This window comes from Aptenodytes patagonicus, chromosome 2 (assembly GCF_965638725.1).
Source record: "Aptenodytes patagonicus chromosome 2, bAptPat1.pri.cur, whole genome shotgun sequence".
Taxonomy (NCBI): domain Eukaryota; kingdom Metazoa; phylum Chordata; class Aves; order Sphenisciformes; family Spheniscidae; genus Aptenodytes; species Aptenodytes patagonicus.
In genome coordinates this window covers 71173773-71245861 of record NC_134950.1, presented here as the reverse complement: position 1 = coordinate 71245861, position 72089 = coordinate 71173773, and positions in this window count along the sequence as shown.

Sequence of the window (72089 nt, the reverse complement as noted above, 5' to 3'; positions counted from 1 at the left end):
TAAAGCTTGATAGTACATTTGCTAAAAGTGCCTCAAAAGTTTTCCATGGATATTGACTTTACAACCTCCTGCATACAGAGCAGCCATAACATAAGCTACCTGTAAAAAAGGAATTAAGAAGTTTTTTGTCAGTAATTGCATTCTAGCAATCTGAATACTACTAAACTTTTTAAAAGGCAAGTTTGCATGTATTTATTGCAAGAAAAAAATTATATTGATTTCCATCACAAACAATAAATCGTGACCCAATGGCCTAATTTTTAAGCTGCAGACGGCTTCCTACTAATTAATCTTACTCAATTTTGCTGCCACGTAGAACTTTAGTACAGGTCTGGGGGAATTAAAGTGGTATTGATGTACTAATGACCCAGAAGTGTGCACAGAAGTTCTGGACAAACCTGCTACGTTATGTTCCATCGTTAAGGACATCTCCTGAATCTGGAATGCATAAGTTTGTTCCAAAATGGCTTACAATGGTTTTTTTTCTCTGAATAGTGTTGTTGCCCTTTAACGCCTCATTTTGCTTTGCTAATTAAAAAACTCCTGATTGCATCCCTTTTGGTGGTTTGCAATGCTCATTGAGAAGTTGAGGAAAATATTCTTATTGTCCATTTAAATTTTTAAGAAGAATGTGAAAGTTGCCATAGAAAGGATGGAAAATGTAGTGTTTCATAAAGCAAAGAGATCTGAAACAGGAAAACTGAGTAAAAGGGGAGAACTGGGAGCCTCAGGAGCGTACGTGTTTTTTCCTGGTTTTGCTGGAAGCTGCTTTGACATGTTCAGATGTTGATTACAACCTTGGTCAGAACTGTCAAGCCACCTTTTTTTTTAGGACTTTGAGCTAAATACATGTTTATAAAGTAAAAACATAAAGTGTTTTGTATAGCCTAAATAAAAATCGCTTACCTTCTCAAAGTTCTGTTTACATATTTTTCCTGTTACTATAAACTTTCCAGTTCAATTTATTGCTACAAAGATTATCTTTAGGAGTCTTGTAGAAATGTTGACTATTTTAGTTAGATTGTTCTGAATCTGATTTTTCACTAACAAAAAAGTACTCCAAAAGTGTAAGTAAAAGGGAAAACTACTATGATTCAGACAGCTTTATAAGTCAATTGCAACTATCCTAACAGCAGCTGCTGAGAAACTTCTTTGAATTCTTTTGATACAATATCCTGACATTAGAAAATCTGTCATTGTGATATATCTTGAAGTGTGGAGTAAAATATAGTACAGGCTGCTTGCATGGTAAGAAAAGTTTCAGTTTTATGACTATACTGTTATTCAGCCTTTCATCTGCAGTGCAGATCAACATTTCTGAATTTATTACATACATCTGTCTGAACTCTTGCTGCTCAGTGGGGAAAAACAACAGTTGAACATAGGAAACTGGAACTCCAGTTCTGGCAGGTTTTATTCTAAGTAATCAGAAAATATCGTAATCTTGTTTGAGATGGATGAGCTAAAACAAAATGAAGACAAATGAACAAACAAACAAACAAATAAACAAAATATCCCTGTTTTCCCTTCTATAACATTAATAGTAAAGGTCTTTTTTTTTCTTCCCTGGAAATAGTTTGATTTTGCATGATTTTGGTTCTCAGCTCAATGATCTTATGCTCCATGATCTTATTTTTAATCGCTTTCCCATGAATGTCTGAAAATCATCTGAAAAGTTGGCATTGCCATCTTCTATTTTTTAGCTGTTCTTGAAAAGGTACCAGGATTAAGGAAAGCATAAATTAGGTAACTGCAGTCAAAAGCATAATTTTCTGCTTTAGTTTATTCTCCAAACTTCTATGTATTTCTGTGAGGTTGGTTAAAATATCCTAGATAGCTTATGATCTACATAGACAAAACAGGCGGTGGTGTAAAGGATAAGGATGTTGCATAGAAACAAAAGCAAAAAGTTGTTCATTCATCAATTTAATAAGAATATTGGATGAGAATAAGAAGACAGAGGTGCAGCAGGAGGAAAAAGGGGGAGATGAGCCAGAATCAACAACTGAACTACAAGGAGTGAAAACAAGCAGCTTTTAAAGCAGAGCCTGCTGAATCACTCGTATCAAGAGATGCCTTTGTACCTAGATATTTTCCTTCTGCTGTTGCACTGACTTCAACTCTTAATGGAAAGCAGAGTGTTTGTGTTCTTGGTAAAATATCACTCCAGAACTGCCTTTCTTCCACAGCCTGTATAAATGGGGAAGAACATGAGACAGAGCATAACATAAATCTCTAAGAAAGCAAGCAGTTTGGATGGCAGGGACATTTGCTTCAGGTTGCCTCTGTTTAGTCCATCATGAACAATATTTCTCTATGCTAAATTTTTCCTATTAAAGAAAATGTGTGTCTGCCTGTCTCTCCCTTCACACAGATATGATGCCAATCATCCTATATGAGAGGCTTCATTTAACACATTTCTTCAGAGGTCCCTTTGTAGTACTCTTTCTGAGGGTTTTCCTTTCCATTCCTTACTTCTGATGTCTAACAACCCATTTCTATATTAATTTTATTATCACTTGCTGTCTATTCAGTCCCGTAACTGAAATGGTTCCTCTTATTCCCCTCCTTCTTCTTTCATGGAATGTTCTGGTTTTGACAACAGTATAGCATATTTGTGTCTTCTCTTTTCTTCCAGATCACCCTGGTCTTCTTTCTCCATCACAACAGATGAATCTACCATGCCTTCCTTCTAGATCCAGATTTCTCTTCCCTGTCCTTGTATGATACCTCTCTTCTTCACATACAACATACAGATTATATCCAGGTAATGAATCTTATTTATTTTTGAATAATAACGCTGAAATATCCCTTCTTTGCTGCTGCTGCCTGAGCTGTCATGGAAGATGGTTTCCTGCCTAATTACTGATCTGGTTTTTTTCAGGTCTAAATGATCATTCCTGTCTGAAATATTACTTCCATACTTATCTCTCTCTTCTGGTACTCACATTACACTTTGCAAAGTCCACCTGTCATGTCTTTCCACATCAAATTCAGATGTCATCATGGTCAGGACTCTGTAATTCAATTCTATCTTCTCTTTCCACTGTTCATCTAAGCACCATCATAAGCTCACTCTTTCTTCATTATCCATTTCAAACATTGAAACACCATTTCCACTCTTAAATTTCCCATTAGACTCAACCTCTTTCATATTCTGTAACAACATATAATAAAATAATTATAAACCTTACATTTAGTATATTAGATGAGGATTTCTGCAAATTAAAACATGGCATAGTTATATATTCATTACATGCAGAAATACTGTGACTTAAATATGTGTAAAAATAAGATATTAGGCTGTATGTGAAGTCCCACTGGTGGTATGGTTAAGTACATTTTATCTTTTTGATTTAAGTATCACTGATGAATCCTAGCAGACTATTTTATAAACATGTTTTGATTTCCCTCTAAAATAGAACAAATTCAAGGTTTGTGTTCTTTCTTCAGAAATGCAAAACTAGTCTAAAACTTTCAGAAATTGCTGCCTGCATCTTTATTTTGAATGTGAATGTTTCTTCATTTTTGCATGTATCATCTTTTCAATTATTTTCTCAGGGACTTGCCAATAATCTAATGCAGAAGATGGCCAGCTTTGTTTAATTCACATTTTTGCAGTCAGCTTACAAGTCACAGTGCCCTCAGCCTGTGAGCAGGACACAAGAATGCTAAGTGCTGAACATGTATGAAATATAATTCCAGGAGCCCAGATATGTCCCCACTAGGAAAAGGTGACCCTCTTTTGCAATTTAAATAGAGATTCCTGAATTTGTGTCCTGCAAAATTTCCCGCAGTTTTTTTTTAAAGAACAGGTAAAATATACCCTTGTTGTATTGCTTTATTGCACTTTTCTATTTGTTGATGGAAGGATATCCAGATGAATTTATATGGACATCATCAGACTTGAACAGGGTTAATCTACTTAGGCTCAGGTGAGTTCATTTTAGTCTCGATTCACTTCATTGTACATCTATAATGGTTATTAACAAGCTTAAGGACCTTTGGGAGCTTATGGATAACAATGCAGCACCACGGAAGGTGGGAAATCATTATCCTAATAAGGTTGGTGTAATAATTTGCAGTCACACACAGTTTCTGTACTAATCCTTGGGGTTGGGATAGGTCACTAGGTCTGTAAACCTTTCATCAACTTTATACATTTTTTGCTCTTGCTCTTTAATTAATGAATATATAGTAACATAAAAGTAGATGTAAAGAGTTTAACATAAGTTTTTTCATGCATCACTGGCAAATTTTACTGGCTGTATATGTATATTCATTTTAAATACAAGGTTTATGATGATTTTTTTTAAGCAATCATATTTATTCACTGTCTATCCCATGATTATTGATGCATAATATTTAAGAATGGGAAAAACCTCCACTGACAATCTTAAAATTAATGATAGTTTTGGATCATATTTCTTAGCATATTTATTTTGTTCAAACTTTTAAAGGTATTTGGATAATAACAGGTGTCAGAATAATTCTATATGTAAAACAGATGCTTACTCTGTAAAAAATATTTTAAAATGTAACTCTTAATGCTGAAAATAAACCTATATATTAGTTTTAGAGTAAGTTGTGATCATCTAGTATTCAAAACACATATGTATTCAATACCACGTTTCTGCACATTTTTTCAAAGAATAGGTCATGGTAAGAGGATACTGTACGCTTTCTAAGACAGCAGAGGTTCTGTAAGGTTGAAATTCTGTGAGTGAATTTTAATCTCTGTATCTGTCATGCAAACAGCAAAACCAGCTTTGTGAACTTTCATAATGTTAAATTTTATAATGATAAACACTTATTTTTTTCCAGATTTATGATATTCTCTTCCTCTAAATAAACGTGCAATTCCTTCTAGTCTGAGCAGGAGTTGCATGAAACATGAATTAGTAAAATAATCAGCTCAGATGTTTTATAATCACCAACTTCTGGAAGACAGGGAAGTTGTAAGAGCTATACATTTCTACTATTTTCATCCTTTTGGCAAATTTTAACACATTGGACCCATTACTCAATCTGAAGAAACTTGCTATAGGGGAGGTAGCATCTGAGCAGCCAAAATGTTGAGAAGGGAACTATCCAGAGCTACTTAGGAAGTTAAATCACAGCTTGAGCAAACCCACTAGGACTCTCAGGCCCACAGCCCACTCCATTTCAGAAGAAATGAACACGGTCCACTCATTTCTTCCTCACTCAAAGAGTGGAAGAGGTCAGAGTACTTGTATTTCCCATCTTTTATGGTGTAGTCTAGTAGTTAGAAATTTGTCAAGGAAGACCAGAATCAATGTCCTACTCTGCCTAAGTGGTCCAAACCAATTGTTTCACATCATGCTTCTCTGGAATGTGTCTTTTAGCTTCTTCTATGGTGCACATTAATTAGGGAAGATGGAGATAGATATGTTACTCTCCTTTTGAGGCTGTATCCTAAAGTAACAAAGAAGTCAGGGGTCAGAAAGAGAATTTGCGAGAGAGGAGAATCACCCAGTAGTAATTAGGAGATGCAGGAAAGAGAGGAAGGAAAACAGTGAGGTTCCTAAATTTTGGTGCTGGCTCTCAAAACTGAATTTTGTGTTGGATAAAATATGCTATATCAAAAAGAATACAGACATTTCTCAGAAGGCTTCCAGAACCTTATAAACTGCTACCAGTAGGCAACAAAAATTTTGCCTGGAGAAAGCCACACAGCTTTTCATGGAGATAATCAGGGATTATAGCCTCTGCCCTCTCAGATGATTGGACCTATGCCAGGATGCTGTCCAAAATGAAGATATTCCCTATCATTGTAATGGATGCATGTTTGATTAGTCAAAGGGACATGTTAACAGCCTACAGTGATATGACCTAATGCATATGCAGTCTTCTGTTACCTAATCAGACATGATTTTATCATATGAAGGGAGATACCTGAATTTTGGATGATCAGATATGCAGTTAGGAAAGAAGGTACAAGACTGAAGACTGTCGTTGAGCAAGAGTGTTTGGGTATCATTTCCAGCTCAGTCTTTCACTGAGTACAACCCTTTATAATTATTCATATGCTAATACATTTTTTAGACTGCTTGGCACCTACTAGACAATCTGAACTAAGGCAAAGTTTTGCATCTTATTTTCAAAAAGGAAGCCAACAATTTCTGGTGAAGAAACAGTAGCATACTGCCTTTGGGGGCTGGTGTGTGTAGCATAATCTATTGTTTCACTGGAAATTAGAAACCATGGGTATCTCTCCTGGCTACACTCCAGTGGAATGTGTTAGTTTGGACAAATCACTTAGCTTCCGTGTGCTTCACTTACTCCATCTGTAAAATGGAGATAATTATGGTATATGCCTCTCAAGGATGTTACAGTACTTAATTAGTGAATTTTTAATTCCTTGGAGGTCTTCAGAGGAAAGATATTATACATTAAATATGTCTAAAGCATATTCAAATAATTTAAAAATTATTATAATAATTCCCTATTTAAAACTTTTTTTTTCTTTGACGTTATTGAGCTTTGGGACAAAGAATGAGAGCTTCTTAAGAATGTATGAAAAAGTATTTTTACCTGTTTCTCAAATGCTTGTTAGTCAACTGAGTACTTGAAAGGCTTTCTTCTTTCACTGTAGCAAAGAGAAGGCTAAGTAAGGTTATAATTGCTTATATCTTCCAATATGTTGTGGAAAAATATTAGACGGGGGGAAAAACAACTAATGCCAAAGAACAATGCTTGTACAATAACCAAAGGCTATGAACTGGCCATGAATTAATGTAGACCAGAAATTGAAAGCAGGTTTCTTAGCACAATGAAGTTCTAGAACCAATGGGATTACTTCTAGAACCAATGGGATTTGAACCAATGTTAGCAAAAATCTTAACAAAAAAATTTTTAGATGATGATCAGGGCAGTAACTGAAAAGTGTTATACATTGCAGTGGCTGAAGTAATAGGAGGCCATGCTCAAACCCTTAGAAGCTACAGGTTACTACAAGCTGAGTAAGCTTTGCAGTACACAGCAAATAGAAATGTGGTATGTCATGGTCACAGAGGCAGAGCAGCAGCCCCTAGACAGGCTAGTCATATCTCTGTTATGTGCGTGGAACCTGTATCAAGCCATTCTGTCAGATATGACATACAGCAAGGAAATAGTGCCACGTGAAGGAAGTTTTTCATACTGCTCTGTGATAATTCAGAAAAAGATGATCATATGTTTTATCAGTTATAAGTTCCTCATGACATTCACTTTCTGCCCAAGACATATGTAACATTGCAGTTTTTAATTTTAGGGCTGAGCAAATGAAGGAATCAACTGCCTTTTTCAACTACTGAAGTGATAATTAATCTGTGCAATTTAGAGTGTAGTTAGAAAAATAGCCCGTACAGCCATACATTGATCTAAATGCTTGCCATGGGTAGAATTAAATCTCCCTCAGCACCCTCTTCTCAGTAGCTCATTTATGCAACCTGGTTTAGATTCAACCTGGGTTTAGGTTGAGTAGATGTAACAAATAGCTAATAACGTTTGCTAAACTGTGAGAAATTAAATTTCTCTTTCGCTTGTCTTTGATAAATTCATAATAGAGATAGATACACGGTAGATCTAATTTTCATCTTTGATGCAACATCATATACTTCACTAGTAAAAAAAAGATTCTAAAATATAAGAAACAAACTAACTGAAGCATTCTGTAGCAAATGCTTTCAATACGACAAAATAGTGTCAATGATTGTGCGTACATTTGCATTTTGGTTGAGAACAACACTGCAGCTTGGAAGCAAATTCCCTGGCCAAAACATTTGCTGCAGATTGATTTGGATTGTGGAGCAGTTTCATTGCATGCAGCTGGATTTTTTTCAAAGGAAAAAAGTTCTGCTCTTGTTGCACACCAAATGCAACTCCAACTCCCAGTAAAGGCATAAACATCCATACCTATGACTTGTCCTTCAGATAGCTAAGAACCACTTACATGGTGAGGACACTTAGCGCAGGGGACCAAACTAAATTGAGCACAGAGTAAGACCATGACTGAAATACCATTTAGATGTAGGAGCCGCAGCAGCAACTGCTTTGATCTGCTGACTCCTCCTATTGCACTACATCACTTGTTAGCATAGACATGGCCAATATTATCCTGACTACAAATAATTTTTCATGTAATTCAGTTATTCATTTTAACTTGATATGTGATTTTATGTATATATAAACACACACACATATACGAGCATGTATATATGAAAACAAGTCCTGCATGCTTTAAGGTAGAACCATCTGGAATTTTTTTGAATAAAAATATACAGGAAAAAAGAAAAAAATATACAGGAGAAGTTTTGTTCTCACTTCAGTGATGACACTGTTAGAGTTAAAGTTTAAAGTTCTTATTCAGCAACTACAACTTAGGCAAAAAAGTGCAGTCACACAAAATTGTCCAAGATTCTCATTGGCTGGAAACTTCTGTAAGATGGATTACAGAAGTAAATTACTGGTGAGTGGTAAACCAGCACGTATTCAACTGGTGTGTACCAGGATGTTGATTTGCAATAACCCTATGAACACTAAGGACATTCCAGAGGACTGGAAGAAAGATAATACCATGCCAGTGCTTAAAAAGACTAAATGAGCCAACCCACATAATTATAGGGCTGTCAGCATGACATCGATCCCAGGCAAAATAATAGTGACTGATATGGGACTCTGTTACCAAAGAATTAAAGGAGGAAAATAGAATGGATGCCAATCAACATAAGCATATGGAAAGTAGATCCTGTCAAAATAACTTCCTTTTTTGTGAGATTACTACTTTGGTTGCAAAATGGAATTGTGTTGATACAAGGTACCTAAGTTTCTGTAAGACATGACAAGTCTTACAGACATATATATATGACATCTATATAGTTATATACATCATTTTGGTTCAAAATATAGTGATTCAGAATTAACGTTACACAATGAAAGAGGTTATCTTACAGGTCCTGACATATAAACACAGAGTTATCACTGAATGTGTGAGGTTTGAGCTGAGTCTTGCAGGGAATTTTTTCATTGTTCTAATCTATTTAATACTTTGTATCAGTGACCAGAAACAAAAGTATTGAGAATTGCTGTATTTCCACCATTTAAATGGTGGAAAAGTTTGGAGAGAGAGCTAATGAACAGGGCAGGTTACTGCAGCAGAATAATCTGTTTATCTTGGTTATGTGAGTGCAAGCAAATAATGGGATTTGTTGTGGTCAGTTAAAGAGCAGAATACCAAGGACCAATGCTGTATGACAGGGTTATACTTTTGGTTGCTCTCATCACATCCAGACCACAAGGAACAATGGGGTTGTTTTTTATTTTCCAGACATTTACAAGGAATGGGATGAGGAGAGACACGGGAAGGAGCAAAGTCATGCTCGCTCACACGCTATCAGAAGCCAACCCAGGAGACGTTGTTACAGTCTACATACTTTTTCTACAGCCAGAACCTGCTAGCAACCTCTCCCATTCCCATCATCTATGACAGGGCTCTTCAAGTCATATTTTATCACTCACAGCCTTCCATCATGGCCTCCCTGTTTTGGTCCCCAGAAGTCCTAGGACTTTTGTGTTCCTTCTCCCCTTAGAGTGTCCCATAAGTGACATTTTGTAGTTTCCTGTTGTCACGCCCCACCTGCGGGAAGGGGAGAGTGACTAAGATCTGCAAATCCCCTCGGTGTGGATTAAGGTGAAATAGCACTCAAGGTCCAAAAAACAAACTCCAACTTTAATGGCACAAACACTTCTATAAGCATCAACCCTCTATGTCTTAATATATATCACAAGCTAAGCGGCTTTGTGGTGAGTTGAGGTAGGCCTTGTATTACTTAACAACATCAAAAACGGAGAGCAAGAAGGAGAAGGAAAAAGAGAGAGAGCTGTGCAGCAGGAAAGAAGTAGAGAGAGAGAGACAAAGAAATCACCAGTCCTGGATCCAGCGTCGGACCTGCCAACGGGGGGGGGGGTGGGGGGGGTGGGGGTGGGGGGTGTTGGTGCAGAGAGAGAGTGCCCCCGGGGGCTCACGTGCGCCCCTATTTATTGGCTCCAGCCCAAGGTTTCTAGAGTCTTCTCTCACCCCAGCTCCAGGAGTGGTTGAGACATTAGTCAGTCAAGGAGAGTGACACCGGGCCCCTCCCCGTGGCTGGCTTCTGGAGCTTTCCCTGGGGCATTGTCTGTGCTTACAGCACAGACACGTGGGCCTCGTCCCTTACACCTGTGACAGCAAGGAGCAGAACTCAGTTGCTCAGGAGCTACCTGTGTATCGCATGCTCTTAACACGAAAGACAATAACTACATTCAAAATCTTGGAAGTAAATGGGGAGAGCTTGAGTTCTGTAGGGCTCTACAGACAAAACACCAAAGATTGCACAGTGGCTATACATTAAGTGTGTAGCCTGGGTCTTGGAGTATGACTCTGAGTTAGCCAAGTAAGTTCCTCATGCAGTCTTCAGGGAGAGTTAGTTCCCTTACAGTGGGATCTGGAAGAAACAGAATATTAAGTCGTCAGCATGTGAAACACACAAATCCCTGAAAAACAGTACCGCACAAATAATTGATTGTGGGCAGCATCTTCCTTTACTTTCCTTGTTAACCTCTGTTTGAACATTTTAATTTTCTGTGGCTGCAGGCAACAGAAGAGTGTCTCTCAGGCTGCATGCAGCCACTGAGTTAGAGGAAAAGCAACTTCAATTTTTTTCATTGTTAAGTAAGATAATATTAGAGGTAAATTGAGCCTTACCTCATAACTTCTTGGCCTATTCCACAAAGCACACAGACATTTGATAAAGGAAAGAGCAAGTTAGTAGTTTTCAGAGGAAGTTGGTGCTGCTGCTGTTTTCAGTTAGTGAGATAAAACATAAAATTTAGAAAATACAAAATTTAGGTTCAGGTTTGCTTGGGCAAATCTGCTTGGACCAGATTCTCAACTGATGTAAAGCAACATAATTTTCTATAGTTACAGTTGAATTACTTTCTTTCATGTCAGCTGAGAATCTGGCAGCTATTATTTATTTTAACTTTCAGTATGACATGAAACTACTCTGAGATACTTCTCTCTTTTCTCATTCAACCATAAGCCAACATCCAGAGTACAAATGTTTCACGATAAATTTTTCTTACCACTGGAATTTAGACTAGATACAAATGTAATTTAGCTGGTGCTTTATTTTACAGCTCAGGGGATTTGTTGGATACTTACTATGGGCAAAAGCATTTAGTTTAGATATTGACACCAGCAGTGCTGTCATCTGGCAAACACTGTAGCACATATAGTACTTAGGAGAATTATATTTGGTAAATAAAAAAGAAGTGTAAGTGTAAAATATGTGGATCGCAGTATAGGCTGATATTTTAAACAATCACAGATGGTGATGTACTAGCTGGTTATTGACAACAATATCAGCTTTAGAAAGCGTTTTGACAGGTCTCATCGTACAATGATTAATTACTGCGAGGCACTCCAATTTCCTCTCTTGTTCAGCTCATGGCTCAGGGTAAAATCTGTTGCTTTTATTGCACTCTACAACACAGGAAATATCTTCTCACTGTTGTACCCAAGGACCAATCAAAAGTGCAAAAATCAAATATGACCCACAGTCACTGCTGGAAAGGCTTTTCCTCAAGGGATCAAGGAAGGAGGGAAGTTAATGTGGTTTTGCTCTCCATGTTTTAATTTGTTTTAAATGACCAATGGGTAGGACAGATGAATAGGTTTTCTGAGGAGAGCAGGTGGGTACTAGTCAGGTCAGTTCTTAAATTATGTATAAAAGATATAGGTGAAAAAGGAGTAACTGTGAGAGGAAGCAAAGGATATTAGTGCTCATGCTCATTGTATACACTTTCCACTAAAAAAGAACAAGAAAGACAATAATGGAAACAAACAGCATCTACGTATTTTCCTGAGACTGTTCTTAAAGAAGAGACATTGCCTATTTGAAGGATTGCTTCTATGCTCCTGGTGTTGAATACACAGCGATATTGAATGTAAACTGATTGCTGAGATTTCCTAGAAATGGACAGGGTTCAGTCCTGCCTGATCAGTGTTAGGGAAAATATTCAGCAAGTAGCTGTTGTCAAGAAGGGATACAGCGGTTTTTAATGACGCAATGGAGATGCTACATTGCCAGATACTGAATGTGTTTAATGTCTAAAAGTTCTTCCTTGTGTGACCTGAAACAATAGGAAGCACGTATGAGGGGTGAGCTGCCTTACAGTGCAGAATTCTGTTTAAGATTTTCAGGCTAGCTCCAGATGAGGTGGTAGATCTACACATCTGTACAATGCTGAACAGAAATTATACTCTGGGTCCTGGAAGCAACACAGACACATCATTGCTGCACTGTATTGTGCTTTGGCTAGTGTAGTTATGCTGACGTGGCTACGCCGCTTCCAGTCTTAGCCTTATCCTGAGCTAGCTTAGATCTCTCTGCCCTATAGTGCAAACTTATTCACAGTCTTCGTCCTTACCAGAGTCTAGAAATGACTTCAAATATACCATCTGTTGTATCTGCAAAACAGGACAGGAACTCTCAGGGATATGTCCAGCTGTAATTAGCAAGCTGTATTCTGAGGTGGGCATCCTCTTTATTTTTCCTGGCCTTCCTCGTATCAGAGATTCACCACAGCTAGACAGGATGATAGGTCACCCAGAACTGTACTTCAAGTTAGCAAATACAAACTGCTTTCTTTGGTTCCTGGTGGCTGTGGTTTGCTTCAGGGTTGAGGATTGGGCTGATTGTCTGATGAGGGTCAAACCTGATTTAGATTGACAGGAATCTAGATGCTGGTGTGTGTGTGTATGCTGGGGGAAAGGTGTTTTCAACTTCCTCTACAACATAGGATATGGTTCAGCTTTTGGGAGTCATCAAGGCAGCTCTCACTTCGTCAGTTTTCTAACACCAAAGGATCCTTTCGCATTACTAATGTCTTGATCTCCTCTGTCTGTAGCATAGAGTTTATTCTGAAACTCTTTGGTCTAGTTAAAACTTTAAGGTTTGTATGAAACTGAGTGATATATAAGGTTTGTGATGTAAAAAAGGGAGAAGACCACATGATCATCAGGTTTGGTGATTTGGTGATCTTTTCTAGCATTATGTTCTACAGGTCTTTGTCTTCTCCCTGTGGAACAAAATGAGGTAAGAATATTAAAAATATCCAAGAGCTTTAAAAATATAAGGAAGCCTGCCTTGAATTTATTTTAAAAACTTGATAGCTCTGAGGAGTTTTTAACTTTACCTGGGTGTAGGCAGCTTACTCAATATACTTCTTCAGCATACTTTCTGCTTAAGCCAGTATGCTTTCTGCTTTTTACCCATGTATCTCAGTTTGGTAAAGCAACTGGTGAGAAAACTTCTGATTACTTTGGCAGGTTTCTTTAGTGTGGAAGTGGTTCAGTGAATGGTTGCGGGGATAGATGTGAGGCCTGAATCTTCTCTCACCTAAATGTTATTCACTGATCAAAGGTGAAACAGCTTTAGTTTAATGTTGCCTTTTAGAGCTGATTACCATTGTCGAACCGTGAGTGTGATCACATTGCAGCAGTAAAACAGATATACAGTAGTTTGACGTGTCTCAATTGCCAAAAGTATGAGAGCATCCCACAAAATTGCTTCACCCAATTGCACAGTTGATGTAGTTATGAAAAGGGGCCTGCAGAGATGGAAAAGCAGGGAGGCAGGTGCTGTCATTAGTACAGACTTGCTTGGTATGATTTATTTCTAACCCATAAAAAAGAGTACACAGCCAGGAGCCACTAAAGAGAAAAAAACTAACCTTAGAAATAGATGGATAATTTCCCACTATTGAAAGAAAATGAAGACCAGGAAAAAAGTCAGATTAACAGAAATAGTGTAAAAAGGCAACAATTTTTGAATGGAAAGAACAACAAAGGATCAAACTAGTTCCCATAAAAGAGAGATGCCTGAACTCCAGATATTTGCCATTTTTCTAGAATGGAGTGCCTTGCATGACAAAAATCTTGGGTTTTTTTAACACTTAGGAACACCATAGTTTTAACAGAGTCCTTCTTACTCAGGCCCTGACTTGATAGGCCCCCCAGAAGTGCAGTAGTGGCTGATGCACTTCCTTTGAACAAGACTAAAGGAAGATTTTTTTTCCCTGTCTTCCATATATTGTCCATAATACAATAGCTCATACTGACCATGTCAGAAAGCACTTTAATGTACCAAAGGAAACATAATCCTGTGATTACCAGATGAATGTTAGAAACATGATTTTATAGATTCTTTGGGGAAAAAGTTGAATTCAGTACTATTCCAGGGCAACTTTATCCATGGCATTGGAAAAAAAAAACAATATTCATTGTGTGGGGGTATGAAGAGGAATACAGAGTGACTTACTACATTCCTAAAGAAGGGGTATTTGAAATCTTTTTTTTCCTCAGGTCTAAGGTTGGCAATATTTCTCTCTCTTTAAATAAGCTCTGACTGTGGCAGACCATGGTACAGGTAGTACGCTTATTAGATGATTTGGTCTTTGAAGACAAGGACCTATTGGTAGGCTGTGACATATACCCATTGGTTAAGAACTTAATATAGAAGAAAGGTAAAAGAAGGAACTGGGAAATGTAGTTGAACTGTGATCAGGAAATGCTGGCTAACTTTGTGTTGTCTATACCCATTCCTGGTGAAACCATCCAGTGCATCTCAGAAGTGTGTATCAAACTAAGGCCCACTTTTCTGCACAAGCACAAACCCAGTAGGTGTCCACACTGTTTGTCTCTGTGTCCACTCCAGCTGCAATGAGTTTCAGGGCAGACTAAGGGGAAATCTGAGCCAATGTACTTCCATGTCCAACTCTTGCCTACACATGTGGGCCAGAAACAAACGTGTATCCTGACATGCCTGTCCCTGTAGCCTATCTGGTCACAAAGCCCCCATGTCACTAAAGTCAGGCTAACAAGATATCACCTCACTTGATGATAAGTGGGATTTGTAGGCTCAGACTGCACCTGTATAGTGCAGTTGCAGAAAACCTGAATCCCAGGTGAAGCACACACAGCACTGGGGTTTCACAGAGCTCTGCTCGGCAGTGTGCAGGCACAGACTTGCTTTTTGGCCTGGTCTTCTAAAGACAGTGTAGATATTCTTTACAAATCCCTTCATTGCCTGGACAGATTTGTTTGCTTGTGTAACTATTGTACATAGCTAATACACTAGCCATCTAAATAGCCATCTACATTTGTTCACAAGTACATTGAAAAGGTACATTGTGAATGAGAGTGTAGAAATATACTTTAAAGTTGTTGGTATGGAAGAGTCACAATAAAAAAAAAAAAGAGGAAAAAATCCTATGTTATCATAACTGATTCCTAAAAATTATTAAGGAAATAAAATTGATGCCCATGACCTGAGATGAACACTATGGACAGTGAGGAATCATGAAGCATCCTTTCATCAGGCATTATGGGAGTTAAAGAACCTAACAGGCAGTCAAGTGATTTAGGAATGATAGAAAAATCACAGATGTTTTTAATGTTAAAATATTTGTTCTTCAATATGTCTTTCAAGGTCAAGCATATACTATAGGTTTATAGCCGAATTACTGATTTTCTCTCTTAGAGGCCTTACTTTAGGTTACTAGTGCTGAAAGTTGATGCATGAATTTCTCTAATGGCTGCTTGAATGCATGCAGTAGGACTCTTAGCATCCTGTGATGTGGCATCCTTGCTTAGTGTAAAAAATCCTCCTTACTATGAGAATAGTTTTCCTTCTTCGATCAGTATGCAAATTGTTGCAAACCAATATCAAATTTGCAAAATCAGTTTGCAAATTCAATCCAATATCATCCCCCACCCAAACTTCACCTGATAATACTTTCCAATTTCCTTGCTTTTATTGAGCATTTAAGATGTTTTTTCTATTGTTTAACATTACTGTTAACAATCCAGCTAAAATAGATCTAGTAGATCAGTTTAGGTCGTTGATCTAAAACCTCAGCATAAATATGGCAATAGGATATCTAGTAATTTTCATCTGCAGGGTCTTGAGAGTTTCTGGATCTTCTAGAGTTACAGCAAACTTTCTCTTTTCATTTAGAAATATCTATGGAATCTTATTCCCTTGTCCTTCAGCCTTCAGGTAGCAGTGCTCTTTTATCTGGCCTTATGGATTGTATATAACTATGATTAAATAAGAAAAAGGATTGACCAAAAGTAATATACTCATGGAAATGATACAAGCATCACCATTGTATTTACAAGGTAGTAAATATATATATATAATAGCCATGTACCATATTTACCAGATACCTAGCTAGATATCCATTATATCAACTTTTATATCTGAATTTTATAATTTTTATGGACTTTAAAAATTATTATTTTATAGTTCTAGTGGTCTTAATACCTTTGTTCTCCAACTGAAAATTTTTATACTAACATTTTTTTCTTAAAGTTGAGGTGATACAAAACCAGACCTAAACCATGTTAAATAATGAAAGCAAATCAATATCATTTTGAAGACTGGGAACCACCTGCTGTTTAACTTATCTATCAATAAGCTGCCGTTTAATCACTTGCTGTCTAGAGGATTATTATCTCCTTTCTCTTTACAGGCAATGGGCAAAAAATATTCTGAGTTGCTGTTTTTAAAAACTTAAAACACAGTGGGCAGCGTATCAAAGAAAATTCATTCTGGTAGTGGGATTCTTAGGAACCATTCAACCATATTTTCAAGAAAAATACGCAGAGATGACTTTACATGCTGCTTAGCAGCTGGAAGTAGGTGTTGAGAAGCTCTCCCAAGGTGTTATTATTTATTGATAGATAACAGGAAGAAAGATTTGGTTGAAAGCTTTATGATACCCAGGACATGGAGGGATTCAGGAAAGATATATAGCACTTTTGCTTCAGTCCTCAACTCATTTTTATTATTCACATTGTGGAGGCTACTGAATGACCATTGAAGTCCATGCCATGCTCTCTGTTGAATGGGAGTTCTCACTTCTCTAGCAAAGGAAGTACTTGTGCCTATAAAGCACTTAAAGAGCTAATATTTTGTCCTATTACATCTGGAACTTTAGACTATGCAACTACAGCAGTTTTAAAACAGTGGCTGCTAGAATTATCACATTTGCTTCTCTGGTCTCTCTGCCTTAGCTTCAACCATAACATGAGGTGGGATCAGAACCGGATCCTGTCTCCAGTAAAAGGAAAGAATAGCCAGAAGAAGGGAAGAGTACATTGCTTGGTAGCAACAGATTGTTCTTGTACATGGGCACAGTCCTCAGAACAGAGGATCTCAAAAAACAGGAGCTGCTAAAGTGGTTTTTTTATTGTACCTCTGCAAGTATTTACAGCTGCAGAGTTAATCTTTCCATCATGGAGCTACAGTGTGACAGGTTCTTGAACCCATGGCTATTGTACAGCTTTGGTGAACAGCACTGAAGCAACATTACGGCTACCTGTCTGCATCAGAACTACAAGACTTGAAAGGAAAAGCAACATTCACTTTCATGTTGTCTGCAGACACTATCAGGTTTGGGTAGAAATTGGAAAGCTGGGGATGGTGGAAGAAGAAAACATTTAATATAAAGAATGACTCACAGGGCTGTTGGAAAGAGAAGGGAAGGAAAAGAGAAAAGAAGAAAAAAAGAAGCGTAAAAAGTGAAAGATGTTAACCACATGGCAGCTCACCAGCATAACTCATAAATATATAGTAACAAAAGACAGTAGACCTTGGTATATCTTCCCTTTGTTACCCTAAATAATGCCTATCCTACTTGGCAACAAGCTGTCTACTAAAAAAAAAGAAAAGCAAACAAACCCCTTCTTCCTTTTTAACAAATAGCAACCACTTTTTCAAATCCAGGAAATACGTTTTTGAGGGGTGCTATCAGTTCTTTTGTTTTTAAAGAACTTTTTTTTTATTATTTCCTGATACACTAAACCCAAAAATTTCAATGTCTGTCGGTCATTAAATGCAAAACATTTAAGTTTTTCTCTACAGCTCAGAAGCTAGTGGCACAGAATAAAACACAGACAAAGCCATTCTAGCAACAGCATATGAACAAAAAGGTAGGTAAAAAGAAGACATAATGTTTAGCTTGTGGCCTGGTAAGAGCACTAAAACAGAGCTCAGTAATAAAAGAGAGCTCCTTTATGCAATGTATTACCCCTTGCTGAGGGTAGGCAGAGCTGGTGGACACCCTGTTTCTGCCAGCAATGATGCAAGATCAAGGTCATGCCCAATCCTAATATCCACAGGAGAGCTTCAAATATGAAATATCAGAATTTCTTCTTCTTTGATTTAATTTTCACCTTTTTAAGGCTTCCTTACTCCCTGCTGCAACTTCCTTCAACTGTCCATGTTACCTATGACATAATTTAGTGCCTTCCATACCAGGACATGATTAAATATGGTTTTATCCCTTGTCTGGTTAACAATGAAATAACATGCATCAGTTTTCGGTAATATGACTAAGAACTGGGTTTTAGTAAAGTACAAAATCATAAAGTTTTACATGAAGACACAGACATATTATCCCATTTGTCCATACTACTTTTTTTTGTTCTTTTTACTGTTCTGCCTGTTGTGTGATAAACATGACCGGATAAGTTGCACAAATTTTGGAGCTAAGTGGGTAATGTCTCTAATGCATTTCCTTCCCAGATTTATATTTATTGGTGCAATAACAGAAAGGATATTAAGATTTTGTTAAAATATTGATAAAAAGATACTGACATTTCGGAAATAAACTAGACCATGCACATACGCATTTTATTAAAAAGAGAGATAAAAGTTGTTAGTGAAATGTTTTATTGCTTGAAACCTGTTTTAGACTAGGAAGAGATAATAATGTCCCTGGGTAGAATGACATATTTTGAAGAACAAGCCAAAGCAATAGTTTTATTAATAATAGTAGAGTGAATCTAGTAGAGCTTTCATATGTATACTTATTCCTGACATTTTTTTTTTTTTTTCCAGTCTGTAAATTCCATGTGGGAAGATTTCTGGTGAGCATAGCTGTCATGGGGAGACCTAGTGAGGAGATGATGCTGTATGCAAGGTTTAGCAGCCAGTGAGAAATCAGCAGTGAGTATGAGTGGAGACTTCAGAGGACAGGTAGGGTGGTGTTCAAGGAGAGCAGGACTGTTGAGTAAAAGGTATCAGCTGGGCCTCTGAGCTGTAGAGTCTGGGCCAACCAACCATGGAATTTGGGTGACAGAATTTAGAGCTTATGTGGAAAGGCAGCAATGCTTTGAAACAGGAGGATTTGTAAGGTAGAGCTCTAGAAGAATGGCCAGGAAGAATGGGGAAAATTGGGTTTGGAGGTCCTTGAAGTATGAAGGGATTTTTGGCATGAGTTAGAATAATAATGTACAACCTGTGTAACTTACCTTGTGTGTTGGGAAAATACACTGTGGTGCGTAAGCAGTGACAGACCCCAACTATTTTCATAGCTAGAAAAAAGAGGACCAGAAAACCCCAACTTCTTCCTCCAAATGACAGGCTACTTTCCTATCTGTTCAAAGGCAAATGGCAAAGCCATAGTCATACTTTGAGGTAATATGGTGTCTACACATCCTTCCATGCACTATTCCTGAACAGTTAAAGACCTTCTGCTACTGGAAATGCTTGTTATCACTGTTTATGGCTAAGGAGATTTCACTCCTTAGTACTGAATATGAACCCAGCCCCACTACCTTGTCCAACTCAGCACAGCATTTCTGGCACTGAAAATGATTTAGGGAGATTCTGTGTGGTGCTATGGGCAGCATCTTTTCATCTAACCAACAAAAGAAGTGGAAAGCACATCAGAGTTTCATGCATTGTACAAAAGCACAGCTAGACCCTCTCAGTAAAAAGATGGGGAGCAGGCTGATTACCATCTAGGATGTGGCTAACTGGTCTATTCTCTGAGGTGTGATAGGATATCAGAGTATCAGGCATAATATTACTGTTTTATAAAGCTACTGCATAATGCAACCAGTAGAGTGTGCCATAAAGGTTATACTAAAGGGTAGCATCATTTTAAAGTCAATCTGGTGCTCTGTGATGAACCAAGGATGTTTCTACATGAATAGGTTAATGCAAAATCTGGTTCTAGTATGCATGCTTACTGCAACATGCATTTAATACACATGCAGGACTACATGTGTTCCTGTCTAAAGAATGATGTGAAGAGACAACTGAAGACATTCTGGTCTGAAGTGGCAAAGACAGGCATTTTACACCTTTTATGAACAGGAAGCAGTGCAGGTATCATACTAGTAAATACATTCAAGCGATGATAAGAAAGCTTGAGGAAACAATTGTCTTTAAGAGAAAGCTTTAAATAAAGGACTTCAAAAACCTAGGCACATGCCTTGACAATCAAAAGGATTTTTCACTGGCGACAATAGAAAAGAGAACAGTTGACAAGAGAAATGAATAATATTTTGGCTTTTTTTTTTTTCAATGGCAGATCAGAAAATTCTTTTTACAGAGGACTTAGGCTGGATTGAATAAGGAAAAATGTACAAGTGATACACTCCCATGTGCATATGATGTCACTTACATTGCATGTAGATCAGATCCCTGCTTACACTAATTTAGGCTCATACTATATTGAGTTATTACAGCTTGGTCCCCTCTCCCCTTCCAAGTTTATGCCAAGTGAAAATCATTATAAAACAGACATTCATCTAACCCAAGACAGAGAACCCTCCAACCTCAGACTGCAATTTGGAAGTGTTATATGCAAGACAATACCTGACTGCAATTCTTCATTCATATCATTTGCTGAGAGATGTTTCTGAAGCTGAATGGTATACACTCCCTTACTGACCTTTGACAAGTAAGGTGTTGGGATACGAGGGGAAAAATAATGAGGCTTTTATTAGAGATGGTAGAGTTCTTAAAGGTTAAGTGGACTGCTACTTATTTAGGTAAACTAGGAGAGTACACTGATCAGCAATACTGGTGATAATAGAGCTTACAGCACTCAGTCTTTAAGGAAGCAGAATGTTTCTGGCAAAATGTCAAGTGAAAAGTTGGTACTCTGTAGCTCGAGGATGACATCCGCAATCTATGCAATAGTTAATAAAAAGCCAGGTGTCTTTGGTAAAAGAGTAATAGGAAGGAAGGAGGGGGTGGAGGGAAGGGTGACTAATGGAACATAATTGCGTATGGATATTGGATATGGATTTTGTTCACTCTACACAGCAACTAGGGATATTTTCATACATGTTTGAAAAATTGTCCTAGGGGACAAATGTCTGCTCCTCAGGATTTAAAAGAAAATATGGCTTTACAAAAACAAATTTGCACAACTGGTGAAACCAATGAAAATCTTATTTCTGTGGAGAAGCAAAATCCTCCATCACCTAGTTTCTTATCTCACCCACTTTACTGTAAGAGAAAGATACATAATTATGTGGCTGCTTGTCCATATAGTTGTGGCAAATTACATGCCTTTACTTTTAATCTATATAAGAGTGTGCTACTTGTCAGTTATTATAGGCAGTATTATTGCATCACATCATTAGTAATATTAAAATTAACTTTATCAATAATTTTCATTATCAGTCCCCATTATAAGTCCCTATTTTTCAGTTGCTTATAACTTGGCACAACTTCAGTCCTTTGGGTGGAAATTTCTCCATGTTTTGTGTCAGCCTTAGGCTAAGATTTTTTCTTTTTGCATTTTATTTTAATTTCAAACAAAGTGGTTCAGCAATATATTATTTTTGTCATGTTTCTTTGAACAGCAGCCCCCTCTTTTCCAACAGAGACTTGAAATATGGGTCAGGGATGTATTTTTTGCTGGCCCCTTCAAAATCTGTTGAAATTTGGCCAAATAATAAACATTTGAAATATATGCTCAGACACCTTCATTCACATTAAAAAGATAAAATTTCAAAAGACTCTTCCTCCCTGAGCATGTGCTATCCTTTCACAGTGTCTACTGCTAGTTGAACTGTGTGTGGCCTCTTTCACAGAAGGTGAGCCAATATCCTGGATCCTATCACTGGTCAGAGACTCTTCCTTTTTACTTGCTGCCTTGTGCAGGGCAAGGGGAAGGTGGGAAACAATGCCAGAATTAAGGTTGAGTTGCCCTGTGTTTTCTATGTTTTAAGTGGCCTCCAGCTACCACGCAAGCGACCTGGAGATAGGAGGCGTTCAAAAGATAGATCTGGGGAAAGATAAGGAACAGAATTTGGTCAACAAGTCTTATGAGAGGGAATCTGGAGTGTGAATGAGAGCCTCTGTCAACGTGTTATAACAAGGAAAGACTTGTAATGAGGTGAGGTATGGAAATGTGATGAAGACCCAGTGAGAGGAAGGGATTGAGATGAGGGGAAGCAGATTATGATTGGGTGGAATGTGATTGGTTATTAGCAAAACTAAAACCAGGATTAGGACAGGTTAGGAAAAGATTGGGTTAAAAATATCACTGAACAGAAGCTGGGATGCAAAGACAATCATGGTTAAACAAGGAGTGAAATGGAAACAGGACAGAAAGAAATGGGTGACAGTTTGGAGCAACTGCATTTGAGTAAGACTGAAGAAAAGACAAAATGCAGCTCTATCTCCACGCCCATTCCTTCTTTTACCTCAAGTGGCAGATATTCATAAATCATCTCTAATGTAACTTGGCTGTGGAAAAACTTCTTGGTTGTCAATTTATCTAATTTTTTGCTTGCTTTTAAAAATATAAACCTATAGGGCTGCATATAACTGGAAAAAAAAAAAAAGATTAAAAGAATGAAATTAAAGATGCAATAATAAACATTCATGTAATAGGAAATAATAGATAAAATTTTCAATATAACACCAGCCTGACTGATTGTGTTCATGATTTCCAGCTGATAGGTTTCTTTTTCTGTTTTCTTTTTTTTTGTGTATGAGATTAGCCTGACCCGAGTATGAGTTAGAGCTTTTCGGTTGCAGGCAATTTCAAGTTATTGAAATTACAATTTCAATGCAAGTTTTCTGTTGTAGGTAATTTCAGTTAGAGGTATTGGCTTTGCAAGAGGTTGCTTAGATTGCCTGTAGTTTTATACTAGGCTTTAGGAAGCATCAGGTAGAAGGTTCTGTGATACTGTGAAGATACCTTTAAGCCACAACTTCCTTTCCTTCTTCATCTACAGCAAGTTCTTTTTGAGGTGTTCTTTTAGTCAGTAATTCCACCACAAATTTAATTGTCTGATCTATGCTACAAATGTATTTATCATGTGTGTTATATTCTTGTTTGAAGAACATTGATTAACTGACCTAGGCTTTCTAACCTATTCTGCACAGGTTATCATCACACTGCAAGAATAAGGTAAATTCTAAATCCTATGACGATTATTCCTTGTCTGCAGTCATTTCTGCACTCTCACTCAATCAAGTATTAATTGCTATATTGTATGTTATGTTTTTTATACTCAAATTTTTATCAGATTTTCATAAAACACTATAAAGTCTATGGAAGTCTAAGTCTATCACAACATTTACCTTTATTAATTATATTTGTCATTCTGCCAACAAATCAGTTAATTTGTACATGAGCTGTTTTGGATGAAATCAGAGAGTGTTACTATCCTCCCATAATTCCCAGACAACGAGGATAACTGGCTTTTATTTATTCATCTTTTTTGCCCTTTTGAAAGATTAGCACACTAGATTTTTCCCACTCTTCTGAAATTTCCCCAGTACTTACATGAGGTCAGCATTAAAGATTCAAAATAGTCTCTTCATTGCTGTAACTGGAAGACCTCGCTCCTAAATGGTAAAGGCCGGCTTAGTGTCTGTGAGAATATATCTGAAATAAGGGTTATCACTTTTTCATATGCATCTCTACCTATAGATTTACCTTCAATGAATTTCATCTACCATTTTATTGCCCAGTCCCTGAAGGTATGATACAGTTCCAGGTTAAGACTAAGAAGTGTCTGTGGTATCTGAATTCCAGTATCACTATTTGCACTTCTTCACAGTCAGCCCTTTTTTCTGCTGCCTAAAATAGCTTAGTATCATAAGGAAATGTTGACGCTTTATATTCATCCTCTCTTCCTTCCAGTTATTTAGAAATACATTGAGCAGTACGAGACCCAAAAACATGACTGTAGAGCTCCACAGGGATCCTCTTTCTACATTGAGAATGGACTCCTAATCTCTGTTTCCAATCTTTTAACCAATTATTTATACATACAAGAATCTTCTTTTAAATCTTCTGGCTTCTCTGTTTCTTTAAGAGCCCTTGGTAAGGAACCTTGTCAAATGCCTTCTGGAAATCCAAATAATCTGGATCATCAGGGTGAATCTTATTCATTCTCTTGTGTTTCATTTAAAGAACTTGTATTGATTTGTGAGGCATTATTTCTCTTTATAGAAGTAGTTGTAGCTCCTTCCTATTATATGTTATTTATTAATATGTCCATTCTATTCTTTAGAATATTCTTATTCCTGCTGCATTGCACAGTACAGATGTTGGAGTTACTGGTCTGTAGTTCCTTATGTAGTTCCATAAACAGCCTTTTAAAAAAAATCTGTTTTCATCATTACTTAGTTAAAAAATTATTTCAAACTAAGATTGTGCCTCACAGTTCAGATAGTTCATTCTTCCGTTAGCTTATGGTTCTTGGGTAGGTACTATCTCATGCTGGTGACTTGGCACTGTTCATTTTATCTTTTCGTCTGATAAACTGTTTTAGAAACATTTCATTTTGAGGTGGACTTTCTGATGTTCCATTATTTAGAAGAATTGTGGCCTAGGAATTTCTCCAGTTTTTTTCATATCAAACATTAATAAAAATTATTTTATTATTTTATTTTATTTTATTTTTTAACTGTTGCATTTTCTTCCCTCAATTTTCTTTTCATATCCTGGTCACCTACTTTCTCTACCGATTCATTGGCACATTTCTCAACTCTGATGTGTTTGAAAAAAGCTTTATGAATTTTTTTTGCACTTTTTGAAAGTTATTCCTCAAACTTTTGTTTGGACCGTCATGTTGTTTTTACATTTACCCTGCCAAACTTTATGATCTGTTCCCTTTTGCTTGTTTACACTCTATCATGTGTCTTATGAGAAAAGGAAACTGAAAGAATCTTTCCCCTTACCTGCTTTTCTGCCTTGGGGTTTTTTTGGGTGTCTTTCTTCCCCCATTTTTCCCCTATGGGAGGAAGCAACAAAATGAACTTTCCTTCACTGCAAAGTTCTATAGTTAAGTTGGACACTTCCCTGTTCTGTTAGTTCCTCTGGAAAATATCAAGTTCTCCAAGACCAAAGCTTAAATTGCCAGAAACAAGCAAGCCTATCACAGCAGAGAGTGGCAGTGAAATGCAGTGTTTCAAAACAGCTTCTGCATAAAGAGATGTTTGGATGGTTCAGCCTTTTCTGACTCTTCCAGAGCAACATTAATTTGGTGACAAGCAACATATGCCTGCCACAGAATATGTAGGGTGTTTGTGTGCTGAGCGCCATTTGCTACTCAGAAACACCTCTGAAGTGATTGAGACTTCTGTAGTAGTTTTCCTGTCATTAAAAAAAAAAAAAAAAACAACAAAAGCCAGAGAGATGGAGACAGAGTTAGTCAAATTTTAGCAGCTTCTCTGTGCCTGTATGCATACATCTGTATTTGTGCATATTATTGAAGTAGCACTCTCTTTCTAAATCATACACTTAATCTTTTTCTTTTTTAATTTTTAATAAAGCATTCACCAAATTTGGAGAGCTGCTTTTATGATAAGGCTGGTAAAATACAGCTATGAGCAGCTTTAGGGTAAAGATATAATGTTGTACTATTGTCACAGGGTGACAATGTTGCTTTCAACAAAGTTAACAACACTAATTGCTCAAGGTTGGAACCCGAGAGTTTCTGAACTGAAAAGGATGAGGATCAACAAAGCTTGACCTCACAAAACTCCCCGAGGCTTTGCAAGACTTCTGTGTGTTAGAAGTAAAACACAGTAAACTAATGACTCCATAGTCTTATATTTATAAAAGGGCTAAGTGTGAGAGATCTATATGTATTCAGTCTTGTGAAGAAACATATTTTGTTAAAAGGTCTTATTTTGCTGGGTAGCTATAAGTACCAGTTCTTTTCTACCCACTTGTGATGCATTTAAGTCATCAATATCGTATCTTTATAGGTTCCTCAGAAGCACTTAGCAATACATCTAATTATTTTTAAACCAAAATTTATCAAGAAATCTTTCTTATACATTTCTTAATCATTTTAGGCAGGCAGACAATATTTGACAGTGTGTTACCTCTTCTTTCAGTATCCCATGGTATTGGTTGTTAGCATAAAATAGTTTTTACTCATTATCCATCATTTCTGTTTTCTAGATGCTTCCTTTAATTTCTACTGCTGCCATTCAGTTTATCTCCTCCCACCCTTGCTGCTGCTGTTGCTATTCTTCTACCCTTCCTATTTCTACACTTGTGGTGCTCTAAATCTGTCAACCAGATGTAACTTTCGGGAGTCCTGATTACAAGCAGATTTGCAAGCTCTTGTATGTTACTTTCTATTTTAAAAAGTTGACTTGGGATTTGGAAAAAGCTCCCCATTTAGTTCTTTAAATAGAAAGAAAATACTGTAACTCAATATTGGCTGCTGGTAAGCACTACTGAAACCAACTCGTGGCTGGAAACAGATTTGTGACATTGTTTGGATTTATATATGATGATTTATTTTAATGCTATTAGAAAGTGTGTGTAGAAGAGAGTTTGTTTTCATTTTAAGCATTTCTAAAGGTGTGAGGCCTTGTGGTGCCAGGGAAGGAGACAAGGGAAGGCTGTCTGGACTTCTGAAAAAAATATCCCGGTCAGTTTCAATGACCTGCATGGTAGCTATATTTCAACTGTAGGGCTGTTCTAAGTTGTTGCATTACCCTAGGAAGTGCAGATTGCTATTCCCTCCCTAACATTCACAGAGCCAACTACACTGACTAACCAAAAGCTGCATGGCAAAAATGCTGCCTCTTCCCAGTCTCTTGACTCAATAACTGTCTCATATTATGTCTGCGGTGGCAACGGAAGCCTGTTCAGATGAGCAGTCTTCTGACATATTCTGTCATGCCAATGCAACCGGTTATGGTAAACAGCATGCAAAACGCCTCTTCCTCCCCTCCTCGTGGCCACACAAACCTGCCCATGGGTGGGCAGCACGGAGAGGCTGGGTGTACTTCTGCTGCATGGCAAGACACCCTCAGCTGGATAGCGGCATCCAAATAGAGAGAAGAAATGGGATCTAGTCATAAGAAAAGAGACGTTGAGACAAAGTGAGGCATGCCTCTGAATAACAAGTTGCCACAGTGTGACAGCATTTCTTTAGAGACCATCAAATAACAACAGTATTTGAACTGTAGCTTGTCAACAGAGAAGTGGAGGTTAACGGTATTGTATAGTTCAGGGGGCTTTTGAGACACGCTGTGTGCATGAGGTGTGTGCACTGTGATTGGTACCACAGAGGTATTCCAGGGACATGTGGTACTCTCACTCTCTTTGGCTTGACAAAAGTGCCACGAGGAACCTTTCATTGGACCTGATGTAAAGCCCACTGAAGTCAGTTAGTGACTAGCCTGGTTTGTTACAGCCCTGGAATCAAGTCCAGATTTTGCTAACAAAAGCAAATAATTTCACTCTAGTAGATAACCAGTAGCAGTCATCTCCGCATTCCAATGTAATCCAGTTTATTTAATAAATTGTACCTAAAAGGGAGTATTTCTTTGCCTCCAAAAGAAGTTAAGGAACAATTTTACATTAAAAGAAAAATGGGATTTTCGCATTTGTGGTAAAGACAGAGCGTTGAAATGGTGCTAAAATTAGCTTTAAATTGAAAGCTATAATCTTACCTTCCCCATCATCTAGTTTCTTATGAACCATGAAACAGATGGCCCTCATGTATGCCACGGGAAACATTGCATATTCTTTGAACACATTTGAAAAAAATATTATAAAATTTGTAAAAAATAGTCCTCAGTATTTCAAGTGTTGATTACATATTTTGGGCCAATCTGCACATACGAGGTGTTTAGGACAATGTATCCATCTGCCCAAAGTGATGATCGTTCCCTTAAAGGTGTAGTGAAAAGGACTGAGTGTGGCCTTAGCTCTGCTCTCTTACTGCTGCCTCAGGAGAAATGTGTAGTTTTAGTGACAAAACGGATCCAGACTTATCTTGAGATCAAAGACTGCAGTTGTAAGGGGCTCTTCCATTGATTGCTCAAGTTTGGGAGGACACTTATTACAATATCCTGCATATCAAACCAAAGCTATTTGCAATTCATATTACCTTAGTTTATGTTTTACAAAGTGTAATCATTGTACAGACTCTGCAGCCTTTCCCACACCTTGAGTGTAACACAATAATCTACTGCTTCTCAGTAGATTATCCTGTCTGAGGAAATGTATGTGACTCTCCAAAATGATAGCATTCCCATTCCTATTTATTTGTATATTATTCCTCTTCGTATTTATTCACAGAATGGGCCAATTCTTCACGTATTTGACAAATAGACACATCACGTTTGTTATGGTGTTGTCATGAAGTGGAAACCATCAATAAAATCATTATAACAGTCACAAAATGCTTGCAGAACTGAAGTTATAATCAGCTGCAATCTAAAAAAAAAATGTATTCGTATATAGTCAGTACCAGTTTTGAAACCAAAACCCAATGAAGGTATTTCCATTGTCAACCTAGAACAGAATAAGTACTTCATTGACAAGAGGGCTACCTATTTGTGCTGCACGTGAGAATGCCTATAGAACGTTTACAGCAGCAAATATTAATCATGGTTATTCTAAGTGTTAAAGGAAAAAGTGTATTTTCTCTCCATGCAATTTTATTTTACTGGTTTTTCTTCATGATGTCATATGATTGTATCTTGCAGTCTTTTGATTAATTGGTCTTGGATATTAATGGATATTAGCTAATATTTGGTTATCAATACTCAGGGATTTAAAGGCATTACATAGATTTATACTCAGTATTGAAAACCTCAGCACCAGAACTTTGAAGTACATATAACTGAACACAAAATATTACCTAGACCAGTCTTACACTTTAACATAAAACCCAAGATAAATAGTTTGCATGAATTTCATTTTGAACCTGGTCTAAAGTGGCTGGTTTTATTCTTTTCTCTTGCATTCTCCAAACCAGGTAACCTCACTGATATTTTATGGATGAAGCAGTTTATATCTCCCCAGCCCGCAATAGTACATATTTGCTTCTTGAAAATAGTTCTGACTGCGTTCTAACCAGGTTTAGTCCTATAAAGACTTTGTTTCTCCACATGCAAAAAGAACTGCTGAACTGATAAGTTAAGCATGTTTTGAAGTCTTTTCAAGACCAGAGTTTTTACAGACAGTAACTATATATTTATGATTAGCACATTGATTTAACTCACTAATATCTGGTGCCTAAGTAAAGCTAAGTGTGGGATTTTAAAATGTGACTTGATTGATAGCAAAAAAAGGAACAAATAATCATTTTACAATCCATTTTGTTACATTTGAATGATGCCAGACAGGCCTCACATGACTGGTTCATAATCAGCATATTTTAAAAGATAATGCAACATTGATTCTGTCTATTTGCTTTTTGGTTTCAGAGTCTTTGGAGACACTCAAGATTTATTTTCAAGATTTTCTCTGCCAGGAGGGTTAAAATGTACTTTCAAAAATATTACAACAATATTACAACAGAGGTTCATGGCTCCACAAGTATCACTACCTGCACAATAATCTGTTTCACTTCTTTATGTCACAGAAGCATATGGTCTCCCAACCCCTAATTACTGTAGAGTTAATGGGGAACACACATTACACAAACTATAAAGTTGGAAAATTACAAACCCTATTAGAAAATCAATTCTTTTGAAATTTCCAAACTGTTAGCAGTGACATAAGCAAGTAGAGACATAAGTCATTCAATGATATAATTTTCAAATGTACTCTATTTTATACCAGATTTTCCATTTTTTATTTTAGCTGAAACACTTGTATTTTAAAATGATATCTGAAACTGAAATGTAGAAGCAAGTGTAGGTATCATAGTTAAGAAACTTATGAACAAACTTTCATATTTTATTGCATGTGGGACCTCTAAGTGGTAGGAAAGGAAGTGGAACTGAAGGAAGAGGGGGAAAAACATCATGTAGGAAAAGAGGGGGAAGTCTGGAAATACAATTGATAGCAAACTAAGGCAGCCTTTTACAGTTTTGGAGACAGTTTGCCTTTGATATGAGTTTATGTTTACATGTATGTAATGTGATATTGGCTGCCATTTTATCAAAGCCATGAGAGTTCCCAGCTCTTACCTTCTGCCCCCTATTTCCCTCCTGTAGTCTATTCTGACTGCCTTTGCCATTCCCGTCCTTTATCTTCTCCCATCCTTTTCCCTCCTTCTGTATGTATTTCTGGCGAAAGGATGTGCCCCAGTATTTCCAATCAAACCTCTGCAGTAGTAATTCCTAATGCATTGACCCTCCTCTTCTCCTTGCTCATAGCACCTTGGAAGTACAGTTGTTTTGGGAAGGTTAGTTCTGTGGCCTTCTCTGTCATCTACAGCGGACTGGTGGCTATCACCCAGTGTCTCATGATGGGAACAAATATGCATCGGGCAAATTCAAGGGTCTCTCTAGTCAAATAAGAAAAGCAAATGAGTGCTTGGGGGGATATTGTTCTTGCAGATCATTTTTCTGTTGGCAAAACAAGATAATTGCTGACATAGTTAGGACTTTTAATTTGTTTATTTACGAAATGAATTTCCAATGCATTTGTTTGAGAAGTGATAACAAACAATCAGAAATTTCCCAAAGGAAACATGTGATCTCAAAGACCAACAAATTTATCTTAGAATTTAAAATTTGCCTGGAAATGCTGAGTCTGAAAGAAAAAAATATACAACAAGCTTCAAGACTTTTATGGCAAAGAACAAGGAAGCAAGGAACTGAGCATTCAAAGCTCAAAATAGGGTGAATGTGGGGCATTTTTATTTTGCATCAACAATTTGCATAATAAAGGATAAACTGACAAAAGAAGTGATTTAAAACAAAAAGGGTTAGTTGAATAATTAAAAAGCACATTATAACAACCAAACTTAAATGTAGCAAGATGAATAGCTCTTACATGCCATGGTGAGGTGGTACATAAAATCCTCAGATAGAAGCAAAGCGAATATGAAAATAAACTGCAAAAAAGAAATCATGTTTCGATGTTTTTTTCAGGAAGACAGAATTACGTACCTGCATGTATACATTTATATATACATATTTTTTACAAAGTAATTTATATTTCTATCTAATACGTCTGCCCTAAGGGTCTAACAAATATAAGTGGGAAAATATAATTAATATAGAATTATAAAACCAACTGTGAAATGTATTTTCTTTATTTCCTCATGATAACTGGGGAGAAAGAAAAGCAAAGGGTACGACTGACATTCCTTGTTTAATGCAGCTTACTTAGTGACTGGCATAATGATAAGTGATGGTAATTTACCTTAAAAACCTTAATGAGTGGATCATTACTATAGAGAAATGGGAAGAAAACTTTAATCCCACAGAGGCAGAGCTCCATGGTTGGCTGTGCAATAACCAGACAGAACTCTGAATGAGATTCCCAAGCTTCTGTTCCCTAGATAAAATTTTCTCTCACTCCACTTTTGCAAAGGTAATGAGGAGGTAATGAGGCTTGACTTGAATTTTTTCAGCACTTGATTCCCTTCATTCCCCAGCAGGTTCCCATAGGATAGAGTAAGATGTTGGATTTATATAAAAGCTGTGCTGATAGATAGGTGGAGGAGGTGAGCCATGCTATTCGGTTTTGGATTCTGTCTGTATGAGAAGGGGTTCAGATAAATTTCAAGTTCTTTCAGCACTGTCAGTTCACTCTGATAGTTTCCACAGAATAAGACAATTTGACGACATGCAGACCTTGTCAGGGCTGTTGACTGTTTATTTTGTCACTTTACTGATACTAAACACTGACCTTTCTGTGCCACCTTTTCTTCCTCTTTTCCCCCCATTTTTCACTACCTTATACATACATCTGAGTAAATAATAAAACCCAAAAAGGTAGGCAGAAATGTTGTATTAGATCATTAGCTTAATTTGAGCTGAAAGGTCTTTGTTGTAAGTTGGGGGTGGGAAGGGACCTGGGGACCTTTGCAAAGTATTTTGCTGGCAAGCTTGTTGAGATTTGATTGCCTTTGTTGTGATAATCTGAAATTAATTTGCACTTGAACCCATCTTTCTTCTGGGCTCAATTTAAACATGGTTATAATTATGCACCCTGCATGAAATTGAGAACAGACACTGATATGACAAGTCTGAATTTTTTAATTCCCCAGGTACTAAAGGCTTTTTTCCCCACTTATCTCACAAGGTAATAAAACAAAATGTTCCAGTGAAGCACATGCTTAAGAGAGAGGTATTTGCCTGAGGGGAAACAGTAATAATCAGTGTATTGCTACACATTTACTCATGTACTTTCTCAGTAGGTCAATCTCTTTCTTTTAAAGTGATGTTAAACTTCTGCTAATATTGGTTGAATTGTACCTGGTACGATATAAAAAAGCAGAAATGATATGTTTTATTCTATTTTAGCAGCTCCTCATCTAAAAGGCTTTTTCTCAAACATCCATTTTGATAGATATTTAAAAAAAAACCCCACTATTGAAGACTACCTCCTAATATGCACAATTGATCTTAGCGGTGCACCTTTCTTGTTCTCAGTATGAGCTGTAATATCCTTATCAGCATTCTTTTAGTTTTAACCCAGATTAGTGTTTTTGGTGAGGAATCTCATTAACTACAGTAAGCCCATCTTCTTTTGTGATTTCCTTTGGAATTGTAATGTACGAAAAGGCCACCAAGGTCAATGCCCTGGGCACAAATTCCTCTTTAAATCATCATTCAGCTCAGAGTAACAACATTCTCCTTAGAAATAGACATTTTTAAAGATCTGGAACAAACTGCACAGTTTCTTGGAAGTGAAAATCATCCGGAAGAGAAGTAGAAATTAAGACCATAGGAAATTAAGTGTAGGGATCTGCAGAGTAACTATTTATTAGATCCATCCATTTTCTTTTAACCAGTATAATTCTTCTCTCTGCCTCCTAAATTTGTATACTGTCTTTTTGAATGAAAAAAGAAGGCATTCTTTAGTTTAATTGCCCTACATTTTAACGCATGTTTTGAAAGTATTAATGATGCCACTGAGGTAACATCTTTTAAGCTTTATCAATAGCAGTTGTGATCTCCCCAAAGTTGTAGACTGCATTCAGCCCAGTTTCTTGAGCAAATTAAATAACTAAAAAAAACAAACCCTGTGGTTTTGCCAAGTAAAGTAAGGGTGTTATTTCTGCTATACTGTTTTAGTAGTAGCAATGTAAAAAACAAGCGCAGAACACATGCTGAATATTCCACCATTCTCATTCAGATCTCTATTGCTATCACACAAAAACAAATTAAGCGAAATAACTGAATAGCACCTCATTGTGGCTAAAAAAGAGCTTGGTCTTTGCCTTTTTAAAGAACTCAATATTCATTTGAATGAAAATTTTTTTACGAAAATTTTTTGAAAGCTAACTTATTTTTAACTAATGATGGTTTTCATACTGGTTGTAATGGAAATAAAAATGAAAATAGGTGGTGTAAAGTGAATATTTATCCTACTCTGCCTTATGAAAAGAAATATTGTGATCAGGTTGGCACGGCTTTAAGGTAAAAGAGCAAAGCTAGAAAAAAGTAATATACAGAGTCATTTTTTTTTTACATTGATATTAATGTTGGTGGCAGTTAGGTTTGTCAGAAATTTACTTTTTATTTTAAAACTTGTGTAATCTTAGTTTTTTCAAATACCGATTTGCTGAGATGAAGGGGTGTGGAAGTGATGTTAGATAGTTTCAGTGAGGATGTACCCTAATTGCAAAATGTGATATGAAAGTAGACACTGACACTACGTAAGTTTTGTACTGAAATACATACATTGTTTTGTACTGAAATATCAACATCACAAATCCACGGAGTAGATTTCCTAGAGTGAGCCCCTACACATAAAATCTTGTTAAAAAAATTTAAACGTATCTTCTAGTGTGTTCCCTGCCTATACCACTTTGTTCAGAAACAAGTTTAGAAACAACGGAAACAACAAGCCGACTATACAACAAACTTACTAGTGCACAACATACCTATTAAACAATATAGTAGCTCAAAGCAACAAAAAGTCACTAGTATGGTGAAATACGTAGTTCTTTATGTCTTGAAACCTAGGAATCCCGTGGTGTCTTCAAATTTTAAGGTAAAAACGTATTTAGCGTATGACCAGCTACGAGACATCTAAAATGCAGTAATAATAATATGGGATGACATGCTAGGAGAGTACATATGATAAGAACTGTGTGGCCACACATGGTGTGGTACATTTTCACCCCTTAGTTTATGTGTTTTGCTTTCCACTGCCACATTTTCTGGTGACTTTATCTAGTCTCATTCAATCATGCTGTGCACATCACAGTCACTTACTGACAAGCAGCCCTAGCTGAAGCATTCAGAGAAACAACCTTCCACAAACAAAGCAGGCAAGTCCTGTTTCTCTTAAGATAAAATCTGCTGATCTCATTATTGATTGTCTGCTTTCAGGGGTTTTGTTTCCTGAAAGTTTGATATGGGGCAACAGAGGTGACAAAAGATTGGCACTGCGACCTGGAAATTAAATGGTCGACTATTAGATCAACGTCAAATAGGGTGAGGCTGAAGTGTTTGGCAAAAGCATTAGATGCTGTCTTGACTTAATCTCTCTCTCCCTCTTTCTCTCTCTCTCCTTTATCTTGAATCTGTTTTGAACCCTCCCAGGCAATTTACTATCCTTGTCATTGATTTTTATCACCTAATGTGCCCCTATGAAGAATTACTTTTTGAATGATAAATCAGCTTCCTCATTTAAACAATTGTATGCCTCACCTTAATGTGAAAATAGCCACTGAAAGAAAAAAAAAATATAGTAAGTGTTAACATTAATCACTGACCAGTGGAACCCTTGTGATTTTGAAAGGAGCACCAGATTTTCTTTTATTATGGAGGGGATAACTGTACTAGAAATAAATGATGAACCCTCTCTTTTATTAAACTGTAACTGTTAAGGAATAAATTACAGTGGCAAATTACAGCCAGTGAGCTGGAGGGAGGAAAAAAAAAAAAAGAAAAGAAAGGAAAGAACTGCTCAGTAAAGCAAACTTGTAATTGTTATCCAGTGTTTTCTGCAAATAGCCTGTAATATGCTCAGACGCATTCCTCGTTTCAGAGGTGTTATGGTCTGGGTATTAAAGCGGTGGTTTGAGGAAGACCACAGTCATAATGAGTAATAGACTAACCTTTTCTAATAATCCTTCTTCATCCTCCATCTTTCTGCATCACTTTTTCCCCACATGGCCCCCTATAATTATCTGAAAATCCCTCTTCTTTCCTGTTGTAGGCCCTGAAGAGAAGTATACACTATCAGGTATTGAATGAAAGCATGTGTTGTATTATTTATCACTTTTTTTTTCTAATTTTATTTTTTTATTTTTTATTTTTTAATTATGATGACCAAAGGAAGATATGTCTTTTCACAGAAGAAGAGTTAGCACTACTATTTAGTATTGATTTTTTTCCTTGCTTAAGTGACTAAGGTTATTAGAGAAAGTTTTCTGGTTTGGGTAGTATTTAAGTACACATATCAGCCCTGGCATTCTCGTGGTGAAAATGTTCAGGAAAAGCCCAAATGAAAGCTCTGAATCCAAGCAACCACTCACTGTTTTTAGATGAAACGGATGTGTGAAAAGACTTACTGTAAGTGCTCATTCAGCATGGGTCCCACTTGGAGAACATTTTAGAACTAAAACTTGTTAAAGAAAAATCTTTTATTTCTTGGTTCAGAAGAAAAATGTAACCTTGGAAAAGTTCTTCATTCATTGCTCTTCAGCTCTTTTTAACCTGTGCTTTATGGATTTTGGAAAAAAAGATTTCTGGACTATTAATGATACAGGCATCCACAACCTCCTGTGAAAAAAAAAGGAGGGGAGGGGATCCATAAAGTGAAAAATACACCATTTTAGCTGGGCTCTGACAAACATAGGCTAAAGCTACCACTGCTAATTCTCATCATTTTATCATGCATCTGATAGTGCTTGATATTTCTCTTAAAGCTTCCGTTCCTGGAGTCTCATGAATACAAGGCAATATGAGATTGACTAATTTTTTCCCCCAGTAATTTCCTGGTCATTCAGCTGGCCTTTGCCTTGTGTATAGTATAAAATAATATATCTATCATGTTAGTATTATAAAAATTGATAGGTATTCCATACAACATTCAAAAAATTGCTGCTTTATGATGCAGTCTCTCTTTTGGTCACCTGAATGTATCATCTCTGATCCACAGGGGGGTTGTTCACACACCAAGGGTTAATATTTAGCTAATTCCATGGAGAATGTATTTGCAGGAGTCCAATTCCCCAAAAGAAAACTGTAAGGAAAACACTTATCTAGTTTTCCTTTTTCTCCTGTCTGAAAGATAGAAGAGGGAAGGAAATGGATGAAGGCCTTACAAACCCTCACCACAGGAATCAAAAATTAATGTAGTGAAGAGTTTGGAAAAGAAATACTGCAGAGTCTGTAACAATTGCATAAAAGTAGATGGTTTTATTTTGTCACTAGAAAGGAAAACGTTTCTGAAGCTTTCCATACCGACTTGTCTCTAGAACGTACATTAGTTCTTCAAATACATTGTCACTGAACTTTTTTTTTTTAAAGTCATATTACTCAAAATTGACTTCAGAAGTTTATTTCCGTAGCTCTTTCAGGCAACCTGGTTGTATTAGATGGTAGAATATCTATGTATGTTGGTCCTAAGATGTAAGCACTACCAATTGTGTGGGATGTTAAAGTGGTGATACTGTTACAGTGACAACTTCAGAGCTCTCTAATGTGAAACTCTTTTAACTGCTAATCTCTTGAATCAATGTGTTGCATTGATTCACTCTATTCTAGAGTAGCTCAAGAGTGTGTACATGCACATCAATCCCTCCTAGTCACCTCTGCTCTCACTCTCCATATGTTATATAAGAAATGAAGCACATTAAAAATGTTTCATTTCTAGTCCATAGAACATTTTGTCACTATATTCTCTCAACAGCTCTGGTTTTCTTGTTCTGAGGCACTGCATTCTTCATTTTTCTTGTTTTCTTGACAAGAAAAGTAATACAATGCTTTTCCAAAATGAACAATTAGAACCATACTTCAGTCCTTTGAACTAGCACATAAAGGTTTGTGGTTGAGTTGCATATGTATCCTTCTTGTCTGCAAGTACTTACAGGGCCTTCTTGGCATTCTGAAGTTTGAAGCTTTGTATTATATGATGTGTATCATCCTGCAGAAGAGATTTTGAGTCATGTATGGCTTTTTATGTATTCGAATCCAAGGTCATCCAGAATTTCTATTCTTTTTCTTCTAGTATAGTACAATTCCATATCAAAAACTGCAGGAAAAACTTATCATAATCCTATTTAAAATTATCCCATAAACAATTGAAAGCCATTCATTTGTGACAAAATATTAAAAACTAAACCAAAACTGCAAACTAAATCCCCAAATCTTTACTTATGGTTATGTAGTTTAACTAAATTCTGCCCTTCATCTGCATTTTCTTATATGTGGCAAAAAGTAAAAGCCACTTGCTAAGTAAAAGAAAAATATGTCAGCTACTCTAAGAGTAAGTCAGTCAGAGTAGCTCAGTTTCTCAGTCAAATATGCTGCCTTTTCTTTACACTATGTTAAATTTGAGGGAACTCAGATTTCGAGTTTGAGAATGTGTAGAAAGGTTATGTCTGTCCTGCCTTTAACAGATAAAAAAATTGTAGGACATCTTGAGTGGTCCATAGCACCAAATAATCTGAGTGAGTAGTGATAATACATGTGATATAATACGCTTTCAGAGTCTGACCCTTCTATGTACAGGCAAAGGTGCAAAATCTTTCACCTCTGAATCCCACGCTTCATTTTTAGCTAAGCCTGATTGTAATTTTACTGATTTTTTGTGTGTGTTTTCCAATAAAGTGTTCTCTCAACCAGTGCAATGGCACAGGACAGCTAAAACGCAGAATTAATAAAGCTGTGACTGGACAGGCTAAATATTATCATCCAGATAATAAGTTAGGGAGTAACTACAAGTGCTTTTATGCCTGCAAATCTGAGAGGGCAGTACCCCTAAGGAGGGAAGCAATGACAAGCAGCTGGGGACAGGCTGAGGACAGAAACTTCTTGACTCTGCTTAGCTGAAACTAGAACAGCGTGTCTGATTATAGCTATTGCACTTCACCTGCTCTGAAATGTTTTTTGTGTTGGGGTCTTCAGCTGACAACTTTGCAGGACTGCTGTGGTGGCTGTGCTGCCCCCAGAAATGGTTTCTAGAACCAAGAAATTTCCCTGTAGGAGGAGGGCGGCTTGTTGAACCTTTAAATTGACACACTGGTAAATTCCCTGTTAAGGATACATATTTTAGTCTATATTGTTTATGGAACTTAATGAAATCAATAAATATGAGTAATTTCCTTACTTGCAGCTATTATTTATGTGGTTTAAATTCTGCCTTTTACCCACTATCCATGCCAAAGCTGACAGGAGTCCCAAGAGCACCCAAATGAGGGTAATTTGAAAAATAATAGCATAGCTGTAAATATGTAGGAAATATTTCCTTCTTTTTGACGTGTATCTATGCTTGCACAGGTTGTTACATGCTTTAGTGCAATCTTGAAGCTTCTGTATTTTTTCTACGGCTGGGACCAGAACCCAAGAGATTGCCAGATCTCATCTCAAATTGAGATGTGATTGAGATTGCACCTCAAACAGCCTACCTATTGAGTTTGTGGTGGATTAGGAATTACCTATGCCAGCTGAATGCTCCTTCAGTCTGAGAAAGTTGTGAGCTGATTTTCTCAGTCTTGTGATCCTGATGTTTTCCAGTGAACTCAATAGTAATGAGTGAATACACTTGCTAAGCCATTCTGATGCTGAGAAACTTAAAAATTAGCATGTAGGAACCTATCTTCAGGATCTTGTTTTCAAGCATGTGGGCTTTACTATATATCCTTTTGAGAATTTTAAAATGTAAGTTTCTAAAGGCTGTAGTTCACATGTATAAAACATGTTTGTGTTCACATGTAGTTCAAGTTATAAAACTTATAGTTAGATGACATAGCCTTAATTACATTAAGAAACATTGGACCCCAAGCAGCCCCAATGATTTTCATGGGAATTTTTATTCTGTGATGTACTGTTCAACGTTTTTTATTATATCTTGTTTTCATTTTTAAGTTTTCCACAACAGTGCTGCTATCGGTGTATACAAGGGGTTGGTGCAAAGTTGGATGTTCAGTTTTAAGGAGAAAGGGTTGTATTGTTTGTTTGTTTTTATTTGTTTGTTTGTTTTAAATAAATAATGATGTGGCCCTGTGGGAATGTTTCTGGTCACAGATACCTCATCTTGTTAAGAAAGTAAAGTTGAATGTTTTGCTTGGCATTAATAAAGGTTTGTCTAGGCAGATCCATCTGCTCTGCTCACTACAATTAGCATCTTCAGAAAGATTTTTTGGCTGTGCCATCCTCGTCCCCATGGAGGTGCCCGATCCCCAGGGCTGGGGCTGCCCTGGCTGCCCCCTGACTCCCTGGCATGTGCTGCACCCTGGCACAGGGAACAAGGAATTGACTGTTGTACAAAAAGAGCTGAATTAAGTAGTAATTTGTAATTTATGGAGGATAAATTCCTTTGTACAGCAAGTTATACCTATTTCACACAAACTCACCTGTTGGACCAGTAGATACTCTTAGTAAATCTATTATGCCCCATTGTGGGTGGCAATACCATAATGGTAAAGAAAATACATTTAGGAAGTTTTCTTCTGAGGATGACATGGTTACATATAGTAACATGCACAGGAAGACAGAAAAATATTTTTTGAAAGAGTAGTACATTCCCATGTTTTTACTGGGGATAAAGAAACAAATATACCATTTTTGGCCAACAGGTGAGAGATCAATGGACGACAAACTTAGAGCTGTGTTTCAAATGTGTTTTCATAGATAATGAATATATGTTGAAACTGAACACTCTATACTTTTTATAATGGTGTTACTTACATTTTATCTATCTTGGTTCTCACTGGAAGAAAGTAATGTATGAAGATCTTTAAAAAGTTAAGAAAACTCTGAATTTCGACAATAAACATGTTTTTAACTGGCTAGTCCTTTCCTACCAAGGACACACCCATTTGAATGAGACTTTATAGCTTTGCTCAAGACTCTTGTGTTTTTATAAACAGTGATATAATATACTGTCATGTTGTTTGTAAGAGTGTAGAAGAATTTCTTTTCATTTCTGATCTTATTTTGCTCTTGGACTAATTCCACTTCAGATACATTGTTGTAGAACCAGAAGAAAATACAGGGGGAGAAAGGCAGTGCTGAACCAGCTTCTGCTTCTACAGGCATAGAAGTCAAAAGCTTCTGACCCTTCAGCCAAAGGTAAGTATAGCATTAACTTGATACCTACTGAAATCTGTCAACTGATTTTGGTGGATGTGGAGCGTCCTGCCATCAGGTTTCCAGTGTTCTCAAGACCTAGCAAAATAAGAAGATAAAGGAATGGTTGTCTGAAGAAGAAAGTCATCAGACAACAACAAAAGAGTGTGATTTGATCCATTCAGGAAAGAAGGGCAAATATAGACAAACTTTGGCTTTGAAGGTTGTGACTGACCTCAACAGAACGGAGCTAGAGTAAACCATGCACACAATAAGCAGATGAGTTAAAAAGCACTAACAGTGTGGAAATTCCACAGTATCGGGCATAGCAATTGTTTAGACGTGCACACTGACATCTGCCACTATGCATATTTGTTTTGCACTGGCTCCTGTTGTGCTACTTCATGCATACATTGTATGGGGCCAGGAGGGGACAGAGTAGACAAACCACTCCTGATGTCTGTTGTCCTTCTCCTGGCAACTTCTTGGAATTACTGAAAGATGCAATGGTTCTTCATCTTACATTCCACTCCCCCACTGCCTTGTGTATATTTGTACTGTGCTTTCCCCAGTGACAAAATGCTGAATAGCTCCAAACACACATTTCCTTGTATTTTCTGACTGTGGATTTTTGGCTTCCAACAGTACATGGTAATTTCAGCCAAGAAGGAAAATAATATCCTTTAGATGTGATGTTCCACTAGTAAAGAGTCAATTTTCTTTATCCAGCTGCAAATTATTTTGGACTGTGAATTATGCAGATTGTGCAATAAAGGCATATAACACTCATGTCACATGTCCCTAGAAAATAGATCTGTTTTATAGGGATATAACTCAGTTTGAATGTGGTCCTTGGTATTCTTCACTGGTCTCCACCAATTCATTAGTATTTAAATTTATGTTAATTTCATCAAGGTGTGAAAAGATCTTTTTTTGCATATACATGAACTAACGATATTACTATTCAACAAGCTATTTTCCTTTTTTTACCCAGGGGAAGCTTGTTGTATGTTAACAGAAAGAGAAAAGGGGAGATTATAAAAGCCCATTTTTGAAAACTCAGGAAATGTAGCCATTGAACCTGTTTTTAAAGGAGCTATCCAGTATTCTCTTTCCTGGTCTGAGTGAAAATTTTGAATGGTATCTCCATGGCATGTTACACTTCCAGAATATATATACATGACGGAGAACTATCAGTTACCACATGTGCATTACTCCTTATATAAGGTTACCATCCTGGGACATTTCAGTGTTATACTATAACTATGAAGATTCTATAGAAAGGCAATTGTGCTGTGGACTGTATAAATGTTTATTACATTTCAGAGTTGAATAAATACTGGATCTCAAATTTTTAAAGGTCCATATTTTCTTCAGAAGTGACAATGCGAATTAAAATTTTTGGAGAAGGCAGCTCATACCTTTAATCAGGAAACAACTATAATTTTCTGTTAAAACCACTGTCAGTTCAAAATAACCTTAGGAAACATTTTTCAGAGGCCAGATTTAACTTTTTTTACTCCCTTTGAATGTTGTCTTCTATTTAATTCAGTTTCTGGAATAAGGTACTATTTCTCCTGGGCCAAAATAATTAATCATCCTTATATATGGAATTAGTATTTATAAACTATATCCTTTTATTGACTGAATGAAAACAAAAGGTATATTCAGTGCATTTCCAAAGACCTTTTAAGTGGCTCAGCAAAGCACATAATACAGGCCTTGTCTTACATGTCTGTGATGATACAGTTTAATAGTGTTATGAGGCTATGGTGGTGTGTAGTTGTCATGATGGTAGATTGTGCTGGTCTGTATAGATTTACTGTCATTCTTTAGGCTTTTCATACATGACAGAGGTTGTCTGAAGCACAGCAGGAACATGAAGCTTGCAGGGGTTAAGTGTTACTTGCCTCCTGGCTCGCTACATAGTCCTCTCTGCACACATACAGAGATGAGGTGCAGGGTACATCCGTCACTGGGCCGATGACATGATGGATTACTCATGTCATTGTCAGTACAGTCAAAATCACTCTGCTGCCGATAAGGTGGTCCCTTTTCTTTACTCTGGTTGAGTGAAGCTATTTTTGCCTCTGGTTTTAAAACTGTAGCTCTCACAAACATCCCTTAAATCAAAGATGGAAAAGACTGTTTTTAATTTTACGTAGTAGCTTTGGGCCATAGGAGAAATATTCCTTTGAAAATTACTTTGAAAATGGACAGTTGCATTTTAAATATTTTACATCACTTGATTTCTTCCAATCCTGAAAATAAAATACTTCAAGAGGGACACTGAATGTTTTCCTGAACTCATTCTTCCTCACGATTTATCAGAGAGACAGGCTTGGGTTTGAATTGCTAGCATCGCTTCCCGATTCTTCTTCTCTGTAGGGTACACGAGAAAAGAGACAGCTGTCTTTGTAGTAGCACTGGAAGAGAATAAAGCACTGGAAAATGGCAGGGCTTTGGAAATGTTTGGAGGGGAGCTTTGCAAGAGTTGGGCGGTGTCAATAAAAAAATCAACAGGGGCCCTAATGCTGCTTGGCTCTGAGCTAGTCACAAACTCTTCTGCGTGTAGTGCTTGATGCTGCAGCCTTTCCCCCGTGCCAGCTGGTTCTGTAAAACTTAAAGGGGATGAGCTGGGGAAAAGACAGTAAATACAGCTCAGACAGGGGTACTGAAATCTCAGCTGCAGAAGAGGAGTGCTGAGCACAGCTTCTATTTTCCTGGAAAACTGCTGTCACCGAGAATTCAATGACAGTTATCGCCACAGCCTTCCCTGACACAAAGTTTTGCTCCATAATGCCTTTCCCACCCTTGAGTAAGACTTGAGCTCGCTCTGTACTAAAGTTGTGTAAGAAATACAGATGATCCACAAACAGGCAAACATGTTTGGCAGACAAGTGTGAAAGAGCCCTGCTGGGCCTCTGATACCGCGCGAGCACCACTTCCGTCCCATCTTGGATATTATAAGGCTTTCGTGGCACACAGGGGTGCTGCTCTGTGCACGATGGCACGGTGACAACTCAGACTAATTGTTTCTTATATACTGATCCTGAAGTCAAAAGTTTCACTGGAGAAATAGTGCTTGGAGAAGGAAATTGTACTCACTGTCTGGTTACTGGGTATAGAAGAGAGTTGGGGTGAAGCGTATGCAGACATATATGTAACTGCAATAATCTTCTTCATTATTCAAGCCTTTTTGCAGCCTATGCTCTTAACCCGAAATATATAGCATAATTTCCATCCCACTGTAGATTCCATTTTATTTATACTTTCATTCCAGTATGCGGGCATCTACATGCACACACAGAGCATAAACATAGTGTGTTGTCTGTATATATCATCTTTGCAAATAATCATAGAGAGTACAAAAATTTACTAAATTTTTTCTGTCTTAAAACCAGAAATTCTTTCAAAGAACACATGATCACTTTCACCTATGAATAGGAAAATCTTTCTACAGAAGCTACACGGCAGCTGACTGACTTAAAGTAAAACAAAACAACCGAAAGCTTGTGTATACATATCAAGTGCACAAAAGATACATACTCTCCCATACTTACACACCCACGTATGCTGATACATCTAAATAGCTTTGTTTTGAAGTTTTAATCAGATTTAAATGGAAAGTTATTGAAGAGAACTGTGTGGTCTGAATTTTAATCCCTGAACCCACCGGCTTCTTTTTTATTGCATGTGGTGTGGCCTTGAATTGCAGAATGTTTTAAACATACATAATGAGCTCAATGTCAAACTGTTGAGCCTTTTGTCTTTAACAATAAGCACTTAGCTCAACTAAATGAATAGAAATTGCTTTACTGAATTACAAAAGCCAAGGTTTTACAGTGCACTAATACTGATGTTAATTAATGTAGACATTGTAATATTTTAGAAATATATGGGATTAAAATGAAACGTTAAAAAAATGTAACATACATCAGTAAACAGCCCAAATTTCAACAGTCATAGATGATGGATAAAAGTACTTCTTCCACCATGAGTAATATTTTTTTTCTGATTCGTTCACATTTACATAGGCTACATTTAGATCATATACAGTACCGGTTGAATGGCAAGAATCAGAAAGAAATAATGTAAACAGTATGTGTAATTTCTCTAGCTTGGAAAGAGATTAGATCAATTCATAACAGACACTTTCTCCTATTGTATTTCCTAAAGCGCGTTTGCAATAGGATAACTTTTCTAACATTAGGAAGTAAGAGAACTTATTTCCTTCCCCCAAAACCAGGAGCAATATTCAGAAATTTACAGTGAATGGCAATTCATCCTTTAGAAATCCCTTCAACCTAGTACTAGAGTTGCTGCCAGAGATCTGAATGCTTTTGCCTAAATCTCTGTAATCCAATAAGCTTTTGTGTTTAGCAGCTTGTTTTGAAACTTGTATAGCACCCCAGCCTGTGTCTCCGTATGTTCGTTTGCAGGCAGGTGAGTGCCCGAGGGCCTGATTATTATTCAAGCCAGGAGGCCTTCACAGCCCCAACCAGAATGTAATTTGTAATTAACTGTCATTTACTTCTGTCTGCACTGACTTGTTGTTCAAAAGACAATGTATCTGAGCTGGTCACTAGCTTGTCTTTGTTGTGGATATGATGTCTCTCAGATCTAGTTGTATTCTTAATGTTTAGAAAGCCAAGTACTTGCACTCCTGAAACCAAAGTAGGAAGGGGATTTCACTGATTTTTCCTAAATAGATTAGGTATATGCAATTATGAATACTTAGGTATGTAAAATGAAGTATTTGATGCTCTGGGATGAGTTTCCGAGCAGAATAGTTAAGTTCATGTGAGATATTTAATTGAACTCCATTAGGGATAGAGCCTTCATGATTTGAACTTATTATAGTTGAGATCTGTGAAATGAAAACGCGTATTTAAGTTGTGGGAATTTTTCTTAACCCATTTTAAACATTGCAACTGTATTTTCTCACTGAAGCGGGGCCACTAATGTATTCTGTGAATGTACCCATATCATGAATTTGTAATTGTCCCCATGGTAATCTTTTGTTAACCAAAATAAACAAAAGAATAACATAGTATCCACATTTCTTTCTTTAAGAATTGTGCTTTGAATTATTATTCACATAATTTGAATTCACAAACAGTAAAAATAAAATAAAAATCCTTTTCTCTTTAAACTCTCTTTCATGCACTTGTCTGTGAGAAAGCACGCACGATATCATTCAGCAATAAGTATACACACACAAAGCCACTTTAAAAATAGGTTAAACTTATCTAATTCCGACCTTCAGCTCAGCCTAAAACCACTGTACTGCTATTTTGCCAGAGCAGAACTTTTGGCCCGTTTCATCTCTTTTGTCGCCGCTGCTGTTGTTGTTGCTGTTGATGTTTTCTTCTTCCACCTTCACAGGTGCCATTGCCGCACCTCACCTGCGGCTGTGCGGGTGAGGGACTCCCCGGGCAGTGGCACCAGGACACCACCGCAGCTGACCCAAAGCCCCTGCCTGTGCCTCTGTGCGCGCACCTGCACGTAAAAGGAGCACCTCCCTCTGGTTCAGCACAGCTCTTGGCCTGCTCTGTATTTCCCAGCACCATCATGTCAGATTGCATATTCTGGGCAGTATATACTGGTCAAGGGGATGCATAAAAAGGCTCAACGGCATTCTTTTGTCGTACTTAAAAGGGGGGGTGGTGGAGAGAAAAGAAAGAGAAGAAAGAGCAATGTCTATAGGAACAGCTTTCCCCCCACGGTGATTTGCATAAAGTTGGATTAAACAGCGTTTCAAGCCCCAAAAGGCTGATTACTTACACTGGGCCTTATTAATTATTTCCTTCTTTATTTGAAACAATTAAGAGGAGAAAACAAACACTGTGTCGCTATCTCTTTAAGATGGGGAGCAATAAAAGCATAAGACCCCAAAGAAAGCCTGCTTTTTGTGGAGTGTTTTCTGTTCTCACCAGCTACGTCGGAGCTAGCAATTCCCATGTGTTATCAAAAGAGACAAGAAGCAGCAGGCTTTAGCACCTAGCTGAGCGGGATTGCTACATGCCACTCTAAGTGCGATTAAGCTTCCTTTAGTGCACCAGTGACATCACTGATGGCTCAAAGCTGCAGCTACTCAAGAGTATTAGAATGCATTTCATGCTTGGCTTACTCAAAACTGCAGAGCTAAAATTTACACCTTATTTGATGTTCTTCTCCCTGCTGTTAATTGGTAAAGGGATCTCTGACCCTTTTGATCTCCGCTACAATCCTCTAAATGCCCAGGTCTGCTAAACTGTTCAGCAGGAGATGCTCAGCAGTTGCCCAGTAATGTGAAGTCTTTTTTTGGCTTTCTTGCCTTTGGTTTACATCCAAGTTGCACAGAAATAAGAGATGACAGTTGTTATAGATATGCTGGTTTAATTACTTGTCAGCTTATAGCTGATATCTCGGCTAGCCAACGTGGAAGCTTAACTTTCTTCTAGTAGCTTAAAGCATGACCAACTGCTAGTGCTTTAGTATTTAGCCATAAAACTCTGGATACATTTAAGATAAAAAATAAAATAGAGGAACAGCCTTTTTGATTTACTTGCAAAAGTGATCAGCTTTCAGTGCTCTTGTTTTCATGTAGATCTTAGGTAACTTGAAATTATTTGGTCGTATTGACATCTAAGTGGATATCGGTCTTGTTTTCGTTCCAATTTAGAATTGCACGGGGAATACCGAATACACTTTTCCCCTGCTACCTTTGAAATGAGAGACTTAAAATCTTTATGAGAGTAAAGGAGAGATGTATTGTGTTGACTCGACTACAAATATTACTATATTAAGTTTTACCAGCTTTCCTTGAAGAGGCATGCCTTCGAAAGGAGCCTAGCGCATATAATCTTAATGTACATGTGATTAAAAGCGATTAGCATGCACACACCTCTGCATATGGCTGAATTAATTGCACAGAATACTGTGAATTTTAATGGAGGTGACGGTATCCATTAAGCACCTTTGAAGAATTTGCTTAGTGAAGAACAAATGAAGAATGCCGTAATAATCGTTGCTTATAGGTGAAGGCTGGCTAAAACGTGACCCCACGGTTGAGACACCACACTCTCCCCCTCCAAACCCTGTCAGAGGTTTTTAGTGTTTATCCCAGGCTTTGTTATCCACCAAGATACATAGTTTCCATTGAAGTGAAACAGATTATTGGTTACTATAGTTTCCCTATTGCTCAATTCAGTGCTGTGAAAAGCCAGGCACAATAGGTTTAAAAGTCCAGTTAGGACAAATAAATCCATGTTGTGAAGAATGGAAGAGAAGATACCTGTTCTTCTGTCTTTGATGTATTCTTTATTTTGTAGGATAGAAGGGGAATTAGTGGAGGGTTAATTGTTCGGTGCTTAGAGCTCTGTCTTTCCAGTTTACTGCAGAGTGAAATATAGTGCTATAAAGACAAAGTGAATATTGTTTGACTTCTTCCCCTCCCCCCTCCTTTCCAGTTTTCAAGATGTGCAAGATACCGTAGCTGTGCGGTGGAGACAGGAATACAGATTTGTGAGTTTAATCTCTGGCATTATATTTTCCCTGAACCGAGTCGCATCCATACAGTGTTTGCCTCCTTTCCATGCCAAAAATGGTCAATGGCATTTTCTTATATGCTGAGAAAATTACTCCGCCCAGAATTTTGAGGTTAAGCTAGAGAAAATTTACATTAAGGAAAGTGAAAATGTCAGCTTTCACCAGGATACATCAAGAACCAACCATCTGAGCATGCTGGCAAAATTAATGTATTCTAGAAGGCCAACACACAAATGTTAAGAGGGACTTGATGATACAGTGCAGATTAAAGCAGTGGCTTTTGTGCCTCTGGAAGCTATGTTTGCATTCAGCCCAGTATGACTAGGAAAAAAGTTAATTTGATTTGATAGCTGAAAAGGTCACACATTTTGTTCAGCGCCTTGCATGCTTTTTTTCTTAACTAGATTTCTCCATTTCAGCCAGAGCTCACTTCTAAGGATTTCTGCTTTGCTATAGCCCTTGTTGAATCCTGCCAAGAAACAAGTTGTGGACAGCATTCTACATGCGTAATACAATAGCAAAATGGAAAACCACTGAAGTCAAACTGTGTTCCAAGCTTATTTGGCTTCATTTATCCTATATTTCTTATTCTTCTGTGCAGGTTCATGGGGAATAGGAAAAAGGATGGAGAGAAACAGAGTTATCAAGCTCAGCCTGCAAAATACAGCACAGGTAAACTACAGAAAAGCTTAAACATTGGCAATCTCTACCAAAAGTGCAACCTTCTTCTCTGAAGATGTTATTTGACATTGCTGAAGGTTTCATCTTGATTACTTTCAATAAAATCCAAAGTAAGGATGACTGTCTTGGCTCACTAAGCAACAAGGTTTTATCACTAATTACAATCCTTTATTACCAGTAGTTTAATAGGTTTATGATAGGTCATAAAACAATTCAGCATGGGAGTACATAAAAGGAATAGGTTATACAGCTGTGACATCTTAATATCTATTCATTGTAATCATTTTATGATCTTTAATGGTAGTATTTTTAAAATAAGTTTGTATGCTTTTACATGGAATAGATGGCCACCAAAAATGGGAGGTGGAGGAAAACCACATAAATATAGAGTAAAATACTTAATGAGGCATTTTGAAAACTTCTAATGTCAAAAGCATGTAGACTGTATCACGCATGTGGAGTCTCATTATGGGTAGTTATAATAAAATTATAAGTGCTATAATAATTCTAACCTTGAAGGCACAATAAAGGATAGTTATATTTGCCTTCCTAGCCCACACATCTGAGACGTTTTCCTCATTAATTATATTTCATGTAAGTATAATTATGTAGTGTAAGACTAAAATTCGAAAGCATTTGCTAAATCACTGTTAATGGCAGCCTTATTCTTCAGAGCTTTAATATAACTAATTATATCTAAAGTTATAGGCTGAAATAAGAAATGGAAACAAAGTAAAATTTACACTGTATGGGATTTTTTTTCCCTGCTGATTGTTTTAATCTGTAATGTAATTAATGAATGGAAAGTTAGTTAGTAGAGAAAACGGATTATTGTTTGAAACTATAGTAAAAGTCAACCCTACTTCTTCCAGTATAAGTTATTTTGACTTTGGCTTCACTGGAATCATGTTGGTCTAAAACTCTACGTTTTCCGTGACACAGAACATTATGTTATGTGCTTATAGACATTTTTGGAGATGGTATGCCTACACAAAGTATTCTGATGGTTTCTGTAGTGCATAAAATATTTGACTCTGATTAAAATATCAAGTCACATTATAAATTATAGCAGGAAAACATTGTTTTGAAATGTTGTAATACTTAATTTACTAAGATTTGGCTTGTCATATTTGTTCACAAGTCTGTATCTTTATCCATCCACTAACAGCTACATTAGTAGCTTTGTTGGTAATACAATTATTTCAACTTTACCTTGAAAGTAAGTGTAAACACGGTACCTCAATATGGATCAATTCAATACAAAGATACAGGGTTTTTTTCCTTCATTATGAGTATTATTTAAATGACTATGAATAGCACTAGGTATTTCAGGATAGAGAAGCAAATATATTTTCACAGAAATAAAGGAGAAGAAAAATAACTCAGAATGTAATGGTAGTTTTTAAATAACTTAGGGTAGCTATCGACTTTAAAAAATAATGCTTAATATTCAAGGATTTTTTTTTTTTTTCTTAAAGTTCAACCACGGAATAGCAGGAGGGTGGCAATCTGAATTTCTTTCCAATGATGAAAAGATGATTTACAAGTTATTTTGAGCTAGTTGTGAAGAGGGAAAATATACAGGGATTCAACAGGCCTCCCCAAAATTAAAACTATACATCTATTTTCTTTCCTTTCCTTACCATTGTTTATGATGTATTATTACAAAACTGTATATAGCTACAGAGTGTATGTGAGAATGTAACACACCTAACATAACATAAACGTGTTTATTTTACATGTGCACACACAAACACATACCTTTTATTTTTATCTATTCCTACATTAACTATATCATGATTTCAGACTTTATCAGGATCAATGATGCTCAGGTTGAGATATTCCATAAGAATATAGTAAATCATCTTTTAATTATCACTTGCTGCTGGGTGTTTTGCCTACTTGCGGATCTATTCCAAAGTAGATATTTAGATGCACATCACAGGTTTATACGCTTTTGACGTTCCAGACAATGGGGTTTCTTCAAAGAGCAATGTTTTGAAGTACCTTATAATCGAAGAGGAATACCTCAGGCCTGATAAATTTCTTCTATCTACAGGGAGGAGAGTGGGTTGTAGAAAAAAAAAAGAGCAAAATCCAGAGAATGGACTACGTTTGTTCTGTAATCCATGTAGATGCTACAATCATCCATACCTGTGTCGCATTAGAGCACCAAGTTTTAGCTGAGGTTATAACCTAAAAAGCAGCGGAAGCAAGACTAACAAGGAGAAGATAGTCAGCTTCTTAAGTATAGTTTTGAACCAAGGCACCCTAAATCTTTGTCCACTTGTTTGCAAGGACTGCTTCATCTTTTCTAGATGGAAATTATATCTGGTTCTTTAAATGGATAAGGAAAAGAATATTTTTCTGTCAGAAATCCCTTTCTTTCTGTGCTGTCTTGGTCAAGTTGCAATTCATAGAGCTGTTAGAAAACTGAGGTCCTCTGGATTTAAGATAGAAAGGGCTATGGTAAAACAGAGGGAAACCTGCCATTGCAGAAAATTCTCCCTGCTGTGGTCCTTAGCCCCTTTTCCTTCCAGAGACACACTGCTGCAGGACTAGTCTATTTAAGTGGGATTTGTGAGAGAGGATTTGAGGAGTTGTACTGAGGTACAGAGCTGGTGTGGTAGTGTTTGGATTTACGTTGAGGCTTTCTTGTGGGATTAGTTAATAATTTCAGCTGATATAGTGTTTGTAATTTTAACCACACAGTATTTGAAATGCCAGGCACCTATCTTTTTGTATATGTTTTATAAACTAAAAGAATAATGATGTCAGTTATGCACCCATGTCCCTGTTATGCATTTAAATAGGAAGATCTTATTGTGCCTATCAGTCTCTCTTTGCACAGAATGCAATTATTAAATTGTGGTTGTTCTGTTTGTGATAAAATGAATAATTTCCCTAAGTAAATAGTCAGTAATAAGTGAAATGGCTTTAATTACTTTGATGCCATAGTCACAATTTCTTTTCTTTTCTTTTTGGATGTTCTCATTACTGAGGGTCTTTCTATGAAGACAAGTTAGGGGTTGTTGCTAATAGGGCATGTTGCTCATAAAATCTTTTCCACTCTTTCCTCTCATTTCACATCCTACTTTGGGCAATGTTTTGTCACAGGTTTTGCGGAAACAAAGTATCACAATATGGAACTACCTTTTGCTTTTTGGGTCCTATTTTTATTTGCTTTTGGCTATTTTGCACATCCTATACTAAAGGGTAAAGCCACAGGAGGATTCAGGTGTGATAAATGTTAAGTGTTGCCATAAATTAGATCCAGTGAATAACGTTAAGCACCTACAAATTAATCAAGGCAGCACCTAACTTTTCAGTGCCTGGCCCTCAGACAACAATTAAAACCCAATGTTCCTAATATCTCTCTAAAGGGCATGGGCTGATCAGCAAGTAATCCTGAACACCCACATGTGGAGTGAGGAGCCAGCTGAAGCTGCTGATAAGAGACATAATGTGATGCTCAAGCCCGATATCTCAAGCTGTTGCTCTCTAGAGGTTATCTGAGAGAAGACAGCAGAATGGCACTGTCCTTAGGATATCTATGTTTTGGAAGCCCCTCTTGAGCATCACTGAACTCATATAGTCTTCCACTGAGATGGACAAGGCTACATCTTTTCAAAATGCCATTGTCAAGATGATAGGACAGCTATTAATATATTTATTACATTCATTGCTCTTTAAAAGCAAGTGTGCTGAGCTTAATTTTGCTTGGAGGGAATCACCTTTTTTTAATGTAACTGGAATGAATTTTCACCTGTGAGGCATTAACTGTCAGAGCTCTTTCATGTCACAAACTCTTTCTCTTTTGAGAGAAATGAAGGAATCTTCCTTCACTGCAAGAGGAACTAATGCAACACGAATATTCAAGACCAGTCACTTAATGGTTTTATTTAACAATTACTTCAGAGTTTTGCCTCTATACTCTGTTTGCTCACCAGTCCTCTTTTTCTGGAGCTTCTTTAGCTTTTCTCAGACCTTTTTTCTACATCCATTATTGTAAATACTTTTTCTGGTCATCAGCAGGTCTCTTTTTGTTGTTGTTTTCTTTTTTTTTGGTCGGGTTTTTTTTTGGTTAATCAAAAAGGTCTAGACAATCTTGACCCTTTCTGCTGTATTACCACCCTCTTAAAGGCTAAGGGCTTAGAAAAGTCGCCTAGTTAGTGGTATTCAACTGAGCATTCCTATAGGGTATCCGTAAATATTTCCTTCAAATCTTGTTCCTCTAAAATGCACTGAGATAAGTAAAATTAGGTCGGAGGTCCATGCCTCTCAAAGAAGTAATGTACCTTGAAGACAATGCTAACAGTGTAAAATTATAGAAGTACAAGTCTTAGCATAATAAATGCAGCAGGGCACAACTTATATCTTCCAGTATTAGGATTAATACAAAGAAAGCACTTTAGTTACCTCAAAGTTTTTCTTTATTATGCTGTTCATTATCTAGTGCAAATCTACTCATCCATCTCTGTTTTCTTGCCTTTGATTAACTTAAATAATTTCATGTATGCTTCTTTATTTTTTTTCTAATTTGATGCCGAGCTTATTTTCAGCATATGTATCTACTCTTTACTAGAGGCAGCACCCAGCATTTTAGCAGTTTAATCAAATTGTCTCATACGGTCCAAATGTTGTCTCATGTAATTTCCTCTTAAGTATAGAAAATGCCCACCTAAAACATTATTTTCATGTCCTCATCATGAGTAACAAAATTTCCCCGCTTGTAGCTGTATCAAAATAATTGCTGGAAGACAAAAAAGTTTCCCTACTTCCTAGGTGTAATTCACTTCAAATTTTCACTCAAACTTCCTTTAAATAAAGGTAAAGTATCAGTAAAACTTGTACAGCAGTCAAGTTTGGATTCCAGTTAAGGTTTGGACTGGTTTCCTATGCAGCTGTTGTCTGACTTGGTATTCAGAGTTGAAAGGAATTTTATCTTTGAAAGAAAAGTTGTAATCATCAACATGCTTGAATATGACTCCACAGAATGAAACGTTTGTATCTGATTTAGGATATCAAGTTGGTCCAGATAGTGCCGTTTTAATTAGTACTATTAAATTTCAAAATCTCTAATGGATTTTTGAAGCTTACCAGGAACATCTTTTATGTGCATATCAACTATTTGTACTTATTTATAAATTCTCCATGAAACAATTTTTAAAACTCTATTTTCTTGTTTTGGATTATAAGTAACCACAAAATCATTTAATTTTAAAGAGTGTAATTAAACGCTTTCTAGTTTTTACTGTATGTTAGAACGTTGTCTGCTAGTTACTTTAAATAATAATCTTACCTCAAATATATTGTATGCTTTGATTACAGAAATTTCTCTTATATCCATGAAATGTTAATTCCATACAGAACTGAGAATAAAAGAAAAAAAAAGAAAAAAGAAGAAAAATAAAAAGAAAGAAAGCACAACGTATATCCATTGCATCCATCTGAAAGCTCTTGATTCTGTTCTTAAGGGTGATTCTGTTCTCCCCAGACATATAGTATAGTGTATTCCATAGCTAGACGTGTTCATCATTTAAATAAAATTTTGAACAATCTTTTGGGCTTAAATTATTCTATACAAAAGGCAGTCGGAGAATTCAGGAAGGTCTCGTACTATGTGAATGAGAGTGCCGCCATCTCAGAGAAAGAAGAGGATGAAACCAGTTAAGAGTAGAACTCCCCTGACCTTGGCAAAGCATTCCAGCTATCTTCTTTCTGAAAACTCTGGATTCAATATTGGACATAAAAGACATATGGGAAGTTTTACTTGTTTCCTTGACTCACACACTGTTTCCATTGGTGGCATCTTGTTTTCATTAGCCAATCGCCTTGCACAAGCTTGCTGTCACTTCTCTTCTTGTCTAGTGTCTACCAGACCCAGTCACTAGTGCAGTCATTTCCCTTCACTCAAGCCATGAGTTACTGTCTATGTACCATTAGGGTTAAATGTCACATGAAAGAGGAACTTCAGCCCAAGCACTCCAATTTAATCAAGTCTTCTATGTACAGCAATACATTGGAAACACGTTATTTGCATTCATAAGTAATTTCTCTTGTTAGTAGTCCTAGCAACCACTATGAGCAAAGGACATTTCAATCTGGCTTATAATTATTTATTATCCCTCTCAAATCCTCTGTGTTTCATTTGATATATTACCAGAAACTTCCTTAGGAGACCAAGGAGAGGAGAGACTTGGGAGACTGCTTGTTGTCTGTGGGACAGGAGCACCGAAGGAAGGTTGGAAAGGTTGGCAACCTTGAAATCATCTCCACTCCACAGAGCTTCAGACCTGCTAGACATTAAATACCATTACTCTGCCCTTCTTAATGCAAACTCACAAGTTGGACAACATGCTTTACTAGAGCTGAGAGACTTTAAATTTGACATCAGATGTAACTAGCACAACTGCACCAGTTCCCAGCCTCATTTGATTCATACCCAAATTAATACCTCTTGGGCAGGATCTGAGCCAAAAGCCTCAGCATGCCATTCAACTGGGTCTCGAGGGTTTCATACATGCTCAGATTATGCATGCCTTTAATCCTATTGCACATTAAACAGCATGAATAGGACAACATCTTGGTCAGCTGAAATCCTAAAACAATATTTAGATCAGACTAACTGGTACTAAGCATCTTGTACTTAGCTGCTCCCCCAAACACAGTGTTTTTCCTGACAAGTCTTTCCTTGCCCACTGGGTCAGGGATCAAAAAGACTAAAACTTACAAATGATCCCCTGCTGGCTTCCAAATCCCAACCACAGAATCTGTGCTCAAAATCCTTTGGAAGAGTAGAAGTAGTCACTGAGGTGCAGCTGTCAATCAAAATTTTCTCACTATTATCTTTTATTCACCTCATCTGTTTGGATTTACACACTACTGTCACTCAAACTGTATTTGACTTAAAGCTGAAACAGCATTTTGTCATAGTTGTACACTCGTGCGTGTGAGTGCTGTGCATTCATTAGTGCTCTGAGAAACTACAGTACAAATAAAATTTCAATTGCAAGCTGCAAGAATTACCTATCTTTCCTGCTCACAGGGGGCTATTATGATTTTGGGGGGCAATTATGATTTTTTAGAACAATATAATGTATTGCCACTACTGAGCACATAAAAGTACCTTAAAGGAATTTGATAGCTTAGTTGATCAGAGTGACAGAAACAAGATGGGAGTTATTATCATGGAACACAATGTGGTGTGCTTGGGTACAGACAACAAGAAGTTTGGGGACTGGGGTCTTATCAATTGGAAATTAATGACATGGAGGAAAACTTGGGTGTATGTAAGGATGCAACTAGTGTGATGCAGTTGTGAAAAAGAATGGCAAGTTCCCAGGAACATTAGACTAGGTTATTTTATCACAGACCACGATTACTAGTACTTTCATGGAAGACAATCATAAGACTTCATTAGGAATATTATATGCAGGACTAGTTATCTGTATTCAGGAAATATAGACCTAAATGCAGGGAAGATTTATTAGGGACATGCAGTAGCTATTTTATAAAGACAGATTAAAAAGATCAAGCTTCTTTAGCATTATTAAAAGAAGGTTTGGAGGGAATATAATAACTCTGAAATGCAGTCAGAGGTAAATACTCAAGAGGAAGAAGAGTTTTAAGTAAAAGAATTAAATCAACCTAAGAGAAATTATAATAAATTGGTCATAAATACATTTAGCTTGCTAGCTAGATGATCTCTAACCATCCAAGAAATGAACTTCTAGTTTCCAAATAGGGCAGTGGAGTAGGAACTTAAGTGTAAGATGGTGATAAGAAGGAAAGATTTTAAAACTCACAAAGACAATTCTGGGAAAAAAGAGATTAGGCTTGTGATATGAATTATTAGGTATTCAATGTGCCAAGGGGGTTGAAATGAGACTGAGTGCTGTCTATTTACACTGCATATAGATGTCCTGGTTTCAGCAGGGATAGAGTTAATTTCCTTCCTAGTAGCTGGTACAGTGCTGTGTTTCGGATTTAGGGTGAGAACAATGTTGATAACACACCAATGTTTTAGTTGTTGCTAAGCAGTGCTTACACTAGCCAAGGACTTTTCAGCTTCCCATGCTCTACCGACTGAGAAGGCTGGAGGTGCACAAGATGCTGGGAGGAGGCACAGCCAGGACAGCTGACCCCAACTGACCAAAGGGATATTCCATACCATGTGACATCATGCTCAGTATATAAAGCTGGGGGAAGAAGAAGGAAGGGGGGGACATTTGGAGTGATGGCATTTGTCTTCCCAAGTAACCGTTACGCATGATGGAGCCCTGCTTTCCTGGAGACGGCTCAACACCTGCCTGCCCATGGGAAGTAGTGAATGAATTCCTTGTTTTGCTTTGCTTGCGTGTGCGGCTTTTGCTTTACTTATTAAACTGTCTTGATCTCAACCCACGAGTTTTCTCACTTTTACTCTTCCGATTCTTCCCCCATCCCATTGGGGGGAAGTGAGCGAGCGGCTGCATGGTGCTCAGTTGCCAACTGAGGTTAAACCACGACAATAGACTGCATTAATCTTGTGCCTTGCACCTCTGATAGTCACCTCTGGAAGCAAGGAAGGAATATTTTCATATCTTCATAAACAAGTTTTGTTTTTTTTCAGGAAGGAAAGTTCTTGTTTCTGTGAAGCTTTGGAAATTGGCCATAATTAGAGAAAAGGTATAGGCCGGATATTCAGATGCTTCTACTGTTATTCTACTGCAATTTATGCTCAGTGCCATACTATTGTAGCTTTCTCATTTACATGGGGTAAAATGACCACTTGGTTTGGCTTTAGAAGGAAAGATTTCCCTTACTTGAAATTTGATGCACTTTTGTACCATGGAGCATGGTGCTTGATTTCTAGGCTCACTTGAAAGATTTATTTAATTGCTTCCCTGATAACGCAGGGACTTAGCTATTGGAGATGACCGTAACCTCTTCTGTGTCCTTTCTGGGGCATACTGTACTTGTGACTTTTACTGAAGATCTTAGTTTTCCTTTGGTCCTGGGAAATGTGATAGGTGGAATAAAGCAGAATAGATGTTATGTGGATAAATCTAAAATAAACATCTATCACATAGTTAGCTGAGATTGTGAACAAATGGACTCAATGACCCAAGTGGTGCCTCCCAATCCAATCTTTCTGAATCTCTCAGGTCCCAACCCCATGACTACATGCGTTTAATCCTTCCCCTGTGCCACCAATTCCCCATTAATCTCACAGATTCAACGCTTGCTCAAATCCCACGTAATTCTCACGAATACACTGAAGTATTTAACATTCCCCATCATCATCCTTCTCTGAACTAAAGATGTGCCTTGCAACTCTTAGGTAATTAATCACTTTTCCATCAAAACAACATTACTCCCAACAAATGCAGCATATTTTCATACCCATTCATGGGAGATACAAAATCTCCCATGCTACTAATCTTCCTTTCAGACTCATAAATTTTCCCTCACCCTTTATTAGAATCATCACCCACCCAAACCAATCCTTTTCTAAAAGTGAGCAAAATATATCCCATTACCATTGGACAGAAAGACCTCATGTGTCTGATCCAAGTAGTTCTTCTAAATAAATCACTCCAACCGAGTTCTGACTTCATGTTCTTTTTCCATGTAAAATATTTTGCATTTCTTTTAACATATTGCCAGTACTTCTTGGGGATACATCTTTCTTGTCTCAGCGCTGGGAGACAAGTCCCTTTATGATCACATGAGGAAAGTTCATTCAAAATACAGAAATACTGAATATTGAATGATGAATACTGAAATAATACTTGGCTTCAGCTGCATGACGAAAAGCAGTGAACCCAATCTGAAACTCTAAAAAATACCTTTCCAAACTCTATTGCCATTGTTACTGGCAAACAGACAGTGGGAAAATGCTGTGACTAACTTTTGAGTGAGCTCTTAGTTACCTGAACAGACTTAAACTGAGAATTTGTGCTCAAGGAGCATTTCCTAACTGTGTTTAAGAAAAGTAGAATGTTTATCACAACTCTTCTTGTAAGCAATCGCTCGTTTAAGATGGACTGACAGTATGTTTTCTGTTATTAAAGAGGGGATGTTTTTAATGAACACCAGGAATAAAACTGGGCTTAAATCCCACCCTTGGTATTCCCTGTGTTACCTAGGCAACATTTATATTCTTTTTATATCTGTTTCCTTCTGTGAATGTTTGCTATAATAATACTTAACTAATTCACAAGGGTGTTGTGATGTGAGCACTAATTAATTCATGCCTTCGTAGCATATTTGGGTAAAAGATGCTATGTAAGTGTTAACACCATTATCTTTAACAATATTTGTTTATGCTATGTTAAAACCTTTCAGACAGTAAACTCTGATTTTACATTTTCCTTCAGATTTCTCACACTGACTTATCTAAACAGTAAGGAAGAAAATACTTATGCAGAAGGGCCAAGAATAAGGGTAGCTACTTTTTAAAAGCAGACATTTTAAAAGAAACATGTAAAATTCAGCAAAGCCAGGGAATAGATAGGGGTTTCTGTCAGGTTAGGATGATAAATGAAAGGGCTCTAGTGGCCCTTCTGTTTGTTTAGACCTCTTGTTCCTGCTACAACTCTGCACAAAACTAGCATTGAAGTGCCTACTGTTAAAACATAACATAACCTGACAATGATCAGCCCAGAGGGCTTTTCCAAGAGAAGGCCATATTGTTCTGCTTGGGGAAGTGCTCTAGCACGAGATGTCCTGAGACATGAAGGAAAGCACCGAGTGCGGAAGACTTTCCAGTACATTAGTAGTATATGAAAGGAGCTGACCACTCGTACATTAATATAGCCTTGTCCTAGAGACTGACATATGGGAAAGCACTGCATAAGATTCTCTATAGACAGCTTTTTTTCTCCTTGTTTTTTAACAACAGGCACAAAGTGCAAAAGATACCAGATTTAACATTACAGGGCCTGAACGCATTTTGTGTATGGTTAACATACTTAATTTTTATATTGTGCAGATGACTGAACAATTACAGATCCCATTATTTTTTTACTGTGCACTATTTGTAAAGCCACTACAGAATGTTTACCTTGGGAACAGCTTTAACATTAAGCATTTTATATACCGACCAGGCCATTTGTAGTTAAGCAGTTTTCTGCTAATGGCTCTAAAGTACTCTGTTTTCAACTCCAGGGGATTTTTAAATGTCGTGAAAGAGACTGGGTTTTATGATATATTTAAGATCTTTATTGACATCTTACATTTCAAATAAAGTAAAACAGTCTGATCCAGAGTTGAAAACAAAATAAGAATGAAAGAAAATTATCATGAAAATTAATGCAAAAAGTATAAGAACCTACATTTTCAAAATCTGTACATAGAAATTTAAGCAATGTTGCTCTGAAATTTTTTATTTCTTTTTCTTTTTTCTTTCTTTCCTGTTGTTGTTTGTTTCTATATAGAATATTGACATATCAAGATGTTTCTACTTTTGCAGTGTAAAGAAACGGTAAGCATTGTATTACTTGATACCTCTGTGGAAGTGCATCATGTACAAACCTCTCCAGTTTGTACAGGTGGTTTTCATGTATGCCTGAATTTCACCAAAATTTGCACATCCCAGGGAAGATTATGCTGCAGCCAGCAGGTTTTTCACAGCTTGATCATTTGGCTGATTCATTGATTCAGTGTAGCTTTTCTTTATGCCAGCTCTACTAACATCAAAGAGCTGGAAAGGGTCCACAGAGGTAGTGCCTGGCAGATAGTTGGTGTAGCTCTAGTACTTCCCCACACAAAACAAGAGTCTCTTCTGCCTCTGAGATGAACAAACCTACACCAAGCTGCCTCTGACTTGTAATAGCTCAGGGTATTGTTGTGGTTGAGGAACAAATGAAGTTATGGGTGAGGAACAGAAACTGAACTGCGATGAGAGCCAGGTACCCCTGTCCCACCCAGTATGAAGCAGAAACAAATACATGTTAAAACTGACTGACCCTCACGCTCTTCAGGCCTTATGGCACAGGAGAAGACTTGACTGATATGCACATTGCAAAATTATGTGGGAAAAAAGAAAAACTAGTCTTTGGAAGAATGCTGGAGGACTTTTTGGGGGTTCCCTCCCTTTTTTTTTAAATATTGAGAAGACTGAGTTAAAGTTGAAACACCATCAGTTTTATTTTAGGGTCAATTTTCAATTGATTCACAGTAATGCCAAACTAAGTGTCACTGTTGGCTAATATGACATTGGTGGAAACTGAACATTTTTCCAGATCCATACACAATGGTTGAATGTGATCAGTTCTCAAGAAATATTTTGGTGAGTATTATCTTATATTTCTCTGGGAAATCAAACTAGGAGAAAGAAATACCACCTATCCGTAGAACTATGCAGACATCTTTTCTTATGCTGACAATCCTCAAAAAGAATTTAAATTTTAAAGGAATCCTCACAAACAACGTAATTTGCTCACATATAATAAATATTCCCTCTGTTATTCACTAGATCAATCCATGCAGTCAGACATACAGTGAAAGGATCCAAGGTGCAGAGAAATTAGCAATAGAAAGAAATCAGCAAATCAACCTTTATGCATTTAATAGACTGCTGCACATTCCCTCCAGTTTCAAGCTCTGCATGAGCATATGTTTCCTCTTTTTTTTGTTTTCTAGAAAGCACTCAAGGGACCTCTCTGAAAGTAGCAGGGGATGACACACAAGTTGAGTTTGCCAACACTTCCCCGTGCAGGTGCTTCTCTCAGTTCGTGGACACTACACTACATGAGTGATTCCTTCTGTTTACAACTATCCTACAACAGCACAAACTCAAGGAAAGTATCTGTACCACTGCTGGTTTTCCCCAATGTCTTAGAAATGATTAAATGTTCCCACTGAAGCAGATAATGAGGAACTCTGTGGGAAAAGAGGCTTTTTTTTTTCTGCATTTACATGCAGATTGTTTGAGATGCCAAGAATATGATTATTAATGTGCATGTAAATATTCTTGATTCACACAACATATTTCAGGCATCAGCCCTATCTCAGATGTTGAAATCATGACCAGTTACCAGCAGGTGGTGACTAAGTGATTATGTGCTAATTATAGTTCTAAATGTCATTTTATTAATAGTATCTTGATACAAGTTAGAAGGTGTTTAGCAAACATGCCTCAGTGCTGGAAATTATAATTGAGGAATATATCTAATTTCCAGTTCTTGGGGTCTAGATTTTAAGGGTTGACATAACAGGGAGCCTAGGGTGTGCAAGCTTCACCTAGGGGTCCCCCTGCTCTTTGTGGTACATTTTCACTTACTGTCTAGAAAGTCTGGGCAGTTTCTTTTTCTTCTGCTTCACAAAAGCCACATTAAGAGTGCACAGAAAAAAAGGTCTTATTGGGTCAAAGACCTGGCCACTGGCCCTTTAGAAATGCTGCATACAAACCTAGGATGCTTGCCTCAGCTCTTAGCGTTAACGTTCAGTCAGTTCTTTACTTTCCCCTGTTTCAGTTGAAAGTCAAGATCCAAGAGGCAACGGGGAGGACTGGCCAAAAGTGTTTTCTTGATAATTAAGTTTTATATAAATAATTAAATATGTATTGTAACATGGCTAAAAATATAGGTTATTGCTTCTAGGGTCCTAAACCATCGGATGTTGAGTTCCTGCACCAGTGGATGTTTAACGATGTCGAGCATAGTGGAACAGAGGCAATAGGAGGATATGACAAACACCCCGACTCCCTGGAATATGCTGTTTGGTGTTGATGAGGCACTTCACAGAAGCGTAGGAAATGTGAACTGAGGCCTGCTGAAGCGAAGTAGGAATTTGAGCTCTGGCCTCCCACATAGTGGGTCTGCATTTTAACAACCAGGGTACTGTAAAGAATGGGAATGCTTCCCTCTGGGGTCCCTTGTGAGACAGAGCGCATCAGACCCAGACACAGAAACACAGGAAAAGACGACTGAGTATTCCAGATGGTCATAATATTCTGAATTGGATGAAAAGGGTGGTTTGAACCTCAGGCATGCTGGGCCCTATTTTGCTTCATTTAAAAATAGTTTACCTGAGAGGTTCTAGGATTTGGCTCCAGGACACTAGGATTTCAACAGCTTCCTTTTCATGCTCTGCAAGTTCAGTGTGAATTCTGGAAGCAGTCTTTTGTTCGAATTGCTTTGCAAAAGTAGACTTATTCCTGAAGATAGTTTCTTTCTGCATCTTCTTGTTTAGGAACCAGTCCTGCTAACTTCCTCACCACAAGTGGACTTTTCTGTTTATGTATGTTCTTCTTTGACATTTTTCTATTTTAGCTAGATGTAAGTGAGACTGAAAAGGCAATGTTCGAACACCTGACTACAAGAGTCATTCTTCTTATGTTTACTAGAGAATAATCCATCAGCTTTAGTCACAAAATTCAAATTTGATCTGACCCTAACTTGTCCTTGCAGACCCATTACAACTGAAAGAATAATCTAGAGGAGATTCTAGTAAATCATGAGCATCATTTAAAAGCAAATAAGTATACACTTCAGGAAGTTATGGTAGACTGTAGACACAGAGCCATGCTGAAAGGAAGACAACTGAATCTTTATTGCTGATGGCAGAATTAGAGTGAAGAGCAGTTACATAGGTGTGCCAGAAAACCTAGTGTGGCCCGCGTTTATAACTGGATGGAAGAAATCTCATCCAGTTGTCAGAAAGTAAGTGTTGCGTGTTTTTGTAAACTGAATAATTTTGAGAACAGAATAGCTCAGACACAAGAAACATTACATTGTTTATTGTAAATTGTAAATTACATTTACTATTCTGATGTGTTGTGGAGGAGTCACATGTAGTAAAAGGCAGAATCTGAAAATGCATGAAGTTGTGTTTTCCTATGATACAGTAATGCTCAATGAGTTACATTAAAATATTGTAATTTGTATGCTGAAGGGTTTAAACTCATTGTAGCCAGGATGTTTATCAGGAAATAGGAAGGAAGCAGGATTATAAAATAGGTGTTGTGGTATTAAACCTCTCACTTTAAAGTTCAGGCCATAACAAGAATAGAGTATTTACAGCGGGACACTACTGGCCCATGACTTGTATTCTCCAGTAAAGGACTAGTGTTTGGAAACCATGTGGGTACTAAACTATTAGAATGACAATGTTGTTTCAACATAAGTTGCCCTAAGAAAATGGGAAATAGGAGTTTTACCTTCCACTTCTGACCCCAATATTTTCTTCATCTTCATTGAACATATTTAACAACAATGCAGAGAATCAGATTGTTGAGCAAAGCTATTCAGTGGTCAAATGTGTGTTGTCAGAGAGTTCATGAAAAAGTCATTAGCTCTCCTCCCCTCCTCTTTCACTGTCAGGCAGAATCATGTCATAAATATAGCCACTTGTCTAGCAGGATATCAATCTATCCAGGTATCACCCACTTCCTGTCTCTGGCCATATGTTTCTGTTATTTATGTCAAGAAAATAGCATTTACACAACCGCTGCTAGTTGTTTACAGAAGTTTAACTCCTGTGATATAGTCCCGCTTGTGTTGCATGCTTTTAGCCCATAGATAATACATGAGACTGTACATTTTAAAATATGCTACCACATGCATGACAGAATAAACACAGACCTGAACTGACAGCACCATCTGCCAAACACAGTTGATGTCAGGGGAATGGTCTCTGCACAATATTCTGCTGCTCCCCCATGAGATAAGGCTATTTTTTCTCATGGTATAACTACACTAAATTCAACTTGTTCATTTAGTACTCAAATTGTTAAAAATCTCAGAAGCAGAAGGGACTCGGGCCTCCTAAGAAGCACAGCAGAGAAATAGAGGAAATTGAACAATTCTCTTGTTCTTACCACTAGTCACATTCTTGTTTACATACTTACACCAAAAATAAACCTGCGAGCAATGTATACACGACACCTAGATACTCAGTGCTCTGAAGTCATGGAAAATTCATAACATTAATCTTTAAATGGCCCATCTGAAAATTATATAGGGCAATCTGCCTTCAGATGCAGTCTAGCTGTTTGCAGTGAGACATTAGCATTAGTTGCATTTTTTTCCCTGTTAGAAACCCACATTATTCACAGTCCCTAACAAAACAAAAAGGTAAAGGTGATTCTTAACTTTTTTTCCTTTTACTATTTTAAAATTCATAAACATTAACTTGTTAATTTGGACTCATGTATTCATTCTAAAGAGCTGGGTTTATTACCAGGTTGTCTCCTGGAGATAACTGCTAGAATTAGGAGGGAAAATCCTATTGCATGTCCTACAACAGCAGCAAACTCAAAGCTGCAGGGTCCCTGAATGATGACAATTATCATTTACAAGGAAATGAAACAGAGCCTCCACCAAATGTCTCAAGGAGCATATTTCTGCTTTCCAAGCACCAAACCCTACAGTGTTAATGGGCACAAGTGGCCAATGTTATTACCCAGTCAGGCTGGCCAGAAGTTAGAAGGCCATTTCCTGGAGCTTATTGACAATGACAGTTGTCCACATCCCACACTGTGATAATCTTAAAATCTTACGTAGTTAGAATAGCTCATAGTTGGATCTATCATAGGCCTGGATTTCCCTATGCATCCTCCTTATGCCACCCATGTGTGGGTCCATGCAGTCAGGACATGCAGAAGTCGCAGAGAAACTGGCGTTGTCAATGTACTATTTTCATGCATGTGCAAAATGCCCCATGCGTTCTGACTGCATCCAGCTCATTTTGCATGCACAAGTCATGGGTGCCAGGCATGTTTTGCACAGTTCAGGAATGCCTGGGCAAAAACATGAGAGTCCTCCTGGCAGCCGGAGGTTTGGGCTATCCGCAGAGGAGCTTGGAGTTCCATTTTCAAATCCTAGGTTTGCCTGACAGGAGTTACCTCTCTCACATTGGGAGTGCTGGATTCCCTGTACTCACGGGATTGTGGGCTTTCTTTCTGACAAGGTGTCTTATCCCAGACCTGAAGGAACACTTCTTAATGAAAATGTTTTCAGAAGTGTTCCAGAGGAGAGTTTTAGTTTGGATGAATCAGCTTTTTCTGACAATAAAGTTTTATTGAAGAATACCTGACCATCCCTACTTGCTGGTATCCAGATTTCCATTTTGGACAGTGAAATCTCATTGGTTCTGCTGTTGTCAAGGCCTTCTCTCACTGCACATGGCTGTGGAACAAGGTTTGTGCTGTTTTATATTATTATTTGATGTAATCTAAATGGATTTGAATGTAATATTTTGTTTAATGTTAGGCATTCCTTGCTATTTATTGCCAAGTGTATTATTACAACAATACTAAATGAGTTTGTAAGGACATAGCAAACGAAAGACATAAGCAGTTTTATTGTGATTCATTCTTATAATTTTGCTGTACTATTTGTAAAACAAGAGATCTTTGAAACCTCCTCCTCTAAGAAAAGCCCCAAGAAACCAAGGTTTTCTTGTTTTCTTATAGACATAATTTATTTGCAATGAAAAAAAAAAGTTAAATCAGCATGATCTCACATTAAAAAATTGTGAAACAGATGCATATTTTCCATTTATAAATATATTACATTTTTTTAACATTTTGAACTTGAATATATTTAAGAATTTTATACCTGAATGATGAATTTTACCATAATTTAGTACTGCATTATCTTTGGTATCATCTGTATCATTTTGTAATATCTCTATAGAGGCTACTGTGGCCTAAGCTAAAACAGAATATAGATTAAATTGTGACTTGCCACTGTGCCAAATCAGTCTGATTACATGGAATTATTTGGTGTATGAATTTTTAATTTAAGTAGTTTCCTGACCTATTAAATAACATCAGTAAAGAACTGCTGAAGTAGGCATTCACTTTGGAAATATTTATTAAACCATTATGCTTTTAGATTAACTAATAATACTTTCCTTAATATTAACCTGTATTGTTGAAGAATATTTCTGGTTTTATTCACTTGAGTGTATTTATAGTATAAAATTATTAACAAGCTGGACAAGGTGTATTTCATATCTATCTAAATTTTGATCTTTGTAGAATTTTTTCCTATTAATATGTTTTAAAATCCTTAATTTTCATACTAGTCATGTTCTTTGTTTTACTTCCTATTAACAAATTCAAACTACAAGACTTATATTCATATTTGCTGCTTATTTGTGAAACCCATAATTTTATAATTTCCAGAGTTCAGTATTTTCTTGCCTTTGCAGTGGCATATATTTTTCTGTTTGCTTTTTTCCTCTGGTGTCTACATCATAGCAAGGATTGCATAGGTTTGAAAGCAAAACCAAAGTTATTTGGAACCGGCACAGTACAGGAAAACAGAGCATGTAAACAGCAAGGTTTCAAATCCTGCCACATCTCTTGAGTTGGGCTTTTGGGGACATTACTTTTGTACAGGTACACATGCACTAAATTTACAAATATATATATATATGTGCGTTTGTGTGTGTGTGCATTTGCACATCCACTAAATGATACATCATGACATTAACCTGTTGACTCTGGAGCCATACTGTTTGATTTTAAGCTTCAGAGATGATTATAATTAAAATAGAATCATAGAATCATAGAATCATTGAGGTTGGAAAAGACCTCTAAGATCAGCGAGTCCAACCATCAACCCAACACCACCATGCCCACTAAACCATGTCCCTAAGTGCCTCATCTACTCATCTTTTAAATACCTCCAGGGATGGGGACTCCACCACTTCCCTGGGCAGCCTGGTCCAATGTTTCACCACTCTTTCAGTAAAGAAATTTTTCCTTACATCCAATCTAAACCTCCCCTGCCGCAACTTGAGGCCATTTCCTCTTGTCCTATCGCTTGTTACTTGGGAGAAGAGACCGACACCCACCTCACTACAACCTCCTTTCAGGTAGTTGTAGAGAGCGATGAGGTCTCCCCTCAGCCTCCTCTTCTCCAGGCTAAACAACCCCAGTTCCCTCAGCCGCTCCTCAGAAGACTTGTTCTCCAGACCCCTCACCAGCCTCGTTGCCCTTCTCTGGACACGCTCCAGCACCTCGATGTCCTTCTTGTAGTGAGGGGCCCAAAACTGAACACAGTATTCGAGGTGCGGCCTCACCAGGGCCGAGTACAGGGGCACGATCACTTCCCTACTCCTGCTGGCCACACTATGTCTGATACAGGCCAGGATGCCATTGGCCTTCTTGGCCGCCTGGGCACACTGCCGGCTCATGTTCAGCCGGCTGTCGACCAACACCCCCAGGTCCTTCTCTGCCGGGCAGCTTTCCAGCCACTCTTCCCCAAGCCTGTAGCGCTGCATGGGGTTGTTGTGGCCAAAGTGCAGGACCCGGCACTTGGCCTTGTTGAGCCTCATACAATTGGCCTCGGCCCATCAATCCAGCCTGTCCAGGTCCCTCTGCAGAGCCTTCCTACCCTCCAGCAGATCAACACTCCCGCCCAACTTGGTGTCGTCTGCAAACTTACTGAGGGTGCACTCAATCCCCTCATCCAGATCATCAATTAAGATATTAAACAAGACCGGCCCCAGTACTGAGCCCTGGGGAACACCGCTTGTGACCGGCCGCCAACTGTATGTAACTCCATTCACCACAACTCTCTGGGCCCGGCCGTCCAGCCAGTTTTTGGCCCAGCGCAGAGTATAGGCAGCTTCATCTGAAAATTAGAGGATACTTTCTGAACAGTCCAAGTGGTGCAATTAAGGCAGAGTAAATCATCTATAGTCTGAATTTAGTGGGTATCACCATGTTCCAAAAATATATGATAGATAAATTCACTGATATCTGATATTCCTTATGTAAGTGACATTACACATTTAAACACCAAAGTGATGTTAAATAGCTGTTATTAAGAAAGCAATCTTCCTCCTGATCCTGTCACCCCTATAGATTTAAATCATCTGTTAAAACTAATTGGAGTTCTTCATAAGCAAGGAATAAAAGACGCAAGTTGTTATAAAACAAGCAAACAAACAAAATCCTCTTCACAGGTTTTTTTCAACTACATTGGTGTTCATGAATTGGGTAACAAGCAGGTAAATCAATGAGACTGTATCTCAGTAGAAACTGATTTCTCCGTAGATCACAGATTCAAACACGTTTTTAAAATATAGCTAAAACCTCAAATTACTACCTACTTGAACTCAGCTGTAAACATTATAGAATTCAAAGTGCAGTCTTACTGTGGAAAGGGAAAAACCACTATACTAGGGGAAAAGATCAGTGTAACAGCTGACACCTTCTTCTCATAAATTAGGATTTTGAGGAATCCGAATTTTTGAAAGTCTTATATACCATATAATATCTGGTAGGTCTCAGTTTTCTCCTTTTGTATTTTCTGTGAAATGTCTTTTTTTTTGGGGGGTGGGGTGAGGGGATAAGATAACAGTGATTTGATAGTTCAGGGGTTTTTTTGAAGAATCACTTTTGTGAAAGCTGTAGCATTTTCCAGAGAAGAGATTTCTAGTTTTTTACTCTTTTAGCATGCAGTCACAGAAACCGTAAAATTTTAGAAAAGTGCAGGTTGGAAGGAACCTCTCTTCCAGCCTCCTATTCCAAGTAGGGCAAGTTTCAAATTTCGATAAAGTTGCTCAGGGTCTTGTCTGAGCCCTGGATAAGAAGGATGGGGGTTCCACATCACCTCTCAGCAGCTTCTTCCAGTAGTAAACTACCGTCACTGTGAACCCTTTTTTCCTTGCATCTAATTGGAATTTCATATGTTAAACACTTTAATTGTTGCCTCTTGTCCTTTTCCTGTGCATCTCAGAGAAGAGTCTGTCTCTGTCTTCCCTATAAGTTTTGTATTTCCTACTTAAGGAAGTGGAAGACCTTAATTAGATCTCCCCTTATTAACAGTCTCTTTTCTAGGCTAAACCAATGTGCTGTCTTATGTTTCTCACCATACATCATGTGGTCCATCCCAAGGCAACCGAATGAAGAGTTTCAAGAAATTTACACGTGTGCACACACACACACATTCCTACTTCTTCATCCTGTATTTTCTTAACATTGGTCCAGGTTTGGAAAGATGAACAAAGACTAGTGAAGTTGTTGAAGTTATTTTTGATGTACTACCCTGTCAGTCTTCCAAAGCTGAAGAAGGTGGAAGTCACAGAGAAAAGCGAGAAAAGCAAGAAAAGAGAGAGAGTGAGGGGCAGAGAAAGGGGGGCTTTGCCTTGCTTATTTTGTAAGGCCCAATTCTAAAAAAGGGGGGGAAATAATCAACAGGGAGAGAAACAAAAATTTTGACCTGATTTTGGATATCCCATTTAAAAAAATGTAATTTAGGTTAGATTTAAAATAACATTGAATTCTGGTGACCTGGGATTTCTAGGGATATTTTGACTTTGTACAGCTTGCATATATGTACACAGATGTTTCTGTGGCACATCTCTTCTTTTCTCAGGAAATGGGCTTCCCATGTTGGCTGGCTTCCCTTTATACTTAAGACTACCTCATTATACAAGAAGAAAAAGGCCAGAAATTGAATTGTTCAAGAAGCAGTCATAATTACTGTATGGTTATCAGAAGGATAAGCCACATAGGACAGCTGCTGTTGCTCCGGAATGGTCCAGCTCACTCCCAAATCCCAACTGAGTTTGGCCATACAGAACTGACAAAGAGGAAAGTCACTGTAACGTAGCACAGATGGTCAGTGAAATGGAACAATACTTGTATTTCAGAGGGTATATGAGTTTTTACATTCTTGCATTGTTGGGGTTTTTTGTTTGGGGTTGGTCTTTTTTTTTGGTAAAACTTTGGTTTTCCCCAGCTATTGTAGTGAAACATCACAGATACCTAAAGCTGTACATAGAAAAATAGCCTTATACTTACCTTATTTAGAGCCGTAGCACTAAAAGCAGAGCTGTAAGTGAACTATTTTAACTGCAACAATTGTCTGTGAAAATGTTGGTTGCTGTGGGAACCCTGCAGAGAGATCAGTGGGTAGGATCTGATCTTGAAGTGATTGACCACTTTGTTGGTTCAGTTTACTTAGATAAAACTTTAACCGGCACTTCTGAATCCATTATTCAACTTCATTTTCTGTCTACGTTCTTTCAGGGGACAGAACTGTGTTTACAAGCAGTTCTGAGTAGGCTTGTTTATTATTTTAAATTAAATATATTTTAATAATGTAACAATACGTCACACCAAGTTGCTGCTGCAGAGAAAATACAGGATCATGAGCTCAGGTCAGAAATATCTCCTCATTTGTCCATTTCTTGTGTGCTAAGAAATGCTAGGGCACTGGGGATATTTTGCTTTGTAGTTTCATTTTATTTACAGTATTGATTTAGACAAAGATTTTCAGAAGTAGAAGCCAAAGTTGAACTCTATAAACTCTGCTTCAACCTCTAAGTAAGCACAGTGAATGTCTTGAACCACACATTCAAAGTAAAAACTGTCCTGTACAACTTGTTGGGACATTACTGTACAAACCTAGCAACAGCAATGTTAGCAACCATTTTATTCGTCTTTAAAGCATATAAAAATGTGACAGTCATATGTGTTCTATGGAGAAAGACCAGACTCCCGGGACTCAGAGAGCAAGCCAAAATTTCCCCTCTACATTTTCCTTTACCTCAAGCATTAACATTTAAACACACCTTTTTCCCTGTACTTTTGCACTATGACATTAAGACAGTTGTAATTAAAACTCAGTGTTCAATTCACTTTCTAAACACCATATTCAACAGCTACATGAACATTACTGAAAGTTGCATTAATCTATTTATTTCCTCTAGGGACTTGACCAATAATGCCTAGAGGGGGCTCAAAGAATATTGACTAAAATAAAATAAAACTTGGTGTTACCTTTTTTGTTTGACTACCAATCCTAAAAGTTTAAAAAAAAATCTTGTTAACAAAAAAGAAAAATCAAGAACAACCCCAAGAATTTTTTTTTACCCTGTGGTAAACAGGTATTTTTGACTTTTCAGCTTTTACTGCCCAGTCCATTTGCTATGCTGTTACTGAGTCTTACATATTCATAGAGCAGGGTGATTTCTGGCACTCCCTCATTAGGAGGTTTCACTGAGATTATGCTGAGTTTCCAGATTCTCCTAAAATTCCAAGAATCTCACTAATAGTTTCTGCCAGTCTCAATCTAGCAATTAACTCCAAACCAGTATCCCACTGGCCTCTGACTGCTTCTCCTGCAGTTCCAGTTCTTCAGCACCCTCCTTCCCTTCTCAGCCTTAGGGGGCACCACGCATTTCACAGCAGGACCACACTGAAATGGGTGAGAAAGTAGGGTAGGCAGCCAGGAAAGGTTGAAATTTAGCAGTACTGAATATGTAGCCCTGGGCCTTATTTACTTAACTCCATTTACCCTATTCTGAATACTCAATTATTAATTTCCTTGTGGACTTTCCTTTTATGATTTTGGTCCCTCGATGTCAGGGTGAATAACTACAGTGAAAGCTGTTCACAGCCTCAGCCTCTTCATAACTAGA